The 72,089-nt window shown below is 35.7% G+C and overlaps 4 protein-coding genes, 1 long non-coding RNA gene and 1 pseudogene across 6 annotated transcripts in view; 4 read left to right on the top strand and 2 right to left on the bottom strand.

Moving 5' to 3' along the window:
- The window catches only part of LOC137725565 (cyclin-D3-1), a 2,242-nt gene extending 6 nt beyond the window's left edge, over nt 1–2,236 (top strand). The window contains exons 1-4 of the mRNA XM_068464292.1: nt 1–681; nt 776–977; nt 1,119–1,249; nt 1,536–2,236. The exon at nt 1–681 is cut by the window's left edge and continues 6 nt beyond it. Of these exons, the coding sequence (XP_068320393.1) occupies nt 139–681; nt 776–977; nt 1,119–1,249; nt 1,536–1,829 (1,170 nt within the window). The 5' untranslated portion in view covers nt 1–138 and the 3' untranslated portion in view covers nt 1,830–2,236. The remainder of the gene's footprint in view (nt 682–775; nt 978–1,118; nt 1,250–1,535) is intronic.
- A 26,815-nt stretch (nt 2,237–29,051) lies between these two features.
- On the bottom strand, nt 29,052–32,637 carry LOC137725421 (DNA-directed RNA polymerases II, IV and V subunit 3-like). Its single transcript, XM_068464091.1, has 3 exons — nt 32,124–32,637; nt 31,757–31,994; nt 29,052–29,613 (listed from the first exon to the last, which is right to left on the bottom strand). The coding sequence occupies exons 1-3, from the start codon at nt 32,567–32,569 to the stop codon at nt 29,341–29,343; spliced, it is 957 nt and encodes a 318-aa protein (XP_068320192.1). The 5' UTR covers nt 32,570–32,637; the 3' UTR covers nt 29,052–29,340.
- Nucleotides 32,638–37,549: 4,912 nt separating this feature from the next.
- On the top strand, nt 37,550–47,188 carry LOC137724936 (cyclase-like protein 2; annotated as a pseudogene).
- On the bottom strand, nt 41,341–43,858 carry LOC137723979 (uncharacterized). 2 transcript variants are annotated; one of them, XR_011067108.1, is made up of 5 exons: nt 43,563–43,642; nt 43,351–43,378; nt 42,353–42,443; nt 42,109–42,213; nt 41,341–41,846 (listed from the first exon to the last, which is right to left on the bottom strand). It is a non-coding gene; the product is annotated as an uncharacterized lncRNA (long non-coding RNA). The 2 variants fall into 2 exon arrangements; XR_011067114.1 differs by lacking the exons at nt 43,351–43,378; nt 43,563–43,642 and adding an exon at nt 43,756–43,858.
- A 1,913-nt stretch (nt 47,189–49,101) lies between the features above and the next one.
- On the top strand, nt 49,102–51,234 carry LOC137724460 (uncharacterized). Its single transcript, XM_068463201.1, is given in 4 exon segments — nt 49,102–49,371; nt 49,374–49,558; nt 49,682–50,121; nt 50,447–51,234. Coding segments are annotated over 4 exon segments (1,683 nt in total).
- A 1,524-nt stretch (nt 51,235–52,758) lies between these two features.
- On the top strand, nt 52,759–53,391 carry LOC137724935 (secreted RxLR effector protein 161-like). Its single transcript, XM_068463572.1, has one exon. The coding sequence runs from the start codon at nt 52,759–52,761 to the stop codon at nt 53,389–53,391; it is 633 nt and encodes a 210-aa protein (XP_068319673.1).
- The last annotated feature ends 18,698 nt before the right edge of the window (nt 53,392–72,089 follow it).

The raw sequence follows: 72,089 nt of genomic DNA, 5'->3' as shown, positions 1-72,089 counted from the left end.
GCTGCACCACCACACCACAACCCAAAGCAAAAAATAGAGAGAGAGAGAGAGAGAGAGAGAGAGAGATGGGTGTGAGAGTGATGAGCTTTTCTTTCGTATAATGAGCAGAGGACCAAAACCTCTTCTTCTCAGAAGAAGATGGCAATGAATCACGACCAACACCAAAACCCACAAAGCCATTCACTTTTGCTGGATGCTTTGCTCTGTGAGGAGGACAAGTGGGAGGAGGAGGACGATGGAGAGGTGGTGGAACAAGAAGTGAGTAGTGGTGAGAACTACAACAATGGCGTCAGTGGGAAAAACCCAAACTGCCCTTCTCTGTTTCCCATGCTCCTGTTGGAACAAGATCTGTTCTGGGAGGATGATGAGCTTGTTTCTCTCTTTTCCAAGGAGGAGCAGCAACAGACGCATTTCGTCAAACACATGGAGGGCATGGGAACAGAGGACTCTTTGATCTCCGCGGCTCGCCGTGATGCCGTGCTGTGGATGCTCAAAGTGAACGCCCATTACGGGTTCACAGCCCTCACTGCAATCCTAGCCGTTAACTACTTCGATCGGTTCATCTCAAGCCACCATTTCCAGAGAGACAAGCCGTGGATGGTCCAGCTTGTGGCTGTCACTTGCCTCTCTCTGGCTGCCAAAGTGGAAGAAACCGAAGTTCCTCTGCTTTTAGACCTTCAAGTAAATAATCATTTTTGTGCTTAAAGCATCGATTTTTCTTCTAAATTTTCGATTAATCTCCCAAATATAAAACATGGCTTTCGTTCTTCATCAGGTGGAGGACACGAAGTACTTTTTCGAGGCGAAAACGATTCAGAGAATGGAGATTTTGGTGCTCTCAGCTCTCCACTGGCGGATGCATCCAGTGACGCCACTTTCGTTCCTCGACCACATCATAAGAAGGCTCGGATTGAAAACCCACCTCCATTGGGAGTTCCTCAAGCGCTGCGAGCGTCTCCTTCTCTCCGTAGTCTTCGGTAAGCAGAAACCGTAACGCTTCCATTAGCACAAAAAAGCTTAAACTTTTCGATAAGAACAAAGAAACAGAGCAAGATTTAATACAATTTTTAAGTCTTTCTCGACAACTTGTTTACTTTTTCGTGTTGGGTTTTTCTCAGATTCGAGATTTGTCCGTTATTTGCCTTCTGTTTTGGCCACTGCAACAATGATGCGCGTTATAGACCAGGTCGAGCCTTGGAATGCCATTGAATACCAGAACCAGCTTCTTGGTGTTCTCAAAATAAGCAAGGTTGGTCTTTTTACGTTTTGTTTTTTTTTTTTTCCGTTTCGAAAGACGGTATTCTAAATTAATTTACGTAAATAAAAAAAAAAGTGAAAAATAGACTCGAACTTGGGATAGACATAATGCAATGCCAACGTTATGTTTCTGTTTCATTTAATTTCATGATTTTGATCAGTTTCAAGCTACTTCAAAGTTCAAACAGAAGATCAATTAATGCACATTCTTAAGGTGTATGATTTGTTTAATGCTGGTTAGTTATTGTTTAATTAAGTGATGCTGCATTGCGAAACAGGAAAAAGTGAACGACTGTTACAGTCTGATAATCGACTATGATTACGCCTGCAGCAACAACAAAAACAGCACCAACAAACGCAAGCATGATCAAATCCCGGGCAGCCCAAGTGCGGTGATTGATGCATATTTCAGCTATGAAAGCTCAAATGATTCGTGGCCAGTGGGATCATCAGTTTCTTCATCCCCACAAGCACTTTTCAAGAGGACCAGAAAAGCAGAAGCAGAAGAGAAAGAGACGAAATTGGCCTCACTCAGCAGGCTCTTTGTGGGCATTGTTGGTAGCCCACCTTAATTAATCTCATTATTTAATTTCTCTTCCAATCTAAAAACCCAAAAAAAAAAAAAAAGATTTTAAATCCATGCTTATCATGGTAATTTCCCTTTTGGTGAAAATCTGAAGTGCTGAGCTGCTGCCATAGAAATGCATTTCTCTGGTTTAATTTTGAAGGACAATGGCCACAGTTTTACAGTCATGTCCCGGGGACTTGGAGATGATGGAGCTGTGGGGATTATTTACTATTACTTGATGGCAATTTACAGCAAAGAGGAGGGGCAGGATTGGTAATTTAATATAGAATGCTCTTCGGTCTGCTTCTCTTCTAAAATTTTATGGAGCACTCATATCGTATATGTTCCTCTTTGTTTAAGTCTCTATTGGAACCATTTGGACATATTATATTTAATAAATAAATTTAAACACCAGTTTTGTTCATTTGTGTAAGAATATTTATTTGATCACTTCCCATTAGCTCGAATGATGCAGAAAATTGGTGTCAGATTTGTCAGCTGTCAAAGTCTCTGTTCATTGTTTTTATATGCTCTGTTTTCTATTTGGTCATTGAATATGGGTTTTACTTGATCTTTGATATAGATTTGTGATTTTCAACTTATTAATTCAATACATGATGAGAATTTTCTAGTATACTTGGGGATTTAGCTTATTAGATCTTTGGTTAAGAATGCTACGATCTAATTTTATGGCCAAAGTTTTGGGTGGATTAGATTCACCATGGGATGATAAAATTTTGGACAATGACAGGACAATATCTAGATGCCGATAAATATATCATGTTCTGCAACTTTGCACTAGGAAATTTGTTTATATGTATTTTTTTATTTTCTCAAATATTAATTGTTGAAATGATTAGTTTCTTAAGATGTTGTCGATATTGATGTCTTCAATCTTTCAACGATATGTTCATATTTAATTTTGATCAGCTCGACAATTGAAGTTTGATATGTGATCATTTTCGTCAATTGTCAAGTTTTTAAGAATTTTTGCATTACATGTTAGTCCAGTAGCATCTAATTTTCATTTAGTTGGATGAAGTTTTAAAATCGACACCACAAATGCGGTTTATTCCTAATGAGTTTAATATTAATTTGTTCATAGAATTCATATTTTACATAAAAAGAAAAAAACCGTATACGAATACAATTAAGATTAAGGTCACGAACTAAGTGGGGTTGCATGTGAAGAGATGAAAGAAAATGTCGGGGGGAGTGGATTTAGTTGAAGGTGAGACTTTTTGATTGGGGAGTTTGACCTCGTATGAAGAGCCAACTTTCTTATTTTTATGGCAATATTTCTAACGTGGGCCCCATTATAGTGCTGGTGATATCTGACCTTCTAAAATCCTTCTCCCTACCCAACCTAATCCCCTCACCTAAAGAGAAATTTGAAATGTGCGGATAACACAGTTGGAAATACAAAATGTCGTAATTTAAGTAGTTGAAAATATTTTTTTTTATTTTAATATCTAAGCATTTGTATTATGATATTTAATCAACTGAATCGTGTTTGACACATTAAAAATTTTATCATGTGACTTACTATAAATTAACAAGTAATAGTTTGTCTTAATAATGAAATATAAATTCAAAAACACCAAATCGACTGGTTGCTTAGATCTTCTACACCTTTTGGCTTTAAGTGCAGATTGGTCATGTAATGCAGTTGTCGTATCCTATTCCTTGCGTACCCGCTGGGAAGCGTCTGCTCAGTTGCAAGGCAGTGCGATTTGAGGGTTATTTACATCAAAAGGGAATTAGAGATCGTTTATTTTGAGATCAACTATACATAAAATTGTGTGAGTTAGAGATCGTTTAGTTGTTTGGGCATGTTTACTTACGTCAAAAGGAAATTAGAATCATTTTGATTATTGAGTTTCATTCATTTGCTAAAATATGAGTAAGATAATCTTTCATTCCTTAAATATTTCATGCGTTTACTTATACGTGAGGAATTGGAAAAATGGAAGTTTTTCTTTAAAAAATTTGTAATCAAATACCCAAAAAAATAAGGAATCAGATGGACAAGGGAGTATTAGTTGTTCTGATTTTCTTTCAATACATTTCCTATTTTTAGGCGTTCCGATTCATTCATTGTCCCATTTCTGTTTAGCAAACATGTCCTAAATGTAAGAAATAAATAGAGGGTTCATTATAAAAATGTTATTTAGTATCCACACTTTTGAGTTCTATACATATAGATTCATAAACGATATCCAATTTGATCAAATTTTTTTTCCAAAATGATCTTCAAATGAAAGATTAAGCAAATTGAATTATTGATTTTATATACAGGGTCAACTATTTTCATTCCCTGTAGAGGGACGCAAGTATTATCTGGGATTTTGAATGGCAGTTCCTAGTTTGTATGGTTTTTGTTTAATTTCACCGTTAAGAGAAAAAGGAGTAGGGCTTAAAGGAAATGATTATGATTAATGTTTGTGGGGTTATATAATGTGTGTTTGATGATGGAGTGAGTGAGAGTACCAACTTCCAACAAGGGTGGATTTTTTTTATTTTTTTATTTTTTTGCAGAACTCTCAGAAAAAAAAAAATCTGAAAAAGAAAAGAAAAGAAAAGAAAAGAATTTTCATGCGCTGAGTATTTTTATTGGAATTTCAAGTTTATGATCAAAATTGTTAGTATTATAATTTACTCTGTAAATATCATTTCGGAAAAAAAATTATATGAGAGATTCATTTAGTCTTTAAACTATATTAATAGATGAACATATTTGGTAAAAGTATTATGAATGGTCTAATTATTTGCTACAGTTGACAGACTAATCGACTTCAATTTTAGTTGATTTTTTTTGTACAGATTATTTTAGGCCTTCCATAGCAAGTCGAAAAAAGTGAGTATGATACTAATATATTGAACTTATGTAGAAATCACACTCCTACTGAGTGTAATACCAATATATTGAACTCACGCACTAGTGCAGCAATAGTATTATAGGTATCAAACTCAGGTTGCCTGATTCTTAAATATAGGTATCACACTTACTCAAACTATTGTGAAAGATCTTATAGAATAATTTATAAATATAAACAGTTTCGATCATAAACATGAAGTTCGTCGAATCAACCACGAAGTAAATTGAAGAAGAACTCCTCTTCAATCTTAAGGAAGCAAGCAATTAAGGAAGCAAGCATTCCTCCTTTTTAATTTAAACCATGGTCATTTGGTTGGTGACTGTTTGCAAAAACTGTCAGGTGCAAAGCTTAATTTGTTAATATAATTAAGAAATAAGAGTGAATTAAACGCGCGCCCATACAATACAATACGATCTAGACTCTGGTGGAGAAAATGTTAATCTATGATTTTAATTGTATACAAGTATGATTAAGGAAGAATACATTGGCAGTCAAAGCAGTGGTGAAACTGTGAAAGTGATGCATGCATGCCTTTTGTCTGTGTTCTTCTGGCTTAAGTATATTAGGTGTGTGCATGTGCCTTTATAAAAGATGTTATGTAGACAAATCGTATTTGGACTAATATAAACATCGATCAGTTGTAGGGATTCTGTCTCTTTCTATTTGTTTCTATTGCCTATCATCATGTCCGTTCTTGTTTGATGTGGTTGTCCTACCTCCTAAGTCCTAATCCATGTAGAAAATGGCCAAGTACAAGATTATTTTTTAGCCTTTCTATTGACAAACATATAAGTTCAAATAGTTCTGTACAAAACTTTAGCAAACATATAAGTGCTCCTTTAATATTTTGTGATTAATCTTATACCCCAACCCCTTCAATTATTTTAACCATATTAAACTATAAAAGTTCACAATTTTGACTATCTAAGCCATTCTTGGATCCACATAACCCTCATGCAAAATGATGAGCAAAAACGGGTCAATGGAGAAATGGAGATGATCGACTAAATCTAGGGTATTTTTAGGTCTAAAGTGACCCAAATAATCACCATAGATCAAAATAGATAAAATGGTGATCAAAATGGGCATTTCGTGCAAAACACCCTAACCTTACTGGTGGTTATCTCCTTGTTATTGCAGTATCAAATCCGTGTTCACATTTTCTTTTACGCAATTCATTACTATTAGTTTCTCGCCACTTAGTACTATGGTCTAGTGGTATTACTCTTCACTTGTAAGTAAGAGGTCTTAAGTTAGATTCTCGCTAAAAGCAAACTTGTACCACATTATCACAAACTTATTGTGAAGCTAAGTTCACCTCCCCTCTCCTTAGTGTAGATAATATCGTCTATTAAAAAAAATTAGTATTAGTTTCTCTAAAAACAGAAGACACATGACAAATGTAGATAAAGTTCGGAAAATGTTCCTTGACAACTCAGGCTTTAACCTAACATACCATAAAGAATGAATAAGTTGAATGATTTTCATTTATATGGTTAACTTTTATATATACGTCACAAGCTTTGGACTTGAAGTATTAGAATTCTTTAGAGAACAAAGGATATGCCTAATTAGGATGGTATTCTATGATTTAGTTCTCCCTTTTTTTTTCTCCCCTAGCATCAAGATCGAATAAACTAAACGATAACAAATGGACAACAACGAGGGAATGTACAAATTATTACCTTATAGTTTTGTTTCTGCTAATGTGTATAGTTAGAGTAGAGTAAAATATTTATTAGAATATTCAAACTCAAGTGGAGAGAAGAAACACCTTAATAAGAAAAAATTGAGTTAATTAAGTTTGAAATAATATCGATGCTGGATCGAATTTAGTAACGAGTCAACGTTGTTCGATGAGACAACATGCATAACCACTTAACATGCTAAGAATGTATTGTCACTCCTGAATTATGTTCGTCTTCACTCCATCCTCAGTTTTACTATCTCTTTTTTGTTTCTGTTGAGTAAGCCCTAGCTATAGTTGCCTTGATTACGATAGTTTGAATATTGCCCGCTGCCCTTTAATTATGATTTTACACCTAGCTTTAGGCCTCCGGTGACATGCATATATATTCCCATAGCTACCTCCACATTGTTAATAAATGTGTGTATAATATGTGTACATTACATACATATGTACGCTTTTTTTTATAAAAACTTTCGTTAATTTTCTGTACACATATTAATGATTCGTTAAATTGCATGTTTTCAAAAACTCCAACGTACTATACATGTAATGTACACATATGTACGTACTTTTCACCTTTAAAATACATTACTATCATTTCTCAACAATACATATAATATTCATGCATTTTACATATATTTTTTAACATATTATTGGAATAAATAAATATATATGTATTTTAATAAAATAAAGATTATAATTTAAAAAATAGCCGAATTATTAAGCTTTATTTTAACCAATTTGTTAAATAATACAGGTACATATTTTTCACGTACTACACCCGTTATATTTTACCAACTGTACTCTCATTTAATCCAATCTTTATCGATCGAGTGCACAGTGTTTAGCCCCATTTTCTTTTCATGATAACGTAATATGAACGAGGATCCTCTTTGAGTCCTCTTTATGAAGATCTTAGGGATTCTCAAATCGTATATATTCATCGTACATCGTGTGATCGTAAATTTTTTTAAATATAAATAGTACCTGACGAAACTTAGTCGCACAATATATGATGAATGAATACGTTTTGAGAATCCCTAGTATCCTCACAAAAAAGAAATATTTTTCAGTGTGATCGGTACACGGGACAGTACATCACGTGTCACTATAAAAATGGTGGGATATGTGTGCTAAAAAGTTAAATAATTTAAAAAATAAAATTTCTCACTATTTCTATTAAAACACGTGATGTACGATTTGTGTTTCTGTCGCAATGAAAATTTTATCTACAAAAAAGATCCCCAGAGAATCCTCATTAAAGTAATATGTCCGTGAAAGTTTCGGGATACCATTACCACTTAAAGTTTACATTCCCTTGACCATCCATCCGTCTTTGCGTGGAGATTCAGGATGCTTCATTTTTAGTGGATTCTTAATAGTGCATGCCTCAACCTTTTGCTTGTTCTCTATGCTTTTATTTTATTTTATCTTTTCCATGGTAATAACTGTAAAAAGAAAAGTTCATTTTGCTTTTTTCACGTGTTATATAGGGTGGTAATATTTTATTTATTTTGATGAAATCGATGAGTCTAGTAGTGCATGCAAGCAATGCATAAATAATTTTCCCACAATTTGAAATATAAAAAATAAAAAAATTCCCCACAACAGATACACATAAAAAAAACATAAATAATTTTCTACAATAAGTTGATAAGTTTCTATAGTCGAATGGACGGTAGTGTATTTTTAGTCTGTACAGATTTCACACTATAATTAATTAACAATATGAAAGCAACTTAATTACTTATAAGTACATGTAATATCACTTGTTTTTTTCATGTGAACTTTATACTCTCAAATTACTCCTCACATGTGGTGAATTTTCAAAAGCTGAACATGTAGACAGCATAAACAGGGTGACGTAGAGGATGTGTGACCATTGAGCTTTACACAAGGGACTAATAACATAATATCTAGGTGGCAATGATAGATTGGATAGGATGAGATCAAGTTGTTAGGTTGTAATAAGACTAGTTCTATAGTATTGCCACATAAGCAAGTTAGTTAGTACTGTATAACAATAAATATTGCTGCAATTCCTACTAACAAATTCACTCAATACATTCACAAAGCTTTCATATTCTGCTCATTCGATTCTCTCTGCTTCTTTTGTTCTTGATTTCATTTCTACTTACTTGTATGGTTCAATTCAATATTGTTATGATGGTATCAAGCCAACGACTTTTTTTTTAGGATACAATTGAAGATCGAAGAAGTTTTGGGTTTTCCTTTATTTGGGCGATTTTTCTTCTTGAAGTTCTGGGTTTCTTCATCATGTTTCTTGCGATCTGTGTTGCGTTTTCGTCAATTTCAACAACAGTGGTTGTCATCATACTTTATGAAACGAGGTGGATTCCAATGAAATCTCATGTTCTATGTTTGAGGTGTTTTTGGGTTAAAGTAGTTAATCCTAGAAGAAAATTTTGAATTGTTGAAGGTTGTATACAATTGTGAAGGCCAATGCCATTTTAGAGTGATTTAAATCTTGAATTTTTACTGAGTAGTTGAAGTAAAGACCAATGCCATATGCTCAGTAGTTGATTGAATCCAAAGGACAAAGCCAGTGATTCGTGAAGATGGTACATTCAGTAATTGAAGATTGTATTGTGTTGGTTGTTGATTTCTTGAATTCAATTTGTTGGTTCAGTTTCTTGTTCATTCGAAATCTGCATAAAATATTGTTTATGGGGTCTTCATCTGTGAAGATTGAAAGTTTGCTGGGGATGTTAATAATTAAACTTAGTGATCATAATTACACTAAATGGACATTTCAATTCAAGCCTGTGCTGAAAAGATATAAGTTCTTTGATCATTTTGATGGATCTGCTACTTCTCCACCAAAGTTTGTACTTAGTGCTGAGTCTAGGGTTACAAAAGAAGTCACAGTGGCTTTTCAAGAATGGGAAACAAGAGATATGGCTTTGCTAAGTCTACTAATTGCTACATTGACTGATGATGCTATTGAACATGTGATTGGTTGTAAGAATGCAGTAGAGGCTTGGTCTAATCTTGAAGAGAGGTATGCTTCAGTTTCTAAAACAGGGATCACTTACAAACTGAACTTCATACAATACAAAGGGAGGAGATTCAATGGATAAATATCTCCTAAGGATTAAGTCCATAAGGGATCAGTTAACTGCTGCTGGAGAGTACGTTTTAGACAATGATATGATGATTGCTGCTTTAGCAGGACTTCCCAAAGAGTATGCCACTATTAGGACTATAATTCTTGCAAGAGAATCAACAGTTTCAATGAAGGAGTTTCGAGCACTTTTATTAGGTGCTGAGAGGGAAAATTATTTGGTTTTAAAAACTTTGACTCAGAATTTATTAGCTTTGTACATGCAAGACTGATCTAGTGATGCGAGTACTTCTCAGTTTAATAATGGAGCCTTAGGTTCTAATTCATCTAAAATAGAATCATCTACAGGAGGTAGAATTCAGCAAGTACCATATGGTAGTTAGCAAATGCCTGGTTTTCCACAAGCACAAATGGGACAATCTTTATTTGGTCCTAACAATGTTCTTGGTGGTACTATGGAGCAGTTTACTGAGTCTTTGCCTAGACAACAAGCACCGCCAAACTATAATGGGGGACAACAAGGTTCAATAATGGAGGAAAGAGAGGAAATAAAGGTTATAGGTCAAATTACAAAAGGAGATGTTTAAATAATTTCAGGCAGAACAATGGTTGGACAGGGAATACTAAGTCAAGGACAACATCCTGAGTGTCAGAAGTGTCAAAGAAGAGGACATACATCCCTCAGTTGTTTCTATAGAAGTTCACAAGGTCTACCTCAGGGTTATAATATTGAATGTCAAATCTGTGGGAAAATAGGCCATATAACTCTTGAATGCTATCACAAGGGTAATTACTCCTATCAACCTCCAAGTCCTCCAGCTTCAATGGTTCAATCTCTTACACCAACCTATGTTGTTCAACCTCAAGCTCAATATTCCTATCAAATCCCACCTCTTGTAGCATATATAATTCAATCCAATATACCAGTACCTGAGATGCAGTATCAAGTTTAATCCTCAATGAATGACATGGCTACTTAAGCTTCACCTTCATATTCAAATCCTACTACATGGATCATAGATACATGAGCTTCACACCATATGACCTCTGATATTGCAAGTCTTAATCAAGTCACTCCATTTGAAGGTTCAGAGAAAATTAAATAGGCAATGGCTAAGGTTTTCCTATCAAAAAAATTGGTTCATTAATTGTTAAAACTCATTCTCACTCTATTATATTGAAGAATGTATTACATGTACCATCAATTGTTGTGAATCTCATGTCTGTGAAGCAATTATGTAAAGATAACATGTGTTGGTCTATCTGTGATGACACCTATTTCTTTGTGCAAGACGAAATGACAAGGGAGATTTTGTACAACGGAAAGACTAGACCATAAGAGTTGTTTCAGATTCCTGTTACACCATTTCAGATTCCAAATGCTTTTGTTGAACAGTTAGTAAAGTTATCATTGTGGCATCAAAGGTTGGGGTACCTTACAAATGAAGTATTGGCAGTTATGTTAGCTAAGTCTCAGATTCCTTTCTCTTCTAATAGTAAACATGCAATGTGTACTGATTATATCCATGGAAAGATTACTAAGAAACCTTTCTTTAGTGAATCATCTAGGTGTATTTTACCCTTTGATAAGATTCACACAGATGTATGGGGACCTACCTCTGTAAAGTCAATAGAAGGGTATAGGTATTATGTTGCTTTTGTTGATGACTGTACTAGATATGTGTGGATTTTCCCACTCTTTAATAAATCAGAAGTCTTTTTAGTTTTTGTCCAATTCTACAAGTATATTAAAGTGCAATTTGGTATCTATATTAAGTCATTACAATTAGATGGTGGAGGTGAATTTACCAGTAATTATTTCAAAATATTTTTATAGTTAAAAGGAATGACACATAAGATCTCTTGTCCTAACACTCCTCAATAGAATAGTCTGGTAGAAATGAGACATCGCCATATAGTTGAGACAACAATTACTTTGATGAATGCAGTTGGTTTATCTCAAGAATTTTGGTATCACTCATGTGCTCATGCTATGTATTTGATATATAGGATGGGATGCAAGGCTTTACAAATGAATTCTCCATTCTTTGTTATATTTGACAAATATCCATCTTTACAAGATTTAAAAATCTTTGGGAGTGCAGTATATCCACACTTAAGGCATTACAATTCTAGTAAATTCCAACCAAGGACCTTAATGTGTATATTTTTGGGATATGCTTCTAGATATAAAGGAGCTTTGTGTTATAACTTGCAGTCTAAGAAACTTATTTTGTCAAGACATTTTGTTCATAATGAATCATTGTTTCCTGCAAAATCTATCAATGAAGTTGGTATCACTTAAGCACAACAATCTGTTACATTAGCCCAATAGTTGTTCAACTGTAAATACCTACTATAGGTTCCAGTGTTGATAACACCAATGAGATTTTTGTCACTCATGGTTTATCATTGCAAAGGAGTCATAGTACTGAGACTGTTTCTGCATCTCCTATACAGGCAACAGTGCAAGAAAAAGAATCTGAATCAATTGGGTCACTAAACTCTACTCTGGTACAAAATCAACATCAACCTTTGCTGCCTATCCTGGATCCTACACATCTTGAGGTACTACTTCCAATTTCACTCTCTGATAATGATGAGTTTATGCAGTCTTCGATCCTTGATATACCTCGAACACATAACATGCAAACAAGGTTGCAATATGGAACAATTGATAGAAAAGACTATTCTACCTATTATTATTCAGTTCCTGAGTTATAGTCTCTCAAGATTGAAGATGGAACTATGTGTTATGCTAGTTTTTCGTGATTGTGAAGAACCTAAGACCTTCAGAGTTGCTGCAAAGGATTCAAATTAGTAAAATGCCATGCATGAGGAGTTTGATGCCTTAAAGGCTCAAGGTACTTGGACTTTGGAACCTCTACCAAGTAATAGATATGTGATTGGGAGTAAATGGGTTTATAATTGAAGAAAATCCTGATGGGAGTATATCAAGGTTCAAAGCTAGGTTGGTTGCTTAGGGATATACTAAAAAACATGGCTTGGATTATTTAGAGCCTTTAGTTCTATAATAAGACATACTACAATAAGATTGATCCTTGCACTAGCTACAAGTCACAAATGGAACTTAGTCAATTGGATATCAAAAATGCATTCTTGCATAAGGGTGGGCACTTGAACCCAAAAACCGAAATCGAAACGCGAACCAAATCGAACCGCACTGAACGGTTTGGTTTTGTGGTTTCAAAACAATTTTGGTTTGAAACCGAACCGAATGAAGTTAAAACGGTTTGGTTTTGGTTCCAGAACCCTGAAACCGAACCGAAACCGAAACCGCATAACTTTATTAAATGTTAAATTCTAATTGGTTATTTCCTTTTCTGCATATGTGTGTGTGTGTTAAGTATTTGTGATGTCCACATTTTAGTATCTGTGCATATGTGTCAAGTGTATTATTGTGTTTTCTCTGGTGTGTGATGTGTGCTCTGTGTGTGTGTCCTTTCCTTTTGTGCTATTTTATTTTTTGCTCTACTGCCTGCGGATTCAACACTTCAACAACGACATATCTCACTGCCAAAGGTATTATCTGACTGCTTATTTCCATTGATATGCATCTGTTACTATATTAACTCCAGTCACACAGAAGACCTGTAATTATTATGCACCATTAGTTTGCCTCATGCTCAATTTACTTCAAATTAATGTGGGTTTAATCGTATTTGTAGTCCAATTATCTAATTAGGGCTTAATATTATAGATTGGTATAATCCAATATAACTGGGTACATGAGTTTTGGTAGACATGCATTATAATGTTTTATGTCAGTTCGTTGAATTATGTTATTCAAATTGCTTCACTTGATTCCAAGGTAAAGGGAGTTTATGTAACCTTAATTGTATATAGGAAAATGCTAGGAAGACCGACTATTTTGACTAAAGTTCGTAAACCATATGATGTGGTTGTAATTGAAGCCATGCTTGATTGAATTATATTATTATATGCACACTTGAACAATGCAGTAATAGAAGACATGAAAATGAAAAACAAACAGTAAATGTTGCTCTTAGAAAAGAATTGAAGTGTATATCAAAGGAAAATGAAATGAAATACAACTAGGTAACCATAATAGCTTTTTCAAACAATGAAACCACACCAAAACCATTTAAAACCAAACCAAACCGAACCAAATGATTTGGTTTCATTTCGGTTTTAGCCTCAAAACTGCACTGAACCAAACCGCAAAAACTTGCGATTTTGGTTTTGGTTTCACTCAAAACCGCACCAAACCGAACCACCCCCACCCCTATTCTTGCATGGTGAATTACAAGAAGAAATTTACATGAAGCAACCACAGGGCTTTATTGATTCAAAGTGTCCAAATCATGTGTGTAAGCTAGTTAAGTCTCTATATGGACTTAAACAAGCCCCAAAGCCTTGAAATTCAAAGTTCACAAATGTACTTCCTTCTTTGGGATTTGTTGCTTCTCAGTCAAATACAAGTCTCCTTGTTAAGATTGATGGTCAGGATATTATCATTCTACTTTTATATGTAGATGATATCATATTGATAGGTTCTAACACTAATAAAGTGCAAGTTATTGTTACTCAACTTGGAGAAATCTTCGATTTGAAGGATATGGGCAAGTTGACTTATTTTTTGGGGGTTACAGATTCAATACAAAAGTAGTGGAGATCTGTTTTTTAGTCAAGCTAAGTATGCTAAAGAACTTATCAAGAAAGCAGGGATGGAAGCTTGTAAGCTTTCACCAACTCCATCTAAACCAAACACTTAACTACTAGTATATGAAGGTGAGCCATTGTTTGATCCTAGTGTTTATCATAGTATTGTAGAAGCTTTACAATATTTAACCTTTACAAGACCGGATATAGCTTACTTAGTCAATGTTGTGTGTCAATACATGACCAATCCAACAGAAGCTCATATGTTCTTAGTCAAAAGGATATTAAGATACTTTCAAGGAACAACTGAGTGCGGTATTACATTTTATGCAGATTCTAGAAATCATATATCAGTTTATTTAGATGTAGATTGGGCTATTGGCATAAACACTAGAAGATCAATCATAGCTTATGTTGTGTTTCTAGGTTCAAATTCTATTTCGTGGCAATCTAAAAAGCAATCATCAGTTTCTAGAAGTTCCACAGAAGCTGAGTATAAAGCCTTAGCTAATTGTACAACTGATGTGTGCTGGATAAGGTCAGTATTGAAGGATCTGCATGCATACTTAAACTCTCATCCATCTCTACACGATGACAATCTATCAACTCATGCCTTCAATACTAATCCAGTTTTCTATTCACGAATCAAGCATCTGGACACCGATTATCATTTCATTCGGGAAAGAGTGCAGAAGAAAGATATAGGTGTGCATTATGTCTTAACAGAAGATTAAGTAGTTGCTGTTCTTACAAAAAGGTTGCATAATCTTGTTTTTGTAAAGCATTGTAGCAATCTCAGTCTAGGACATCCCAACTGAGATTGAGGAAGAGTGATAACAGAATATCCAGGTGGCAATATTAGATTGGATAGAATGAGATCAGGTTGTTATGTTGTAATAAGATTGGTTGTATAGGATTGCCACATAAGCAAGTTAGTTAGTACTACGTAACAATAAATACTGTTTCAATTCCTGCTAACAGATTCATTCAACACATTCACAAAGCTTTTCACATTCTTCTGCTTATTCGATTATCTATGATTCTTTTGTTATTGATTTCATTTCTGCATACTTGTATGGTTCAATTCACTTTTATGAGAGACAACCTGCTCTGATACCATGAAGAAGGATGAGGTTACCATAAAATTAATAGGCAATATAGGGAGTAGCCTAATTACTTATAAACAGATGCAATGCCCCTTGTTTGCCCGATGTGGGATTCATACTCTCAACACTCCTAGGTGACGTAGAACACGGGTTGCCATTGAGTTTCACATGAGAGACAACATGCTTTGATGTCATGAAGAAAGTTGAGGTTCCACCATAAAATCATTTGGCAATATGAAGCAATATGAGGAGTAGCCCAATCACTTATAAGCACAAGCAATGTCCATTGTTTCCCCGACATAAAATTCATACTCTTAATAGTAGTTGCATAAGTAATTTTTATGGACATACATATTAATGAATACATACACCTAAGACATAATATAAATAGATAAGTAACATCATCTCTGAAAAAAATTATTCAATTTATAGCATCTAAGATATATGATGATAAAGCAGGGACTAACTACAATACTTATATACAGTTAATATGATCACCAGACGGTCATATATAATTCATGGGAATAAATATATATATATATATATATATATATGATCACCAGATAGTTATATATAATTCATAGGAATATATATTTTATACAATCACCATCTGACCATCAAGATAATGATTATATTAAATATATGTACATAATTGTAGCCAAATCTGATAAAGCAATGTTATTTTCTTAAAACATTAAACAATGAATGTTCTAATCTTTTTTTGCTCCTTCTAATGAAGGATTTACACACAACATTTAGCCTTTGCAAATGTGGTTAACAGCTGGATGAAAAAACAAATAATTTTGTTAAAACTTGTACTTTGAATATAATGCCTATCACCATCCTTCATAATTTACATTATGAAGCGTCATATTCTCCATAAACCCTCCTATAAGCAATGACAATGTGGCCTTAATCTACCCAAAAAAGGATAAGTCCTCCCACTATATATAGAAAGTAATTAACTTCATTCCTCATTTGTTGAGGTAGAGTTCCTCTTCAATTTACTTCGTGGCCGATACACGAAACTTTCGGCTTATGATTGGATTCGTTAATATTATAAATGTAAAGATCATCTTGCAAAAAAAATAATAAAATATGAGACCTTTAGGCCATCTCCTACCGAAGGCTGGCCAGAGGGCTCGTTTTAACCATTTGGCCCTCCAAGATATTAATATTTTAATGAATAGTACATGCTATATTTACCTCCATCTCCAACCGAGGGCCAAAGGGCCATAGGGCTCGTTTTAGCTTTGTCACAAAAAACCGTCTCCAACCGAGGCCTAAGGGCCAAACATAATTTATTATTTAAATTTAAAAACTACAATAATTTAAACTTAAAAACAACAACTTAAATTTAAAAACTACAACTTAAATTTAATAACTACAAATTAAATTTAAAAACGACAAATTAAATTTAAAAACAACATTAACTTAAATTTAAAAAATACAACAACTTAAATTTAATATCCATAATCAACATCATCTTCATCATCTGCCATTGTAGGAGTATAGTCAAAGGTAAACAACTGCCGCCGGGTCATAATATCTTCTTTTTTTTCTATCAAAATAGGCCTTACTCATTAGAGTGTAATTCGAAGTGTTCATTTCCATATTCTTATCATCCATCTCTTCTTGTATTTGTTTGGCCCGTTCTTCATGCCTACGATTCCTTTCTTCCCCGTCAATGGCATTTTGCTCCGCCATTAATTGCAATGAGGCCGCCACTTCTTGTTGAGAGGCGTAATCATCATTTGCCTTGCCCTTTTCCTTCAACCTTGAAGCCTTGTTTCGTCTCATAACCCTAGGTATGAAACATTCACCCGAAGACGAATTTTCTACCCTTGTTTGTTGAATGGTAGGAGATCCATCTTCATCCATATCTACAGCTGAGGATGAAGTTCTGAACACCAGCATAGGACCTACTCTATGTTGAGGTGGATCTTCAAAAAACACCCACCCTTTACAAATTTTCCAACAATTGTGAAACTGAAAGGGTTTCGAGTTGCCCTCCATATACAATTCCTTCGCTTGGCGTACCTAGAAAATATAATTACAAAAATTAAAGGAAATTAATTTATGAAATTAAATGTAATATGACTAAATATTTAAAATAAATTGTGAAAATAATTACTTCGTCGTAGTAGTTAGCGTCGCTTCATGTCTACTTGCGACTGCTAACAGTGCTTGATGCCATTGGTTCAAACTTGGCTGAAGATGTATCTTGAAGAACAACTCTCGTGGTTTCAGATATTCGATGAAGTGGTGCCTTCATAGAACTCTAAGTATTTTTTGGACACACAAGTCCAAACACCTTCACTTGTTTGAGAACTCCCCTCACACTATCTTCCGACACCCATCTATAAGCCTTGCAAAGAGCTTCATCTTCTTTTCGGGTCCAAGCCTTACCTTTCATTGCAGATGAGGCCATTTGAAAATTATTGAAAAAATTGAAGGAAAGATTATTGGAAGATGTAAGAAAGTATAATGTGAAGAATTGAAATAGAATGAAGTGAGATAGTATGAAATGGTGAAAATTATGTGAGAAATGGTATAGGAATGGCTTAGGTATTTATAGGAAAAAAAAGGGAATTTTTAAATTCATACAAAAAAAGAAAAAATTGACCTCACAAAAAAGTAAAAATAAATAAATAAATTAAACAAAAATTGAATCCAACAGTAACTGACGTCAGCTAGTCGTTGTATTTCAAAATTTGGCCTACAATTCCTGTCGGATATAACTGACAAGAATAAGTACAATGCTGTCAGCTATAACCGACAGGAATAATGAAATTTTGGCCCAACCCCGGGCTAGTTGGCTGGTTTGCGCTAGTCGGTTGGCCCTTTGGCCCTTTTTTGTCTAGTGGGGCCCACGAGCCCTTTGGCCTAGCCCTTGGTTGGAGACGATTTTCGGGCTATTTTCGGCCCTCTGGACCCTTCGGTTGGAGATGGCCTTAGTCATCAAATTATACAAAAACAAATGGATGGATTGGATAAAAATATTATGAACCGTGTTTTTATCTACTACCATTGATTGACTAAACGACCTTATTAGTTTAAATTAATTTTTTTTGTAAAGATGATCTTTTACCAAGTGATATGTAATATAAATGGTTTCAATTATAAATTTGATGTTATGTGAATCGAACACGAAATAAATTGAGAAGGAACTCTTCCTCAATCTAAGGCCATCTCTAATCGAAGGCTGGCCAGAGGGCTCGTTTTAGCCCTCTGGCCCTCCAAGAAATTAATATTTTAATGAACAGTGCAGGGTCATATTTATTACCATCTCCAATCAAGGGCCAAAGGGCTTGTTTTAGCTCTGTCACAAAAAATCATCTCCAACCAAGGGCCAAACATATTATTTAAATTTAAAAACTACAACTTAAATTAACACATTTACCATGTATAAATGCACATTTACCATCTCTAATACGAAGCTTATATTTGGGGCACCCATTATATTTGTGCCACATCGGGAGAGAATTGAGCAAGCAAAAACTTACATGTGTGGCATCCATTATATTTGTCTTACATTGGCTGTGGGAGAGGTTTGAGCAATCAAACATGCTTATAAAAGCAACATCCCCACATAGAACCAATCACCTTTCTGGGCCATAATTAAATATTCTTTTTAAAGTTTTCGCCAAAAAATAAAAACTGCTAGCTGACATCAGCTAGCTGTTGAGATTTAAATTTTTTAGCCCAACCGGGGACCGGTTGGCTAGCTCATTTGGGCCGCTTGGTTGGCCCCTTTTTGTCCAGTGGAGCCCATGAGTCATTTGGCCTGACCCTCGGTTGGAGACAATTTTAGGGCTATTTTTGGCCTTCTTGACCCTTCGGTTGAAGATGATCTAAGCAGGCAAGCTCCTCTTAGAAAGGGGCTGAGAGATATTTTTGGTGTTGAGAGAGAGAGAGAGAGAGAGAGAGAGAGAGAGAGATTAATTGCGTCTCATGGTTTGGGTAGTAATTTGTCAAATTTGATGGAGCTAGCACTCACTCAATTTATAAAAGGAAAAAAGACAAAAGGTGGGGTATTTTTTGAATTTAGGAGACAAAATCTTTGATTTTGTGGGAAGATTGTCTTTGTTTGGTCCTTTCTTTTAATTTGGTTTCTACTTTAAGGTTGGTAGAATGTATATGTATTAGATGCATGCTGGTGATCATGATTCATGAGAGAGAGAGAGAGAGAGAGAGAGAGAGAGAGAATTGTGTTTTGTTTTTTGGAAGGGAAACAGCTTGCTCCCAAGGAATAGTGAAGATCATGAGGTCAGTTTGTCCCCACATCAATAATTGTAGAATAATATGATAGCTTGGATTAGGGTCTTTTTAGCTTGGTGATCTTTAAAACTTTCTTTTTTGACCTGGCCATTAAGAATATTATGATTGCTCCGATTGTAAGTTTTTTTTTTTTTTTTTCCTTGATTATGTTACAGGGCTTCGAAGTTGTGACCTATTCTCATTTCAACCATTTCTTTTTTGTGTTTGTCATAAAATCGCATCAGACCCATGCAGATTGGGAATTACATTTCTTGTTAGTTAAGCTAATTTTATGACACAGCGTAACAATAAGAAGAAAATCAAATGATAACCTTTGAGATTATAGAAAATTGGAGTCTATCAGAAGCAGGAGAAAACTCTTTAAAAGATAACATCTATAACATCATCTCAACCCTAAACTTCATATGAATCATAATTAGAAGGACAATACGACAATATCCTCAAAACTTAAATTCCCGTTCAATAACACTGGATTTTGACTTAAAAAACTCATAGATCTCTGCAAACTGGTTTGATTAGTAGTGTCATTCTATTCAAAATGACATTATTATATATGAGCCCCAAATCGACATTTGATGCCTAATCTACAATGTTTGGACTTTGTTGTTAATTTTGCACTTTTCAAACTATTCTTCGAGCCAGTTTCACCATATGTTCTACATCACCCTAAGAACATTATTGATTATTGTTTCCATCAAACAAAGTCACATGAATTCGATTGGAACCAAAACTGAAAATCTCCTTTGGCTGGCTTTGAGTAAATTTTCATTCTTTCTTTCGTTCTCTTTTCTTGCCCACAGCTGTAAAGTTTAAAAGACAAAGAAAGGAGAGGACCATTGAGGACTGTGGGGCTCAGTCTTTGCGACACACACATGCATGACACACATAGCTAGCTCGATGTCACAGCCAGAGGCTGCCTTTATTCTTTGTAGAAGATGGAAACAATTTCTATTTCCATTGGCTCACTGTACCATTAAAACATGCAAGTGCTGCTTTATATGGCCACTGCCATCTTCACCTCTTGCATAATTAAATAATCCTTTTTGACTGAAATACTCTCCCCAAAAAGAAAAAAAAAAAAAAAAAAGTACGTATGATCCTCAACCCTCAATTATATCTCCATCGAGTATGAACTTTGACATTGGAGAACCACATTTCAATGAGGCTTTCATGTAATCAAGGAACTAATGAGTCCAGAAGAATTGGTGATCCCTACAGTACTATATTCTAAAATATTCACATAATCTGTATCTTTATTAGTGCTCGACACATCACAAGTGTGATGCGTGCACAATTGTTAATGAATGTTGTATATAATAGAGAGAGAAAAAGCAGAATATATAAGAAAGAAAATGGATACGCAAATTGAAAGTGGTGGTAATATGGGAGTACTATCTTAATTTTGAAGTCATTATTCAAGATGATTATATGCAATAGTCACATTGACATTTGTAACTTAGATATTAGATATTGACAAATTAATATTCTTTTAGAGATTTAGTCTCCATGCTCGCTATTAGAAGGAAGTTGTGAGTTTAAATCTCATGAATAATGACTTGTTGTGTCGTTAATAAAAGAAGAATAGTATACATAAAAGAACATGTTTCTAAATGAGATCCAATTGTTTTTTATTAAAAAATTCATCGTTATTAGCATCAAAAATAAGTTTACGCAATTATCTTCTTCAGAAAGAGAAATATAAAATGTATATATTTCAAGAGTTCTTATAAGTATTTCAATTTCAAACATCATTATATGAAAATGCTATTAGACTAAGGGTCATACTTGAATTTACATGCACCAATGATTCAATTTCCAAATTTTTTCGTCAAAACCCTAACTCTTCAATCATTTAAGTGAAGCCAAATGATGCAGGACATTTTTGCTGGTTGTAAAGAAATAATTTTCTAAAATTGGCACAACAGTTGGTAACCCTAGCAAGAATTAATGTTACTATACAAAAACTTTATAGTCAAATATTTTTACGATAGTTAAGCTAATCCTTATATTATAGACTACAAGATCTTAAAATAAAACTCAACCTGTGCAATTTCATGCAAACCTAATTATTCATAGTTAACTATATATACATGTTCTTTCTTAAACCTTTCGACAAACAATAATTCATGAAAAACCCTAGCTAGTATTACACATACGTAATCACAACCACAAAAGATTACTAGGTCTCGAAAACATTGAGCAAACTTATTATAAAATTTGTTTCACACATTCATTCACGAGATAAGATCAAGAATCAGCGACCTACATCCATACATATACAAGGTTCGTTTTTCACTGCCCAAAATGCCAAAGGGGATGAGGAAGCTGATCGATTCAGCGTAACCAATGGCCTCTTGAGATCAGAAATGGAGGCCCCAAAAACCACTGTCAACCCGCAGCAGCATGCATATATGCATATATAGCACATCCAATGCGTGACCCAAATTATTGTGCCAATGTCCTACCCTCCCTCCTTCACATCTCTCTCTCTCTTCTGTTAAACAGTTAATATTAACGCTGCAAATATCGGCATCCGATGTCCTTGTCTTCACCTGCATTATTCAAAGTGGCCACACCACCAAAATCTCATCAAATGTTGCCAAAAACACAAACCAATTCAACGGTCATAAAATATTTTTCAGTCTTTTTGTTTTTTTTGTTTTTCTTGTTTATGACCACATAATTGAATAAATCAACGGTAAATCAAAAAATAGAAACAAGCAAGAGAGAGCAGTAGAAGCAAAACGCTGTGAAGATCATTTTCCGTGATTTAAAATTGGAAAAAAAAATGGAAAATATAAAGTCATGATGACTTTTGTACAATAGTATTCTTGAAAATGTGAAGACATGATCCAAATGTACATCTTTGCTTTCATGCTATACCTAACACGTTGTTGGTTCTACCAAGTTAATTCAGTGAGAAGGGCTTTAATTTACGAGCAGAGCTAGCTAGCTCAGATATACGTACTAATTGAAGTGAAGGAGCTTCCAAGCTGTTCATGGCCACTTGCTTTGTTACTATATTTAATGAGTTTCATGTTCTTCGATTCAATAAGTAGTGGAAGTTTGGTGAAACATTACACACCAAAATCTTCTAAGTGGGACCTTTATGTAATTCTGCAAATCTTCTTCAAATGGACCCCAAATGGCTATGCCAAGTGTCGTTCACATACTTCACATTTATATATATACACAGAGAGAGAGAGAGAGGAACTTGACATTCTGCATTCTTGACATATAAGAAACATTTAGATATGCATGGTTCATGGACCATGCATGGTTGAATTTTTATTTTCAATGAAAATGGTTACTGTACTAGGATTTATTTACCAACCCTATGTACATATTGAAATTGGTTTTTGACCACAAGTACATATATAACCATAAAAACTAGTGCATTCTTACATATTGTTGAGAAAGGCTATTCAGGTCAAGTACTTATTACTAAATCATAATTTAAATAACTTGTAAAAAACAAGAATAACTTTTTTAAAAAAAAAAATTTGTTATTATTAAGAAGAGTGGAGAGTTCGAAACTGTTACAATAATTTAGGAGAGGGGGAGTTTTAAACCCCGGACGCATGAGTGGAAACTCAACACCTTATCTACTAAGATATTTGATCACAAGTTGGAAGAGAAAACAAGAATAACTTAATTTGTGATCCTTTTTTTTTTTAATCCTATACGTGCACTTAAGTATGAAAATTGAGCTGTACATTTAAATATACGTAAACACAAGTTACACAAAATACTAAAACGGATATATATATTTCTACACAAAGACATTAGACATGAGTTGGTAACTTGGTATCAATATGAAACAACTACTTTAAAATAGGCAAAGATAGTTTCACTGATTCTACACAAGCTTGTTTTCATCCATGAAACGGCAAACAAAGGTTTCCCCAGCAACTAGAATTTTTTTATGTTACTATGCGCTATTCCTTTCATCACATGATTTTTATATTCAGTACTCTCTTTCCATATAAAATTTTATTATCTTCTAGTGTATGACATACATCATATGATTATAGATGTGCTACTAAGGATCTAATAACTAAAAATCAAAGTGTATACTGTATAGTAGAAAAATCTCATTTTCAATTGAGTTAAATGAGGGCAAATACTATGCTTAGCTCTGCGAATGTATAACATGTATCAGAGCAATTGAAAGATAAAATTTACATTTTCAGATTCAACGGCCAAAGATCTCAAGATATCCTCTACACCGCTGCATAGCAGAAACTCGTCTTTCATTTAAGTTAAGTGCGGGTAAAGACCAATGGTCCCAACTTGTTCTTGTGCACAGGAGGTGAGATTTATTATAAAGTCAAAATCGGGTACCTTTTGGGGCCCCAGAGTCCCTTTAGAGAGTCAGAAGAAAAGGACAAGAGAAATTTAGAGGTTTGGAGGGCATGTCCCATATCTGTGAAACTTGGCTGCCAACCTGCAAGCATGTCTGGTTTTTCAGACAAGGATTTGGGTATCTTTTGACAGGCTAAAGAGTTTACCACACCCTATCAACAAATGTTTCAAAGGGTATTGGACTTTGGAAATTCTAGGTTATTGGGTCTTTGTGGTAAAAGGTGTTAGGTGAGTACTTCTAATGCCCTATCCCATACAAGGCCCACTAGTTTTTGATATTACATTTTCTTGGGTCCACATGGATTAAATTGACAACTATTTTCTTGTATACCTTCATTAATTTTACTCCCAACTTATTTATAAGACATTACAAAAAGTTCAAACCAGCATTAACGTTTAAAAAAAGATAGCAACTATGTTTTCTAACTGAAACATCAACTCCGATTTGGCATGATCTAGATTGATAGCTATCACATTTACTGTAAAAAATGACCAATAATTCTTTGACAATACAAAATTTTAGCATTCAGTGGTTATTTAACATTTATCATGGCTCTGATACTTGTTATAATTTACCTTAAACCTTATGATAAAAACTTACATGGTACATTTATAAGAGCGCAAACTCTAGCGATGTAATACTAGTTCATGGGCATTACCAATTCCGTTATTTCTACAACAAAATGGATTTTACATTATTAAGGTGAGGGAAGGACTCCAAGGACCACATAGAGACCATGCGTTTACTTCAAATAGCAGTGCCCAATTGGGATCTTGTTATCAAGATCATATGGGGTGACAATGTGATATAGACAACAAGATTGTAATGTTTGTATTTTGTAATGTTGATAGACAGTTGGATCTCAGATGCATGTAAACTTTTAACAACGTAAAAACCATCTATATGTAATACATTATGTGTATCATACATATCTATGTTATCGTATGTATGTATGTATGTGTTGGAATGACTCTTCTTTTCAGACTTTAGTTCATCACTATCTCAGGGAAGCAAAGAGCTCATACTCACACCCTGCAGCTCCAAAACGATATAAATTATCTGGCCCACCCTTTTTTTTTTTTTTTTTTTTTTCCCAACAAAAACAGAAGCCCGTGACTATTGTCATAGATTTTATAGTACGCCAATCAAAGTTGATACGCAATTATTTCCTTTGAATCCTTCTCCTTTGAAAGGACAAATAGAAAAAGAAAACTAAATAACATTATAGGAGTACATTAGAGAACGAGTTTCAATCATTAATGAGATGTTATACTTGAAGGGGAGGAAGTCGTGAATCGAGAAAGTCATGAATACGAAAGAGACTAAATGTGAATGAGATCACTTGCTCTCCCTTAATCAATCTAATTCCTCATTTTTCAAGAACCTGAGTTAACCTTTCTGTGTGAGGGCCACATATTTTGACCTGCAGGGAAAAAAAATCAGACACTAAAATAATTACAATAACTATGTATTCGTTAACACATGAGAATACATGAATCGGAAATTCTTCCACACTCATTTCAAGTATCACGAGACAGCAGAGGAAAATGACTTACAACCTACAACTCTGATGATAAAACATTTCATATCTACATGCATGACAAGAGCTCTAATTTAGGCCACTAGTAAAGCCATTGATGACTCACAAATATGAAGCTTTCTTTTCTCATTTCTAAATAATTGTGGTAAAACTACTACCAGAATGTGAGCTTTCAACCAAAGCCACTCAATCTAGTTATTTTCTGACTAATATGATACTTTCATTCCCTATGCTAAATATTAGTATTATTGTAGCATGTAACTACGAGAATGTGAGGATCCAACTCAAAACCTATTGACAACGAGTAGAGAGGCGTAAGATCGCTTAAGCATTTATGTAAGGCTTGTCCAGAAGTGTTTTTAACTAACTAAAAACACTTTTAAATTACTAAAAATGCTTTTGACAAGTTTGTTAGGGAAAAAAAAAATTAAAATTGTTCATATGTTAAAAAAAGCACTTGAAGTGCTTTCAAGTAGAAGCAAGTGCTATGTGCTTCTTTAGGAAGCACTATCAAATGAGCCCACATGATGCCACGGGTTTTAAATTATGCTATATGTGTGGACTATATTAAAATTAATTTACATCCTTATGTTCAATAAGGACCAAAATATGGGCGGGCTTCTTGGAGGACATTAGTTGGATGCATGTCTTCAGAGGGGCCCATTTTCTGGCAGATGCTCTCATGAGTGTTGGTTTCTGCGTAAATGATTTCCATGTTTGGGATAGAACTATTTCGATGGCTGCTTGTCCAGTCTTTCTATTTGATTGTACTCAAACAGGTTGTCCTAGAGGCTTTTCTCTTTAATATATTGTTTCATTTCCTATCAATATATATATATATATATATATATATATAGGCGTCTCATAATACATTACATAGCAAACTTTGAGGATTACGTTGTTCATATAGATATAACCTCCATATCAAAATCTATGTACATCTATGTTCAATAAGGAATATAGAGCTCCTGATCCACAATACGAATCTGTTCGTCCCTTAATACCAAAACACCATCAATCAAATAATCAATTTCGTGAAAAAAAATTCTGGAGCCATAGCAAAAAATTAAAAATATAAACACGAAGGTAAAGGAGCAAAGAACAAACCTGAGCAAACTGTAAATCACGACTCAAAATTTCCAAAATCAGTGTAAATGAAGTGGGCGAGTTTAATCTGCACCAGAAAATTCCACCATCTTTAACAAACAATTATTTCAAGAAAACAAAGCAATTACCATTAAAAAAGTACGTATAGCGGGCGAGTTCATCATTCGAATTGCATAAGCATTTTTATTTTTTAATTACAAACCCAACAATTTCAAACTTTAATATAAATATGCAATGAGTAAAAACAATTAAAAAGTAAAGATTGTCCATTATACCTGTCAACTTCCATTTGATTGTTCTAATATTCCCCAAGAATATTGATATTCCACTGCTGAAAACCCAACTCAAATAAGTAGTGTAGGCTGTAGCTAGTCCTCTAATTACAAAAATACACGCAACTGAATACTACAGTCTAATAGTATTCATCTTCACTTGTAAGTTAGAGGTCTTAGGTTCGATTCTCACCAAATGCGAATTTGAACCACATTATTGATAGCTCATTGTGCGACTAAACCCATTCTCTCTCCCTTAGTGTAGATAATATCATTTGTTCAAATAAAATAAAATTACAAAAATACACACTTTTGTTTATATAGAATTTTTCTTCATCAACCTTATACAAATATTTAGCTAAAAAATGAACAACTAATGTATTTGTTATTTTTACAGTTTTTGACATACTGAAGTAAAGAGATTGATGAAGTGCAACAAAAAACACATGCATGATGATGAATCTATCCAAAAATTAATTAGTAAAACAAAATCCAACACTTACTCTTCCATCTCGAAATGATTGCTATTATGCTACCTGAGAAAAAAAAAAAAAAAAAAAACCACAAAAACAAAAAGAACTCAAGCAAGAAAATGAGAGAAAAATTGATCGAACTTAGAAGAAGAAACTCCATTTTGTTACTTCAATTTTCTCGGCAACCAAACATTAATCAAAACATTGAGTTTGTTAAAGTGATTTGATATTTTGGATTTTATATCAGAAAGATAATGAAATGAAAGTCTAATTGGCATAATATATTCAGAAAGTTGCTTTCTAAGAACCAGTATGTAGAATATGTTTCAGTGCCATGGTCACTGAGTTCTTTTCTTCTTTAAGCAATAAGTAATTACTGTCTACGTGAATATTCTCATACAAACTCAAACCTGAACGTGGTTATAAGCTTAGGCGAACGACGATTCATCGCATCTATCCTGAACATAAATTTCTGATGGCGGATCCAAACAGGTCCTTCAGGATTTCTCTTTTGAACAACCGTGTATGGAGCTCCCCTGATCCTTCTGTGGATGATTTTATAACACTTTCAGGGGGAGCTCCATACACAGTCGTGATTGTAAAAAACTTATCTCCTTTTTTCATTGTAAATTTCATCAAGCGAATCCTTTTATTTCCTTTTTTTCACACCGGCTGCCACCTTCCACCAAATTACAGACTTTCTCACGAATTACAGCAATATTCAAACTTGTCTCCTCCTTCTTCTCAATAAAATTTACATACTGTTCACATGCAAACCAATTTTCTGCCTCTTTTATTTCAATGGAGCCTACTGAAACATCTTTAACGAAAGAGAAACAATGACTCCAAAAATATTGACGACTTGAAAAAGATCTTATATTATTCCAAGTGACATATTTGATTATCTTCCGAAACTACTATATATCCTATTACAAATATGAAAACTTCCTCTACAATCTAGGCTAAGTATTTAGACTCACTGCATTTTTCTATGAAACTCAAATTTCATAGGCTAAATCCAAGTCCAAAATAATCAAACTTAGACAAAACTGAAGGCTAAATTACAAAAAAAAAAAAAAAAAAAAAAAGAAAAAAAAGAAAAAAAAAAGAAAAAGAACTCTGAGAGCTTGAGTAAGGGGAACGACGACTTAGGTCAATAGCTCTGGTTTTTCCGCTTCAGATGTTTGCTGTCACAAAGAGAGGATGACAAAAAACACAATACCAGATGACCACACGTGCCCTACAGGGCCAAATTCGTCATTTTAATGTGTGGAGCTGGAAAAAATAAAGGACAGGAGCAGTTAAAATGGGGGCAAAATTATCATTTCACTGTTGGTGGACGGTGTTTTCAGAATTGCTTTTCGTATAGAAGAATTTTAAGTGCTTTCTGAACAAGTATTGTACTTTTATCACATTTTTGGATGTACTCTCGTGGATGCACTCGTAACTTCTAAGCTGTACTTTTTGCTAAAACATTTCCAAAGGAACACAATCAAGTCATTTTTTCCCCGATTGAAAGGCCTTTTCTACGCCCAAACCCACAAGTAGTTGGGGTTTTCTTTACACCACTACCCTTCCATGCAGCTTCCAATTCTCTCGAGTCTAAACTATACAATTCACTTCGAAGAAGAAAATGAAAAACGATCAGCTGTTCTGGCAATCTTCACCAAGGTTCGACGTTCTACGAAATTCAAAACATCAAAACACTCGGCACAACGAGCTTTCATCCCACCACCCAAAGATGATATATACGCAGCAATTTTGCAAAAACAAAACTTGGTTCAACCTTGACGACTGCAACAAAAGCTAATATAGATAGCAAGCTCCACTAGAGTTCAAGTATCCGCTACACGTTTTGCTTCAAAATGCGCGGATAACTCCCACAACAAAAACGGATGCTATATCTCCTAAGGACAGCATAGCAGAAAATAAATTAGCATCCACGGTATCGGGAGGGATTAGTATTGGCAGTAAGCCCAGAAAATAAACATGTCCCACAAAGTAAACTTAAGTCAATTATCCCGCTGAAATCTTTGGAAGATCGATTTCAGAGCTCAGTTTACCCAATTGGATCATCCTCCTCGCATATGTGCACCTAATTCCCCAAACTGGTCATCGGCTTCTACAGTATCCTCAGAAAGGCGCACTGCGTCCAGCTTCTGTTTCAGGACTTCTATGGCATTGAGGAGTAGCTGTGCAGCTTTAATCGCACCGGTAGATTCCACTGTGAATATAAAGCTATCTTCCCTTGCACTGATATCCACAAGCCCAGACTTCCCCATAGCTTCTGCTTTCTTGATCACTTCATCGTCATAGGTGTATGCTTCAGGATCAACAACCACGACCTTTCAAAAGGAAAAGTTCAAAAAGAAAAATGAATTTTAGAAAGGCCACAAGTTAGCTGATGATACATAATTGACGCACTGATAATAAAATGGCATCAGGCAAACTTTTATTGACTACTATGTGTTTTTGTTTATTTTATTGGAAATGCATAATTAAGCCTGAGAGAGTTTGTACGGCCACGGCCATAATACAACTCAAATGAATTAATCAATGCAGCTGGAATCCGAATCTACTAACATCATCCTTCCATTATATTTGCACCCAGCTATCTGGATATACATAAAAATGTTTCAAACGCACACCAAATAATTGGGCAGGAGCATCAACCAGTTAAATTCAACCTCAACCATAAAATGCACCGAAAATTAAACTGAATCATTCTATGCTAAGTAGTCAAGAGCTGTCAGTTTGAGATCAAGTGCCCCATTATGTGATGTTGGTTTCATGCTAAAATTCTGTTTCATGACATAATTTCAATATGGCTCCATTCAAGATGATATATCCCAAATAAAACAGCCTTATCCTCTCCGCTCTCTGATTCCAGCTACACTTTGTATAAACCCACAAAACCTATGATGCAGGATAGAGTTGGGCAGCGGAAATTCGAAAGTTTAGTGGATGCAAAAACAAAGAAAACTTAAATTAAACAACAATCAAGGATAGCTGGAGTCGCTCCAGGGGCATCGCATCCATTCTTGGCCTCTCACCAAAATAATCCCATCATAGGATGAGAATTCCAATCTCTGGAAAACGAAACTTTTGCATTCATAAACTCTTCATTCCTTGATGTGAATTACCACGGGGTTTTTTATAAAGGTTTAAACCTAAAGGAAATAAAAATTATACCTATTGTAGGAAATAAATCTTAATGAAACTGAAAAGAATCATAATCCTCATAAAAGTAGGAAATCAAACGACTAAAACCCTAGATATTAAAATACTAAAACCCTAGAGAATAAAAGACTAAACACCCAATTTAGGGAAAGCCTTCACTTTCATTCCACATTAACCTAGCAACATGAACTAGAACTTCAAAACTAGGAGGGTTCCTCAAATCCAATAACCACCAGAATATTCATCCAAGAAATCACATGTTTCTGGAAACAGAATATTCGAGTTCCTGGAAGCTAACATTTTAAGGGCAACCTACTACTCATCCCATGATGTAACAACTGACCTGGAATATCTGCAACCTACTTTAAGCAAAAAAGACTGGAGATGGGCTCATCCTTTGAGCAATCTCCTCGTCTCATGAATTAAACAGCAACAATATGAGATGCAATAACAAATTTCAGCAAATAAACAGTTGATAGCCAGTAATTACTTAGTTAAATATCAAATCCAAATGGTGCAAAAGTGAACTAGATTACTCCTGAGAAAGGAAGAAAATGCTAAAAACAGCGTACTATTAGAAGACGTACCAATTAAAAACAGACATGCAGGGTCCAGACCACTGAGAAAAAGAACATAGTGGCTCTATTGAAGAATTGTTAGCACAAATACAACAATTCAATCTTATGGAAACTCTTTACCCTCAAGTTAATTGCTTAAATATGGTTAAGCCCCCCTAAATACAATTGAATAATTGTCCATCATGTGCTTCTATCTATCCTGATGTATATTTCATCAGGGGAAAACAAAACATAACTTCTTAAGCTCCCTTGATTACACCTCATAGAGGTTCCCCATCATTTCAATGCAGTACAGCCTATTGAATGATTTTGTTAAACTTTAAAAGGATATCACGTTTAATTTCATAAGGTAAAACAGGCAGTCATACATATTATAGGCGACCTATGACTCATCAAGAGCAAACAATTTGCATTTAGCGCCAGATAATGCACTTACAAAAATGAAAAACCATATATTAAAATTCTGCTCCCATCTTCCATTTCGCTTAAAAAGCACCAAACGTTCTCTGACTACTTAAGTAATACTTCATTATATGTGTACTTATAAATAGCACAGCTGGGACAACAAAGAAGCAACTAAATGATGCTTATAAAACAAAAATTACCAATTCGACGAATCAGATAACCAGCAGCATCCCAAATGCTTTAAACCAACAGTCACAAACTCTAACATGCACTGAAACTATCATGTCCATAAAAAAAAATCACGGGTGTTAGAATAGCAACCAACCTTGTCGGTTTTAGGATCAATGTCAAAGACTTTGGTAGGACTACTATCAACCCAAGCCTTCTTCTCCTCAAGAGTCAAAGTATCCATCAGCTCCTCATTGATTCGAATGTCGGGTTCATACATGAAAGTGACAGTGGCCGCCGGTGACCACTTAGCATGATCTTTGCCAATCCCCTTTCTGGCAATGGCCCTCAGCCTCAGTTCCTGCCCCCTTCGCAACTTCACAATGATAATTCCCCTAAAATCGCAAAAGCAAAGCAACCCAATTTCAGGTGCACTCAAAAATCAACACACAAATTTCAATTCATTCCAAACAAGAACAAGTTTGCGAAACCCAAAAATTGAAAGAGAGAGGGAATGTGCATACTTTTGTTCGGACGATTCCAAGCCGGAGGAATCAGAGAAATCAACGGGGACGACGGTGTGGTCGGAGCTGAGGAGGTCCTTGCTGGTGACATCTAGGGTTTGGTCGGAGTGGCACTTGGCGCGGAGATGGAACTCGACGGAGCAGAACTCGCACTGGCCGTCGCCGTCGCAGGCGTCGCAGTCACGTGAGAAACGCATGCTCATGGCGCGGTCGGAGGTGAGGGGGATGAGGCCAAGTCGGTGGGCGATGAACTCGTCGTTGAGGACGGAGGAGTTAATCTCGATCTCGACGAGGTCGATGGCGACGGTGGGGACCTCGGCGATCATGACGCGCCGGAGCGCGTTGGCGACGCTGGCGTCAGTATCGCGGAGCTCAAACTTCAAGTAGTCGTCACGCATTTCGCGGATTTTGACGCGCGGGAGCCTCTGGTACGATTTGCCTTCCATTCTCACTCGTCTGACAGTCCGAGGGAGAGAGAGGAGAGAGGGGTTTTGGTGGAGAAGACGGAATGAGCCTAGAGGGTTTCGGCAATTTATATGTGGATATTTCGGGAAATTTGAAAAAAAGAGTCAAAATTTTGGTTATCAGTTTAAAATACGTTAGGCGCTAGTCGACAGATCTAGCGTTTAAGCGGATTAGGCGAATTTAATTAAATTTATTATATTTTGTGTAAATAAGTATTTGTTTATACTTAAAATATATATGATTACATCATAAACTACAAAATAAAAGATATATATATATATATAGGTAATGTAAGAATTTTAAGTACATAATTTGAAAAAAAAAAAAAAAAAGATAATAATATATAATATATTTGTTTAATAGTGAAGTAGGTAATTTTTTTTTGGAATTGTTATTTCCACTTCAAAAATCTCATTCTACTCTCCAAACTTTCTATATTAAGAAAAACAAAATACACTTGTGAGGAGTGCAGAATGAAATTTTTGGAGTGCCAATAACACTTCCCTTTTTTTAATATAGTTAATAAGCTTAGGAAATCGCAAGGCCTTGGAAATAGATAATAATATATAATATATTTGTTTAATAATGATGGAAATCCATCTGAAAAAGCGGAGTCATTATTATCGTTCTCAGGAGTGGCTTTTGAAGCTTTGGAAATCGGCAAGGCCTTGGAAATAGATAATAATATATAATATATTTGTTTAATAATGGTGGAAATCCATCTGATAGAGGGGAGTCATTATTTTCTAGACAAGGATTGTCTGCCCTTCCACTTCCGGTGCCCTCTTATTTGTGTGGTCACAGTTAAGTCACGTCAATATTTTATATTGTTTTTTTATAGAGATAATCAAACAAAAATAAATAGTAATATAAAATGTTGACGTGACTTAACCGTGACCACACAAACAGGAGGGCATAAGAGGGCACCAGAAGTGGGAGGGCAGACAATCCTTGTCCTTATTTTCTTCCCTAGGAGTGGTTGAAGCCTTGGAAATCAACAAGGCCTTTATTTCGGGGTTTCTCGTTTCCTCTCCCTTCCATTCTTCTTTGATTGCTCTGCTTGATTTCCCATCTTCTCCGTCTAATTTCTATCTTCTTGCTCTATATAATTTTCCAAAAAACTAATCATGAGTCTAGTCAAATTCCTCAAGCACAGCGAAGAAATCTTCTCCGGCAAAGAAATCTGAAGCTTCCAAGTCAAAGTTCTCGTTTTTTTTTCTTTCTGCAATTGCATTGTTATTCTGATTCCTTCTACAGATCTCTCTCATGCTTACTCTTCCCTCATGCTATCTAGGTTGTTGTTTTCAAATTTTATGTCGTCACCCTCGCGGTGTAGTGAAACGGTGAAAGTGTAATATTAACAGAACCACCGCGGAGGCCACTTAGCCCGACGCCTAGCACTGCCTAATACCCTTGCTAATTTACTGAACATTTTTGAATAATCGCGGCGGTGGCCCGACGCCCAGCGCCTAGGTGGCCGCCCATACCGTGTTTTAGAACACTAGTCATCACACCCCCATATCAATTGTCTTCTTTAGTCTATTGCATAATTACCTTAAATACAAGATGAAATTAACAATAAAATTAAAATTTATTAATAAATCTGTGATTAAACTCTACCATCACTATTGCTTATTCTAAGTTCATTCCGGCTAAAATCCTAATAACTCTTATATAAAAAAACAAGTATTTTTATCGATGGACGGTGATTTTAAAATTTTAAATCCTCAAACTAAAGTATGAGTCGATTTATACAAAAAAAATTTCGTTTAATTTAAAATTTTTTTTAGAGTTTAGAAGATGAGTATTTGGATTTTAATTTAATTTAATTTTTTTTTGTCAATTCCAAGCTGAGCTTGTCCATGAGGAAATCTTTTAGCAGCATGGGCCTCTGCAAGGTTGGGTTTTCGAAAATACATTCGGAAATTTGACACTTTACGAAAAAGATCAAATAAAGATGCATTGAAGCAATTGATTGAAAAATTCAAAGGAAAAATAAAACAAAAAGCTCTGTTTCTAAAGAGCTAAAAATTCAAAGAAATTTAAAACCATTTTCATTACTTAGTGATCTGATATGGTACCAATGAAATGAAAGAGATGGCCATGATTGACCACTTTTTTTTTATATTTTATATATATATATGGACATGATTGACCATGTTGAATAATTAAAGCTTGCAATTAGCTACAACTCCAAGTTAGTAAGTCTAATGCACTTTTTTAGTAGTATACCGTAAACTTTTCAAACGAACACGACATGTTTTTTAACTAGCCAAAACTTAGGGATTTGTACTAAAGGGAAGTAAAGAACTTGTGAAAAGGAGGTCAAAAGTCCGAAATAACCCATAGCACAAGTCATGTGTGAGGCACGCGGTTTATGTTCAAGGTTATTTTGGGCATTTCAACGTTGCATTACTCCGTTAAGTTCATAGTTAATTTGTCATATCACCCTAACTTCGTTAAGTTCTCCCTAAAAACCATAGAATTTGAAGGAAATCTGTTGAAAATGTTTTAACTTTAAGTAATATTTTCTCATTATTAGTGCTTTAATTTTGAACATGATCAGGCTATGGACTCAGCAACATCTTCATACTTCTCGGGTTCCATAATGCATAAATTGTATTGAGCAAGTACATCATCCAGCTTCCTCCATTTTAAAGGAGTATGGTCAAAAGCTTGAGTGTCTCTCACATTTTCACATGATCTGTTAGAGGATTCACATGACAATGACTGTGGAATGATCTGTGTATCTTCAAGACCACATGGAGTTTTACTTAATGAGACAGGTGACAAGCTACTTGAAGCTTGGGTTTCATCTCATGTGACTTCACTTCTTCATGTATTAATAGACTTCCATTCACAAGTGGGCAATGACATATAATTTTTTCTACTTCCTTGCCAATCCTAAGTTGAGTTTTCATCAAACACATCATCTCTTGATAGGATCAACCTTTTAGAAATTGGATCAAAGACTCTATACCCTTTCTTACACTTTGCATATCCAACAAAGACTCCTTTGATACTCTTAGCTTATAGTTTGTGTCTTAGCTCAGATGATGTGTAAGCATAACAAACTGAGCCAAAAACCTTCAAATGGGCAATACTTGGTTTCCTTCTACTGTAGGCTTCAAAATGAGTCATGTTGTCAAGAGATTTGGTGGGGTATTGATTCAGTATATAGACTGCAGTAGGCACAGCTTCTGCTCACATATAGTAAGGTGTCCCTTTATCATGCAGCATAGACTTAGCCATTTCAACCACTATTCTATTTTTCCTCTCTACCACTCTATTTTGTTGTGGAGTGTATGCAAGAGAAAGTTGCCTTTGAATGCCTTCTGTGTCACATAATTGGTTAAATTCAGTAGATAAGAACTCACCTCCTCTATCACTCCTCAGATATTTCACCTTTAATCTATTATGTAACTCAGTCATTGCTTTGAATTTCTTGAAGTAACTGAAAGCATCATACTTATATCTAAGGAAGTATACCCATATCATTCTAGTTGCATCATCTACAAACAGCATAAAATACTTGTTTCCTCCTATAGATTCATTTCTCATTGGCCCACACAAGTCAACATGAACCAATTCGAGTGGAGCACTAGCCCTTTGTGCTTCACCACTTGGAAAACTTTCTCTGTGTTGTTTGCCATATCAACAGCCTTCACAGACTCCATTGTACTCTTCTAGATATGGTAGACCATGAACCATGTCTTTATCCTTCAACTGTTCAATTCCACCAAAGTTTAGGTGGCCTAATCTTTTGTGCCAAGTCTAAGTACAGTGAGCAAAACTAGTCTTCAACATAAGCTATTTCTCAGGCATTAAAGATAGGGGATAGCATCGGTTTCCTTTCATTCACACTGAAAATTTGACAATCAAGAGAAGGACCATAAAAAACATTGCACATTCTTCCACCAAACACAAGATAATACCTATGCTCATCCATTTGTCCAACACTGAGCAAATTCTCCTTTAAACCAGGTAAGTACATAACTTCTTTGATGTATTTTCTCCCTCTGTTAGTTTCAATTGCTAGTGATCTCATTTCTACCACATTCACTAACACACCTGTTGGCATTTAAACTTTCCCTGCAACATTGGTCTTCACATCAACAAGGAGATTAGCATTCTCTGTCATATGATTACTGGAGCCACTGTCTATATACCATTCCCCATTAACTTTTGTTTCAACAACAACACAATTTGCATAAAATATGTTTCCAGTCACCTCCATTTGATTTGCACAGTTTGTTTTCTAAACAACTTTTCCAACAATACATTACTTAGGTTTCCCTTTGTGCCTACATTCACCATAATGGAATTTGGAACACACTTTGCACTGAGGTTTTGCACCCTCTTGATTCATGATTTGAGAAGAAGTGCCATTATGTGTAGCATTAGTAAATGGCTTTTGCTGAAACTTGGGTTTTGAGTCCCACTTCTTACCCTTTTGATTCCAATTTCTCTGTGGCTTAAATGTACTAGACTAAGCATAACCTCGACTCTGTCCTTTTGGATTAATAATAAGAGAAGAAAATGCTCTTTCAGTTGCATCAGAGGAATGCAAATCAAACCTCTGCTCTTGACTCTTCAATATAGCTAGTACATCTTGCAATTCAACAGATTCCAGACTCTTGGTATTTTCTATCACTAAGCATATAGGATCATACATCTTAGTAAGACTAATTAACACCTTATGAACTAAAATCTCATTTAAAAGAGATTCTCCAAACGTTTTCATTTGATTAATCAGATCATTTAAACGAGTAAGGTACGCAGACAAGGATTCATCATCACGCATTCTAGTGTATTCAAATTATCGTCTAAGATTTTGAAGGTTCACAAACCTTACTTGATCCTCACCTTGGTATTCTCCATATAACTGATCCCATGCCTTTTTTGCTGAGTCTACATTTGCGATTCGAGGGAAGATCTGATCGGAAACTATGCTTTAAATGATGCCTAAGGCTTTTGCATCTTTTATGAAGATTGTAGCCATTTTCTTATCGTCTTCACCATCAGCATCTGTGTTTTCATCTGTTTTCGTCTTCTTTTTCTTCTTTGAATCAAGAATCGGAATCATAATCCATGTGACTTGAAAACGATGACCAAGTTGATTCTCCAGAACTCGTAATTCTCACTGGAAAAGATCGGAGTCCTAACTTCAGCACTCCCAGATCTAGCCATCGCGAGCTTGTGTGTACCCAGAAACACGTAGTTCTTAGATCACAAACAAACTCTGGTAAACTTCACCTGACCCAGAAAACCAACGTCGGTGATGTTTGAATTCACAGTGCATGCCCAGTTCTAATCGCAACATGGCTCTAATACCATGTTAGATTGAATTGAGATCTGATTATTTTACTTGAATGAATTCAAAGAAGGATGATAAAATGCATAGAGAAAAAAAAATAGAAATAGTTACTTTTCTCTCTCTCTGTGCAAGTCACAAAGGAGTTACTGTAATTCTCATTGGATTTTAATATGCTTACTCACTGTCACACAAGTAGTGAGAGGATGAATATTACCTTTAGAGACTGTTGGATCCCTTCTCTCTCTCTTAGCTTAGATCACAGCCACTCATCTAACTAGTAGTAAGAAAACAGAAAATCCACATAGCATCATGGCCTTTACAAATCAGGACTTTACACTTGGCATTCTTTGCACAAGTGAATACACCATTTAAATCACAAAACTTATTCTAATTCTATCAGCTCACAACTTATAATTCAACAATCCTGGACCTTCCTGCCTAGGGCTCCAAGGATGGGATCAGGCACTTCCTGTGGCGCCAACTCAGCATGAAGAACAGTTCTCTTACCAACAACTCAGAGTTCAAGCTGCCTGTGCACATCGAGACTTTGATGCCCCTTGCCATGTTTTTTATGACTACTTTTATGTAGGATTTGATTGTGATCAACTTGACTTGGATATCCTCAACGGTGATTATGCATGCATGCATGCTAATCGTAGAACCTGATAAGGGCAATAATGTATTTTTGTACAAAAATATAGTAGGGTTTTCTACTCCTTGATGATTTTATGTTAGTTCATTCTTTTCAATAGGTCATGCAATTGTGGTCGATGTTCCCAGGGATACCAACATTACTGGTATGCATTTCTAACTTGGATTTCAGCACTATTTTGTAACTTTCTGTAGGATCTTTTAAGGTAATATTTTGTAAATTTCTATAGGATCCTTTGAAGTAATATTTCTGTTTGGGTTAATATTTGAACTTTGGACTTAAAGGAATGAAAGCCCAAAATAACTAAAAGTGAAGAGACTTGCCCGAGGCCTAGCATCAAGCCTAGCCACCTATCTTAAGACGATATGGCGACTCCTCATTTAATGAAAAGGTTATGTGCTTACAAGAGAAGTGACAACCGATGGAAATCAACCTACTCACAGCCCAAAAGCACTTTCTAATGGCAGAACATGTAAAAAAGATGATGACTCATTGAAGTACTTTAGGGCAAAGCTTGCAACAGCCAAGATAGAGTGTCTATAGAAAGGGGAAGAGGCCCCAGAGACAAGGACACTCAACCAATCAAACAAACAAACATACAAACTCTGCTCTTAAGCCAGATTTGCATCTAAAAGCTGTAATCAGCCCAGATCTCAATCATTTTCAGGATCATTCCCTACAAAAGCCATCTTTTGTCTAGTTTAAAGCTATGTTATCACCCTTAGTGGCATAGTATCAATTCTCTCATGCAAACTAGTTTACCATCCATCTCTTTTAAACACAAACCTCTATAATCATAAAGAGAAGAGACTACAAGATGTTCGACCTTGCCCGACAATAAAATCTTACCTGACTCTCTTTGTTTCGTCTTTCAATTAGTAGATCTAGCATTATGATGTACTCCCGAGTATATATTCAAGTTATTTCCAGTCATTTGATAATTAAAAGTTCCATTGATACTCAGATCTAGTTTACTTAGTAGTTTTACTATCATAAAAGCCAAAATGAGGATCGAACTAATGACTTAATCAGATCTGGATTTCTGCCCTTTAAAGCATACAAGATAATGAACTAAAAGTCTTTAATCTCAAGGCACAGAAAAGAACTTAATGTAAACTTAACATATCTACTACAATCCTTTGATAACAAGAAGTTAGAATAACTTGGGGTGCAAGTAATCGATTTAAACACACTTGTTTTACATCTACCATACTGAGATGGCAGTAGCATGCCTAAGCACTTAGTTAGTTTTGATTGCGAGCCTCAATGCCTACATCTAAGGCCCCACAAAGACACCTTTCAGAACTAACTATATCCTCCTCTTGCAGCCTCTCAACAAGCAGGAGCCCGACAATCAACCAAAGTGCCAACTCTTTGGGGAGCTGTGTGCTCGAGCCAGGGATCCTCCCCAGCAGAATTCCTGCCCGAACAACTTCTTTAGGATCATTTGAAGTAATATTTCTGTACGATCTTTGTGCCCTAACTTCTACACTTGCCTCGAATTGTACTTCTGGCAATTTTATATAATCCTGGTTTTTAGTACCAATTTTTTTAAATACTCGGTACCAATTTGATTGCATTTCAATACTTGGCTATACCATATTGTGTCTCAATGTACTATATGCGTAAGTAGAGTGTCGGATCAGCTATGTGAAAGTGAAACTACTAGAAATTTTTATTTCATTTGACATTTTTATTTATTGGGACCGATGTTCTTGATTTTTAAGATGTGATTTATCCTCAATTCTTCTGTCCACCTTTTGCAGCTGAGGTTATGAAGTCCCTAAATATTCCCAAGGGTACACGTCGTGTCCTGTTCAAAACATTAAACAGTGACAGGTAGTTTCTTTCGTGCTGCATTGCGCTTATGTTCAAAGAGACGTTTTAGATTTAAGGAGTAAGCGTGCCGGATTTTAAATCTGGTACTTGAGATTTAACCAGTAAGGCTGAATCTGATCAAAGTTAACAATGCAAAGAATGCAGGCCATAGAGCTTACATTTTTTACTCCATTAATGATTAATTAAGGGGCTTATGCACAAAAAGGAATTTGACTCGAGCTTTGTGGGATTCACAGAGGATGGAGCAAAATGAGTAGTAGAGAACACAGACATCAAACTTGTCGGTAAGACACTAATTGATTGAATTCCGAAATCAGTCCCATTTTCTTTTGTTTAGTTGAGCGTACATTTAATCCCCTTCTGTATAAAACAAATAAGGACTCTATATCCTTTCCGAAAACAAATGGTTATTGTGCTTGCATAGAATTGCTACCTGTATGAAATGTAGGAACTGACTACTTTTCTATTGCTACTTATGACGAAGCTATTCCAGCTCAGCACGTTGTTTTTCTCAAAGGCAAGGTATGTGATAATTTTGATTTAATATATCTTAATATAAAAATCTGAATGCGTTGGATAGTACTTAGTACCAACCTTCAAAATTAAAATTAAAAGAGTAAATTGTAGCAATGATCTTTTAATTTTAGCTCATTTGAAGCAATAATTAAAAATCTATAGCCATTGGTCCCTCAACTCATCAAAAAGTACAACTATGGTCCCTCAACTTTAATACAACTAGAGAAATGGTCCCTCAACTTTAACTCAATTGTAGCAATGGTTCTTCCAACATAACTTATTTTGACAAATTTGACGAAGTTGACGAAAATGACCATAGTTATACGTTTTAATGAGTTGAAAAACCCCAATTGTAGCACTGGTCCTTTCACTACAAAAAATATGGGCACTGCACACTATAAATTATTTGTGCCCTTTGAGGTCAAAGGGCACCAACATATGCGTCCATAGACCAATGGCAACCGTGCAGCAACTAAGTTTGTATCTGTGCCCTCTATGGGCGTCACCATTACTAAAAGGGCACAATACACTGTTTGGTGCTCAAAGACACAGGCACAAATAAAGGCCTTTTTGTGTCTATGTTCTGACAAACTTGTCAGATGACCTTCTCCATCCATGTTTGCACTATTTTTGTTATTGTGCCCAGTAGGTTCCATTTAAAAAAAAAATAGAAATGCAAAATTTTGAAATAAAACCAAAAATTTAAAATTTTCATAAAATCAAAGATGGCAAGCAATCCAATAGTAGAAATGGAATGTCTATAATGAAACTATAGAAATATTCCTCATAAAGAACATGTTTACAAGTGTTAAAGATAAAAGACCAACAAAATAATGAGATTTTCCTATCAATGTATCCATGCATTCCTACATAATTGCCACCCGTAACTGATTTTACCCTTTTTCCCAGCTCAGTGGATTATGCAATCACCTTCCTGAAATCCAAACCAAAGGAAAAATGAAAAAGGGAAAGGATCACATATTTTCAGTGATGTTTAACTACCCAAACATCCAATCAACATTGAGAATTCATAGTATCCTGAAAATCGATTTAAAATAACCAAATGTGATCAGAGCTCGTAACACCAGCATGCTTATGTTTTCAAGCGCATTCTAAGTGCTGCTTGAAATATTATATGATTAACATATTGGAATCTGGTAGCCTGTTGTTACCAATGCGTAGAAAGGGTAGCTCACCTTAAGTTCGACTCCAGACTCTAGACGTGAGCGCACACCCACAATGGAGTGTTGAACGCTACATTCTCGCAAGAAGCAACCATGAGAAATAATTGCATCCATAATCTACAAAATTCATTTGGCTATGAGATCAAATATGTTCTCAATAATTACAAATCAAGTGATATAATATTTTTAGAGCCAGAATTTGATCCCAAGTGCAAACCAATCCACAACTATAATGCCAGTGAAGAAAAAGACCAACCTCTGCCTTCTCGATGACTGGAGACTTCTTGAATGGCAGTAAAATATGTGGGAACAAATACATATAGACCACAATTGATCAAATCACTCATCTGCATTTAGAAAATAGATAACCCTTACATAATGTGGCATGTAACAAAGTACATAAAACAAAGAATTGAGATCATGAAGCACCAACTAAATGAACAATTTTGGGACAGTAATTGCATCGTGTACATACAAAAGTCACTGGATTCTCAGTATAATGCAATAGTTCTTTGGTGGCAGGATCAACAACCAACTGCCAAAACTGGTTCAAAGATTCAGCAAGAACTTACAGATGAACCCAAAAACAAAGTATGGCATAACGAAAAAACAAGAGGAAAGAACATCAGGAATATGGGGGAGAGTTGCAACATTATTCAATAGTTCAAGCAGTCTGTCAACAAACTAACCCTTTATAACTAACATTGTACCCATCACCTTATATCCTTTATGAGCAACCGCAATGACGAACAAGAAGAAGCAATAAAAGGATTTAACTTTTCAAAATCTTATCTATAATTCCAAGCAATAATCACAAACAATTTTCATTAAATTCCAGAAATGAATTGTATAGTGGTACGACTAACAACTACTAATTGATCTTTTGACATGTCGCAACAGGCCACACCGCAATCAAAATTTAGGTCCAGTGACATCAATGGCACTCTAGAATAGAATTTCATTAACCTTCAATGTTTATCGTGTTTGAACTCCAATCCAAATCAATCGTGACTATGTGTTCGATATATGCAAATGGATTTGAGTGTTTAAAAAGGATTAAGGGCAACTGCAGAAGAAGATGGGATGGTGCTTAGATAACTACACATGCTTAGAAACAGAGAGCTATTCTTCCTACTATCCAATCAACAAAATTTGAAACATCAATTTGTTGCTTTCCTAATTTTATTATGCCAATGCAAAATGCAATGCTAATTAATATGCAGTATGCTGTGTTTAAGGTTCAACAGTTCTTACCAAAGAAACATGCAAAACTCGCCAGGGCCTAGCTCGTCCCATAATCATAGCAAAGATTAAGAAATAATTAGATGAAAGTAAAACCCATAACCTCATGTATTCCACACACAAAAGTAATAGAAGAAAAAAGCACAGCAGACATGCAGCAGAGCTATAAACAATCAACGTAAACAAAATTAAGAACCAAACAGATGAGTGAATCGTTTCTGCACCTCAGAATCGCTTCAACTTCGTAAAATTTGGAGTCTGGGACATAACCCACGAGCAACCAACAATATGGAGTCAGAAGCCATGCCAAGATTTAAAATTTAAAATCCGAGACACCCAAATCATAATTTGAATGGAACATGCAATAACAATGAAAACCCATAAACCATTTTTCCAGAAAATGGGAAGAAGACAAACCATTTTTCCGAATTCGAAGGTTTCCACAACGGCGATGAAATATTGATGACGACCACGACTCCTCACTCCCTCTTTGACTCGCACCTGCCCTTCCCTCACCAACACCTCCTAACTTGACGCACCTCCCTTCCATGATCCCTCCTTATCGGACTCCGATCCCAACGCGATTTCCGATTTAGGCTCTACATCCACCGATCATCCCAAACCCGACCCACCCCCTCCCTTGATCTCTCCCTACCAGACCCCGATCTTCCCAAACCTTCCTCCATCACGTGCATGGGGTTTCTGCTAGGGGATTCTGGCGATTATGGGGCTCAAGAGCCTCCACGATTTGTCTGGAGAAGGTAGAGAGAGAAAGAGGGGTTGGAGAGAGAAAGAGACAAAGGTGAGAGAAAGAGACAAAGGTGAGAGAAAGAATTTGAGGGGAAGCAGGCCGAAAGGGGAAACTAAAGGGAAAGAGATCGAAGGGACCCGAGATAGAATTGGGGTAGAATTTTAATTATTATTATAAGAGTTAGTGGGCACAATTGTGTAATGCGGTGGTGGAAACCTAAGTTTTTGAATTTAGTAGTGGGAAACCCAAACTTGCACCATAAAAGAGAGGGAGAAGTCCAATTTGGAGAAAAGAGAAACTTATTATAAATCCAATTTTATAAGCTTCTCACTTCTGATCTCGACATACGTCTCGGATTGACGCGTGACGTTATCAAGTATCCGTACGTCTATCATACCCCGTCTTCGGGATATGGCAAAACATAACTCGAGCATTGATTCGCATAGTTTTTTTTTTTTCTTCCTAATTTCTGATTGGTTGCTCAACCTCCAACACCCCCCCCCACCCCCCCAAATTCTGATTGGTCCTTCACCATTTAACTTATTGGTTCCTTCCCTTTGGCCTGAATGGCCTTTTTCCCACAAGGTGGGAGTTTATATTCATTTAAATTTATAGTTTAGTGAAATGACTTCAAATGTTTGTAACTATGCCGTTATAATCCGGATTCACAAACGGTTTTCATCTGTGCGTTCGTTGTCTCGAGATCTATTTGAAAACATCAATTGTGAACTTGAAAGGTCAACGAATTTTAAAGATTGATTACGAAAATTAAAATCCGATAGTTATTTGATTTAATTCCAAAAATCAATGGAATTAAAATTAACTAATGAAAATAATGTAAACGTGAAATACGAATTTAAATAACAAGATATGTAATTAGTAGTGAAATTCCGAGGATGGGATTTCACAAGGCCATTATTAGTTATAGTCCAATTTTGTTTTAATTTTGAAGCTCTATCGAAGGTTAATTGTGTTTAGCATGATAAAAGGCTTGCGTTGTTCTTTTTTTCTTTTTTTCTTTTTTTTCTTTTCGTTTTTCTTTTGTTTTTTCTTTTCTTTTGTTTTATCTTTTTTGTATGAACCGGGAAACATAATTATAAACCAAAAAATATATAATGTTGGGAGTATCTATATCATGGGCCAATTAGAAAGAAAATATTATTATATTGTAATACTACATAAGTTGATAAAAGGACCCAAGAGGAGTCCAGCATAGCATAAGATAGTTATATTTTCACAGTACACCAGTGAAATATAACATAATACAAAATATATTAATTGTCCTCATCATGGCTGCTTAAAATCTCAACGGTAACATTCTGCATATTTCGTGAGCTCAACTGTGGGAGAGACAGACCTCTAGGACGAATTTGTGCTTGATAAGTGCGTGGTTCTTCAATAATAACGACAGAACTGGTAGACTGTTCAGTTGTTGTTTCAGCAGAAACCAAATTGACAGAATATTGTTCTGTCCTACCTGGGTTTGCCCATGCTGGCAATACACGTCCTTGAGGTGCGCGTACGCATCCGTTATTGAAGGGTAATGTGTAGCCAAGGCGACCATCAGCAAAAGTAGTAAGAATGTACTGATTATCAAAAGAACGAGGTATGCGCCCGGCATTAACAGGTTGTCATGGACGTTGAACTGGAGGATTTGTTGTGGAATTTGCTGTTGTAATGTTGGAAGCAATATACGAATGTGATGCTGGAGATTCAGTTCCAATTCTAACTCCACGACGTCGCCTGTCCGCCATTCTCAATGATGTAGAACTTGATCAAATTCAAAAGAAACACAAGTGTATGAAGCAACCTTCTTAATTTCCATATACAAATTAGTAAGGGAGTGTGTGGACATTTTATAGTAGAATAAAGGCACAAATCCATAATTGTGCCAACATATTCTTTTGCTGTAGAGTATTTATTATTTATTAATATTTACTAGACACAATTTCTAACATTTGTGTCAGAAAAGAGGAATTTATAATTATTAAAATATATTCTCTATTTGAAGACCCAATGAGAAGTAGAGTGATTTATTATTTATTAATATTTAGTGGACACAATTTCTATCATTAGTGTTATAAAAAGGAATCTACAATTATTAACTCATTTGTCTATTTGAAGACCAACTAACTTTTGCACAGAGACCAACCCTAAGGGCACAATTGTTGGTTATGTGTCACTGCAGGTAGGACTTTAAAACCAAAAACCATATCACCAAGTATAAAAAACAAACCTGCAAGAAGATAACAATCTAAAAAGCAGTTCAAAAAGATACGAATCTAACAAACATTCATTGCACCTGGAAATGATCCTTTGTAAATCTAAAACATGCCACTTAATACTACGGTGTAGTGGTATTCTTCTTTACTTGTAAGTGAGAGATATGAGGTTTAGCTTTCGGGTAAAACAAATTTGAACAACATTATTGCTAACTTATTTTGAGGCTAAAATATTGCACGGTAATAAACAGCTTCATACAATTATTTACCACAATTTTATAAATTTTAATTATTGGTGTGCTAGTGGAGGTAAAGACAAACGAGAGAGAACATATAGTGCCTCTGACAAATAATTTTTATAGACACAAAATATTTTTTGTGCCCATTTTCAGTAAAAAAGTTGTCATGTGATCCCACTCGACACGATTTCCGTGCCCATTAGTGTTTTGTGTCTACTTTTTTTAACATTGGGCACAATAGATGGTGCCCTCTATGGAATGGGAATTGTTTAAGCTTTTTGGTGGTCAAACTAACACAAAATTCTCAATTGTGCCCTTTATTTTGTACCCAAAGCTCATTTTTCTTGTAGTGTTTCAACATAACTTATTTTGACAAAATTCTAACGAAGTTGACAAAAATGACCATAGCTACACATTTTGATGAGTTGAGGGATCATTGCTCCAATTTGATTAAAGTTGAGGGATCATTGCTACAATTTACTCAAATTAAAATGCTGGAATATATGATTCAGGAAATCATTCCTGTCCAAGGCCTAAAGCTCGATGGCATCCAACCGGGAAACTACTCTGTGCACTGCTTACATCTAAGGTTGCTTGGTGCTGACGGAGCACCAACAATACGCATCCTCAACATCTAAGGGTTCAAATAATAACCATATATTTCGTTTTTAGTTTCAAGAGTTTTTATTAGAAATAGACGAGAAATACAATGGAGAAAAAAGGGATGAACAAAGGTGCAAGAACGGTGGTGGGAAGGAAGTCGAACACATAAACATGGAAGATCACACAAAATGAAAACCAAAATGGAAGTCTTCGTTTCTCGATTCTTTTTCCTACGTTCTCCTCCATTAAATTTCTCCATGTACATTCCTCATATCTATATCAAGACACAATAAAAAGTAAGAACTAAAAACGAAGTGGTTATCAACCAAGCTCCCAGATTAATCACAAAATATGTTTCCGCTAATGCACTAGGGCTACATTTTTCCTTTTAAAATATTAAATCATGATGTATATATCTACTTATAGAAACTTGCTTGCAGGAGCAGAGAGAAGAGAGTCCAGAGGTGTTAAAGGGAATAAAGAAATGGAACATGTTATGCAATATCAATTCCCCTTAGTCTTGTTGTTAGTATATAGAGATGCCTTGCCCCTAGTATAAGGCATCAAGAGGAATAAGGAGCGGATGTTAACTATTTTGTACTGCTGAAAACTAGTTCTTTTTAAAAGGATGATGGATCTGTAAGGATCAAATTGTTAGCGCATTAAAAAAGTTCCATAAGAATAAGCAGATCGATGATATTTGATACACGCGCACACGTACATACATACACATGTTTACGTATTATTTGTATGCAAATTAAAGAACCTTCAGGCAATACATAATATATGCATGGCTCTGTCATGTATAACAGAAATGATTTTCAATCTCTCTTTTTACCCTCTTGCACTCTCTATCTTGTTTCTAGCCACAAAATTAAATAAATATTTAATGGTGAATAAAGAGACAAAAACAGGCAGGGAGTGTAAAATCCTTGTAATATATTATCATTACTGTAAAATATATACTTTCTTATATTAGTTAGGTCAAATTCCACTTTTTAGGGGGATCACGTTTTCTATGCCGTAGAAGAAGGCATGATTGGATTGATGTATTTGTATATATTTTGGTTTCTTTGTTGTTGATGAATACATAAAATTATTCAACCACTGCCTGCAATTCTTCTAGCCTTCTATCAGTTCACTATTACAGTTTTCTAAGAAGTACCTGTAAAACTAAAAGCGTGTATGCATGCATGTATTTGAAGTTTGAACACATTTGTCAAAGTAATTAACATTTCACAAAGTAATTAATATCCATTAGTTTCATTTCTTTTCCTAATATATAACTTTGAAATCTCCTTAACTTAAAAACCATCATATTATTACTCAACGCTGAATTATTGTGTATGGGTCGGTCATCTAATTGCTTAAAATAGAAGTGAATACCGAACATGGCAATGCAGATGCTCATAAACCACAAATGCATGGTTATAAAGGTTAATGGATAGCTTTACAGATGAACATCCAAGTGTCTCTCTCTCCCTAAATTTCTGCATTCCTTATATGGATTGCATATGCTTTAAAGTGTTGCCTCTTTCCTTCATATCCGAGTGATGCCATTTTACTTATTTAGTATTACGGTCTATATGTATTCTTTTTGTTTAATTTTCTAGTTTAAATCTCGTGAATATCGAGTTCAATACTATTTTAAATATAGATCATTGTTTTAAATAAAAAGATTTGATGCCATTTACAGTTGCAAAGCAACAGAAAAGGATTATAAACATGTTGTTGAATTGAAGTCAATAGGATTTGACCTTTTAAGATGCCATGTGAAAGTGCCTTGTCAATGAACATTGACTACACCAAAAGTCTATGATCCGAAAGATTAGGCAACAGCATAAGGTCCTCTTGTTCCTATAAATAGGGCCTTCAGGCACGGGGTTTCTCACTCAAACGCACCAAAGCCTTCGAATACTCGAAACAAATTCCAGGGTTTTGCTTCAATATGGCTCACTACAAAATGCAAGTTCTTGTTCCGATTCTCCTGCTGATGATTATGGCAGTGGCAGAGGCGAAAACCCCTCCAGGAATTGCCAAGAATCCAAGCAATGCAAGGTGTTTGATAAAAAAGTATAAGCATTGTTACAATTTGGTGCATGTATGCCCCAAGTTTTGCCCAGATCAATGCACAGTGGAGTGTGTCTCTTGTAAGCCCATCTGTTCTGGGAGCTCAAGCCCTCCACCAGCCTCTCCCACCCCTCCCACACCTTCACCTACACCTCCAACTAAAACTCCCACACCACCAACATATTATTCGCCTCCTCCTCTGACAACTAGCCCAACTCCACCGTTATCTCCTCCTACTCCAACTACCCCAACTACAACTCCCACACACCACCAACATATTATTCGCCTCCTACACCAAAAACTAACACAACTCCACCACTATCTCCTCCTACTCCATCAACCCCAACACCCCCAACTACAACTCCTACACCACCAACTAAAACTCCCACACCACCAACATCTTCGCCTCCTCCACCGAAAACTAACCCAACTCCACCACTATCTCCTCCTACTCCAACAACCCCAACACCCCCAACTACAACTCCTACACCACCAACTACAACTCCCACACCTCCATCCACCACTCCAACACCTCAAGCAACACCTCCTTCACCACCAACTACAATTCCCACACCTTCATCCACCACTCCAACACCTCAAGCAACACCTCCTTCACCTTCACCACCACAAGCGACACCAAATTACCCTCCTCCTACCCTTACCCCATCTTCGCCGTCACCTCCTTCACCACCATCATCTAATCCTCCTTCCTCTCCTTCACCCCCAACGCCATCTCCACCTACATCCTCTTCTCCTCCTCCATCAACTCCTACTTCACCAAAGAAGGCCAAGTGCAAGAAAATGAACTACCCTCAATGTTACAACATTCAACACGTATGCCCTACGGCTTGCTCTGGTGGATGTGAGGTTGACTGTGTCACTTGCAAGCCAGTCTGCAGTAAGTTTCCTCTCACACTTATCTTCATATTGCTAGTAGAGAACATTTTTCGACTAAATTAAAGCTCATCAAATTATGTGACAAGTGCAGTCCACTTTACATCGATCATTTGTTATCGTCGGCTGTTAATATATGGATACACTAACTACATAACATGATTATTTATTGTAGTAATGTGACCACTGTCGCGTATTATGATCATCTAATGTGGTCACTAAGCTTTCAAAATAACACTTCTTATTTTGCATGATCAACTACGTAGCCAGAAACAAATTTTAATATAGTTCTGAAAATACTTTCCTTTCTCGTTTTACAAATGGTGCAGAATGTGATCAGCCAGGAGCAGTATGCCAAGACCCCCGTTTTATAGGTGGAGATGGCATCACCTTTTACTTCCACGGCAAGAAAGACCATGACTTCTGCCTCTTGTCCGACTCCAACCTCCACATCAACGCTCACTTCATTGGCAGGCGCAACCACAACATGAAGAGGGACTTCACTTGGGTCCAGTCCATTGCCATCCTTTTTGGCAAACACCAACTCTTCATCGGTGCCCAAAAGACGGCTATATGGGACGATGCCACTGACCGCCTTGCCCTCTCCTTTGATGGCGTGCCCATCACCCTTCCCGAATCTGAAGGTGCCAGGTGGCAATCCATAAGTGTTCCAACTGTATCCCTTGGAAGGGTGAGTGGGACCAACAATGTAATGGTTGAAGTTGAAGGAAACTTCAGGATCACAGCCAAGGTTGTGCCTATAACTGAACAAGACTCAAGGGTTCACAACTATGGAATTACCAAAGATGATACATTTGCACATCTTGATCTTGGGTTTAAGTTCTTCTCTTTGAGCAACCAAGTGAGTGGAGTGTTGGGACAAACATATAGGCCTGACTACATCAGCCGGGTCAATATCGGCGCAAGCATGCCTGTGATGGGAGGGGACAAGGAGTTTGAAACTTCAAGCCTTCTCGCCGCAGATTGTGCCGCTGCAAGGTTTAATGGTGGCAATGTTGGCTCTGAAAGCGAAGCTAATTCTTTGGAGGATTTGGAGTTGCCAAGCATGAGCTGTGCAAGCGGGATGGATGGTCGAGGAGTTGTGTGCAAGAGATAGACAATCATTTAATCTGTGTCATGGAAATAAAGTTCATGGGACAAATAACAATTGCTTATGCTTGAAGATTCAGAAAAAGGCACTCCAATGGAACGTGTCAATTTGAATTTAATTCGGAGTAATAAATGGCAAACTCTTCCAACTGTTTGTCAATTGTATTAATAATCATTTGATCTAGTCTAGGAACACTTCAATTACTAATACTAAAAAAATTGAAATGTCATATGAACTATACATGTTTTTCAATTTGTCAAATGAACTAAAGTGCAATTTGTCATATCAAATTTCCGAAAACATTAATTTGCCATCTCAATCCAACATCGTTAAGTTTTTCATCCAAAATAAGTCATGTGCCTCACACATGACTTGCGCTCTAAGTTATTTTGAACTTTTGAACTCCTTTTCACTAGTTCTTTACTTCTCTTTAGGACAAATCCCTAAAGTTTGGCTAGTTAAAAAACATGTCGTGTTCGTTTGAAATGCTTACAGTGAATTACTAAAAAAAGTACATTAAACTCACTAACATGGAGTGGTGGCTGATTGCAAGCTTTGGTTATTCAACATGGTCAATCATGTCCATATAAAAAATTTGGTCAATCATGGTCATCTCTTTCATTTCATTGGTATCATATCAAATAAGTCTTGGATGAAAGCCATGAATGATGAGCTCTCCATGATTAAGAAGAATACAACCCGGGAATTGGTAGACAGACCAACTAACAAGCCTATAATTGGAGTTAAATGGGTGTTTAAGACCAAACTCAACCTTGATGGAATTGTGCAAAAGAATAAGGCAAGGCTTGTTGCAAAGAGATATGCCCAGAAACCAAGAATAAACTATAATGAGAACTTTGCCCCAGTTGCTAGATTGGATACAATCAGAACTCTTATTGCTTCTGCTGCACAAAAGAGTTGGAAACTCTATCAACTTGATGTCAAATCTGCCCTTCTAAATGGTGTTTTGGAAAAAGAGGTTTATGTAGAGCAACCTGATGGATTTTTTATTAAAGGAAAGGAGGACAAAGTGTATAAGGTTCACAAAGCTCTCTATGGTCTCAAATAGGCACCTAGAGTCTGGTATGGAGAAATTGACACCTATGTTGCACAATGTGGGTTTATGAAAAGCCAAAGTGAAGCTACTTTCTACATCAAAGCAAGGGGAGAAGAAATTCTAATTGTTTCAATCTATGTGGATGACATAGTGTATATTAGGAATAGTAATGAATTGTTGAAGGAATTCAAGGAGGTATGATGGTCAAGTATGAAATGACTGATTTGGGTTTTCTTCACCATTTCCTTGGCATGGGAATTATTCAAACTCACTCAAGTACTTTTATTCATCAAAGAAAGTATGTTGCCTCCTTGTTGAATAAATTTGGCTTAAGTGAGTGCAAATTTGTGTTCACACCTCTTGTTCCATCAGATAAGCTATGCAAGGATGATGGTAGTGGACCAGTAAGTGAGGAATAATATAGAAGAATTGTGGGAAGTTTGCAATATCTTACTACCACTCGACCAGATATAATGTATGCTGCCAATCCTCTTGCTAGGTTCATGCACAATCCCACAAATAAGCATTTTGGAACGGCTAAAAGAGCGCTAAGATACATTAAAGGCACTTTGGATTATGGCTTCGAGTATGTGAAAGGGAAGAATGCAATGCTAGTCAGGTTCTGTGACAGTGATTGGGGAAGATCAATTGATGACAGTAAAAGCACTTTTGGTTATTCCTTTTCTTTTGGTAGTGGGGTATTTTCATGGGCTTCAGTGAAACAAAATTGTGTAGTTCTTTCCACTACAGAAGTAGAGTATATCAGTGATTTTGAGGCAACTGCACAAGCCATTTGGCTTAGATTCGTACTTGAAGACTTTGGTGAGTTACAAACTGAAGCAACTCCAGTGCACTGTGACAATATAGCTGTAATTGCAATCACTAAAAATCCAGTGTTTGACCAGAAAACTAAGCACATTGACAGAAGATACCTTTTCATCAATGATGCACTGCAAGAAGGGATAATTGACTTAGTATACTGTCCAACTAATGAGCAAGTGGCAGATATTTTCACTAAGGCTTTAACCAAGGGTTGGTTCAACTATCTCAGAGACATGCTTGGTGTGAAATTAGCTCAAAACTTAAAAGGGAGTGTTGAATTATAAGTTGTGAGTTGATAAAATTAGAATAAGTTTTGTGATTTAAATGGTGTATTCATTTGTGCAAAGAATGCCAAGTGTAAAGTCCTGATTTGTAAAGGCTATGAGTGCCATGTGGATTTTCTATTTTCTTACTACTAGTTATATGAGTGGTTGTGATCTAAGCTAAGAGAGAGAAGGGATCCAACAGCCTCTAATGGTAATATTCCTCCTCTCACTACTTGTGTGAGAGTGAGTGAGCATATCAGAATCCAATGAGAATTACAGTAGCTCATTTGTGACTTGCAGAGAAAGGAGTAACCATTTCTATTTTATTTCTCTATGCATTTTATCATCCTTCTTTGAATTCATTCAAGTAAAATAATCAGATCTCAATTCAATCTAACAGGGATGTACCTGTGGCTGATGTCAAAGATTCTACCATTGCCGTACACTTATCTCTGTACATGTGTGTCGTTTCCGAAACGGTAGACAGAGGAGGAAGCGATGAAAAAACAACAGATTGTGAGAAGATGGGGAAGAAGATGGGGTTGGTAGTACTTCATGGTTTTGGGCATGGGGGAATGAGAAGGTTATGTAAGAGGGGTTAATTATAGAAAAAGATGTGGTGGTTCAGCATATTATGCAAATTTTGCATTCTAATTAAGATGAATAGGTACCCAAATTTTTTTTTTTTATCTTTATGCAAGAAAAGAGTCCATTAATGAGTTTAGGTGAACCTATGCGGTTTGGTTAGATGTCATTTATTTCAGGATGAGAAAGAGGTGCAAGAAATGTTTACTCATCATCTATGAGAATAAGAATAACTTAAATGTTAAAACGGTCTCTTTGTTTTATTTTATTGGTCAATTTAGTCCTCGTATGTAAATTAGGCCGATTTTATCCTTGTGTTTTGCTCCATTAGCCGATGTGGTTAATTCCTTTAATTTACCATCAAATAGTCATTTGACATAAATAAAAAAATTATATTTATTCAAGAAATATAAAAAACTCAATTTAAAAATATTTAAAAAATTATAATAAAAGTTCATAATTTAAAAAATAATAAAGATCCCTCGACCACAAGGGCGGGCAAGAAAATAGTGATCAATGCAGGAAAAAGCCTGCAGTGCTGATCGGTGTGATAAAGTGGTGCATGGGTCTATAGATGACATAGATGGGGCTGGATGATTGATGAAAATGTTGTTAGAATATATAGTTTTAGGTGTTTGGTTTGATTTCAATCACAGAACTCAATCAGAGATTGAAGAATTTGTTGCTCCAATTCCTTGTAGCCGTTGCAACCCCATTCACTCAGCTTACATATCACGTGATGAAGAAAGTTGAAGTTTCACCATAAACCAATTGATAATATGGGAAGTGGTCTAACTTACTTATAAGCCTATGCAATGTTCCTCCTTTCATTAATGGGAATTGGCCTAACTTACTTATAAGCCTATGTAATGCCTCTCCTCCCATCATTGTGAGATTCATTCTTAACGCGCCCCTCAAATATGGCAAATTTTGAAGCCTAACATGTAGAAAACAGAACGGGGTGACGTGAAGTACGTGTGGCTATTTAGCTTTACACGTAGCCACACGTAGGACAACTTGCTATGATGCCATGAAAAAAGTTGAGGTTCCATCATATTGGCAATATGGGGAATGACCCAACTTACATATAAGCCCATGCAAGATCCATCCTCCCATCAATATGAGATTCAATCTCAACACATGACTTATTTAAAATCCTATATGATATGATAGATGTCATTCATTTAGCAAGTTAGCTAGTTCTAATCACAGTCGTTCATTTGCAACTTAAGAATAGAAATGGAAAACTTGCAGAATGATCAAACTCCTCTTCTCCAATCCTCAGTAGTAATGCTTACAGTCCAACAAGTGTGAATGAAGGGGTGGGTTATCTGGGATAGATACTGGTGTGAAGAAGCAGTGGAGATCTATGATATGTCACCGTATAGCTGGAAAAATGAGCGAATTGAAGCTAGGCAAGGACCCAAGGGTGAATGTGACAGCCCGTCCTGGATTTTTCGTACTGTAGAGGTAAAATGATGGTTTTGCCCCTAGTGGTTTTGTTTCGTTGTGTGGTTATTTTGGGGTTTTGGTTGGTTGCTTTTGGACCACACACACACACATCCACACTCATTCTCATCCTTTCCCTGTCTCGTATCCCTGTCTCTCTCTCCCTTTCCTTTCTTCTTTGTACGGACAAGATCAAATCCTTCAAAAACGTGGTAGATCGTGGTGGAGACTTATGCCTTTGTGTTCGTGAGCTTCATACAAGTTCAACCATACCTATTTCAGGTAAGGACACATTCGTTTTCACGTCGAACCCGAGATGTTCAATTCGGGGTACTGTTCATGCACACGTAAAATCATGTGTTTTTGGGAATTTCAAGGTTGTAGGAAGCTTCGTGAGGTCCTTAGGAAGCTCGGGGTGGTTCGTTTAAAGGTTTTGGACGTCGGGATCGTGACTTGTAGGTTTGGCCGGATTTGGTGAAGTTTTTCTGGCGAGATTCCGTTGGTTTTAGTGCTTGAAAGTGGTAAGGTTTTGTTCTTCTAGTTGTAAGCTTCATTTTGGTACCAATTTCGTGAAATTTGGGTGAAAAACGAGTGAGAAATTAAGTTTAGAAAATTTCCCGGTTTTCCGACGACGGTGACGGCGCCAGAGGTTGGCTAGAGAAGATGACGGAATATTCCGTCAGTTTGGACGGAATATTCCTAACGGCTTTAGGTTAACTTTAACAGAATCTGTCAGATATAACGGAATATTCCTGACGGTGTTAACTGACGCCATCAGTGTGCCAGGCATGTGCCTGCGCGTGGGCGGCGCGTGTGGCAGTGCCTTGGCCAGCGCGTGGGGGCGCGTGCGGCGTCGGAAAATTATTTTAAAATATGGGGATGTTCGTGAGGTTGAGTAGATCGCATTGGTGTATTCATACACCCCATTTGAGCATTGTATGAAAAGTTATTACCTAGTTTGGGTTATGTGCTTTAAATTAACGTTTTTATAGTTGGTTCGCATATAGGTGAGACCTATCCCGAGGATGAGTGCAGTCACTCGAGGCAAGGGGGTTGCGACCCTTCTACATACCAGTGAGTGGGCTTTTGGTTTTCCGTATATACCTATATACTTATGATTTTCCCAGAAAATGAAATGAAACGTTTATATGTTTTAAATGCCATGCATCGTGTTTGCCTATTTAATTATGCATTAGTAGTGGTATATATATATGTTTGGTGCTGCGGACGCACAGGTAAATGCCAGGTAAGTTATGGTTTATGTTTGTCATTAGTAGCGATATGAGATGCATAGAGAGCTCATAACCTGCACCCCCGGGGTTAATGCTCCCGCCCAGAGTAGAGCACAGTCCTTCACGTGATGTTCACTTCCCGCACCACACGCTCATCTTGGATCCAAGTTAGGTGCACAGTCCTGTCGTACAGACCATTTTAGGTGGTTCCGACTCGTAGGTGACCCGCGATTATTCGCCCAGTCTTCACTTGGTTGTAGCACTTGAGCGTATTTATTTTACACCCAGTTTTGTCTTACAGACCACTATAGGTGGTTCCGACTCGTTTACAGGTATAGTTAGTGAGTTTGGGATTTGAGCTCTAGATTCAGCCGTACAGGTCACGTTAAGTGACTCTAATTGACAAATTACATGGCATTGATTGATATTACCTTAGTACTTACATTTTATATAGAGGCATTCGACATGGCATACTTCTGAGCATGTTTTATATATATGTGCATATTCTATTTTCTGGGAAACTGTACAGGTTTTACAGCGAGGGGTTAGAACTTTTGATATTGAAATGATCCCACTCACGCTTTCTATTTTGCGCCCCTCTAGGTTCTAATTGGATTACTCTTTTGGTGGCTCTCGAGGGATTTTCGGCATATCTGACAGATTATCACCAGTGTAGGATCACCTCTGGGTGTGTTTCGTTAGTGTTTGTTCTTCTGGACTGCACTAGATCTTTTATGCTCTGAATATCATTTATCACACTTACGCTTGCACATGTATGCTATTTACTCAGTGTATAGCTTGATTTTTATTTATTTGTACTTTATTATTATTCTTAGCTTCCGCACTGTGCACATGGTTACGTCATTCTCACGTGATGGCCAGCATGCCCTAACTTCGGTCGGGGTGTGTCAGTGAAGATTTGAGAGAGAGAGAGAGAGAGAGAGAGAGAGAGAGAGAGAGAGATTTGTTATTTTTTTATTTTATAAATTTGCAAACATATTTACGTTTTTTGAATGGTACTTGGATGGAAAGGATCACAGATTAGGAGAGTAAAACACAAAGATTAAACCAGCCAAATTAAAAATATAGAGACTAAATTTCCTATGAAATAAAACACAGAGACCGTTTTAACATTTAAGCCAATGAGAATAAACGGGTAGGAAAATGCTAAGGAGACAATATTTTTAAATCATATTTTTGTAGACCAATGATATATGACAGTTGATGGTTGGATAAGAAGGAATCAAAGTATTAACCGTCACATCATATAGTCTACAACATATATTATAAGTACATAATCTCTCTAGCATAACTCATCTCAATAATGCGATGCCTATAAAATAAAGGCATCCCATACCTAATCCTTCACATCCTCGTTACTTTTTAATCCCTCATCCTTCTTATCCTCATGCCATATAAGTAATTAAACATGCCCCCGAAAAAGTGAATGTGTGGCTGTGTGCATATTCTACTTTGGGGTAATTTGTTTGGGATCACAAAAAGATTTCAAAACTAAGATTGGGTGAGTTAATTAATATTTTGTATTTGTAATGAGAGGTAATGAAAGATAAATTACAGTAAGTAGTATTGATCTTAATTGGAGATGAAATTTGATTTTATTAAACTTATAGATGGAGAGAGACTATTGTGTTGGACGTTGGACCATAATCCAACAACTAATAGGTCTACACAGTTAATTTAAGGATTGCTTGGAATATAAATAAGATTAGAATTTAGTTAATAACTATAGCTTGTACCCCAAGTAAAGTTAATATATTCTGGATTTCCTTGGGGAATAAAGGCTCCTAATTCTATCTTATTTGGAAAAAGATTTGATGTATCAATTATTGTAACGACCCGTTCCCAAAAAATTTAGTCTTTATAATTTTTAAATGTGAATTTTGATGCCCTTCGAGGCAAAGACGTTTTGACTTTTGTTGACCATCTTGCCATGTCAAGTAAGGTTCGTTTTCTTGGCGTATCCTTGTAGTACTTCTCTATGAACGCTTGGGATCAAATGAAACGTAATTTGGAGTTATAACAAAGGAGTTATTAACAAATGAAGTCGAGGGCAAAATTGTAAATTTATTATTTTTTGGAATGCTCCAGATTTTTGGAGTAAAATCTGGAAAGCCACATGTGTGGCTCAAAATAAAGGGAAGAAATGTTGGGCGGTGGAGATGAAACATAAAGCAAAGGAAGGAGGATGGGCACTGCCTAATCAGGAGAAGAGGGAGAAGTGAGTGACAATGAGAAAGAGAAGAAAGGAAGAAAAAGGAGAAAGTGAGGAAGTACCGAATCACCTTTGACCCGGTTCTTCCCCGCCGACCCGACCCGTTCCGCAACCATTCTGATGGTTTTTCGTCGATTTTTCTGCCAAATTGCAGCCATTCACCACCTGGAACTTCTCACCGGCCCTTCTTCTTCAATTTCCACTCATGATTGATGGGTTTTTTACCCTAGTTTCACAAGAACACCCGCATTGGCTCCAAGGGGTACACGACGGCGAATCCACCATTCCTGCAATGATTTCTTTCAATTGTCACCACCAATAGCCCTCCCTTAAGCTCAGGATCAATGCCCAATCATTGGTTGGAGCGTCGGAGTTGATTTGAGGACAAATCAAGAACACCCAAATTCTAGGGTTTCGGTGGGTTCGTGGCGATTTGAAGCTTTTCCCGGCCAAATTGGACTTGGCCACAGGTATAACACTTGCTCTACTCGTTAAAATCTTCATTTATGTGACGTTCAAAATTTTTAGAAATAGTTAATTTTTAAATATTGCATTGTGATGAGATTTGTGGTTATGCCAAATGATCCTACAGAGGTGCAAGTAAGTTCAGGTGAGTTATTATGTGATTGAAATGGTTGAATTATATGAGCATGCATATATTCATTTAGAGCTCATCATTGCTGCACTCTGGTGTTAGCACTCCCGCCCCGGGCCAAGGCATAACCTTCAAGTGATTGTTCACCTCCCACACCGCACACTCGCCTTGGATCTAAATTAGGTGCTAGCCTATCGTACAGGTTGCATTAGGGACTCCGACTCGTAGGTGACCTGCCCATAGCGCTAGCTTTCATGTGATCGTAGCACTAGAGCGTACATATTTACATCCAGCATGTCGGACAAGTCACACTAGGTGACTTCGACTCGTGTGCTAGTATAGACTGATGAGCAATAGGTCCAGTCGTACAGGTCACATCAAGTGACTCTGACTAGCATGTTAGTTTAGACTGATCTCACACCTAGCTTACATTTATTATTGCTGAGATATTGTGGCATGGCATGCTTCTGTTTTTACTGCACCTATGCATTCATTTTTCGTACCTACGTAGTATTATTTTCTGGAAACTATATGGGTTTTACGGCAAAGGGTTATAACGCTTTCAAAAAGTTTTTGTTAAAACTTTATTTTCAGGCCCACACATCCTTGTTTTTCGCCCCTCCAGGTTCTAGTAGCAGAGTTTTCGTATTGACAAGGATTATCGGCAAATCTTAGGGTAGACGATGACCATCGATGGTATAATTCTCACCCTATTTTACTGTATTGTACTTATACTCTGTCATCATGTGTGAAATGGGTTCATACCCGCTCACCGCGCACTCTTGTACTTAGACACTTTTAAGTTTAAATTTATTCACATCTTCCACATCAATATACTTTATGGCTTTGTCACATTCCAGGTGTCGGCCAACACAACTCAATTCGGAGTCCAAGTGGACATCCTGGGTCGGGGTGTGTCAATTATCCTTGGACTGCAAGGAATCCTAATGACATTATTATGGGAAGATTCATTAAGGTTAAGTCTATGTAAATACAAGGCTAAGGTCCTTGCTCACAACACATAGAAACTAATATGAACGCCCTATTAGTTTGAGTATAAAGGAGTGTTGAGTGTGCAGAAGAAGTGTTGAGTGTGTAGAAGACTTTGGTCAACTAACATATTATTCCATAGGATTCCAATACGATTCCCACCAAAGGAGAAGTCTATGGTTGAGCCTATTCCGCAATGTTCTATCAAAGATGGTTCATCTTTCGTACATGCCATGTTGACTTCGAGTACTTTATCAATTAAGCATAATTTATGGATTCTTTCAGGTTAATGTTTTTAATTGTTTATGAAATATATAAAGTTTAACAGTTGGTATCAGAGCAGGTCATAATACAATTAAAGACCTACTCGGTAAACCCTAAAAATTGATGTCTTGAATCGATGACATGTTTTAAGTTTTGCTCAATTTCCATACTCACGTTTCATGGCAAAAAAAAATTGGTTTTCTATGTGAAATGTGTTTTAACCTAAATTTCATATTGAAATTTGAGATAGCTATATATTAAAACTTGTCCTTTGACTTGAAGGAATATTACAGACTATTAATTGATATTGCATCCTATTTCGATTTCATTGTCCTATTGGGTTTATGCATGTTTATTAGCTTTATCATGACTACGGTAATTAAGTCTCCTATGTGGTTGTGCACGTATAATTTGGGATGTTAAAATTAAAAATTTCTGAAAAAGGCATTAAGTATATATAATTCTCATGAACTAGAACTTCTTGAGGCTGTCATATGTGTGTGTGTGTGTGTGTGTGTGTGTGTATAGCATGATGACAAACCCTTTTTTGCCACATACATATTTCGGAAAAAGGGGTAAACATGGTTCTTAACCTATTAATTTTCCTTTTTTAATTTTGTTGACATAGAGAATTTCGGGAATGTAAATAGGCATATATATATATATATATGTATGTGTGTGTGTGTGTGTGTGTTTCAGTTTTGACTTTCAGTTCTTAGTTTGAATGTTGATAAATTTCTTGGGAATGGCATATGGCATAGTCGCATAAATATTACATAATATGATGGACTAACATTTATTTTATCATGCTTGTATTCCTGAAAAAAAGGAAAAGTACACGGCCTTATTAGTTTTATCATTATTCAAGGTTATTGCATAAGTTTTTAGCAACATGGAGAATTTAAGGATGTTAATAAGCATTAAGAATATATGTGGCAACCCACAATTTGCTTTAACATATGGTTTTGACTTGGTTTCCTTGTTCAAGTTTTTGATAAATTACTTTCTAGAGATTCTCGGTGCTACTAATGTATATTGTGTTTCAGGTTCTTGGTTAGTGCATATACATTGTGAGTCTTGATATGTGTATAAATGTACAAAAAATATGATAGCATGAAAGTGGTAATTTTAAAATAAGTTTGATTACCTTTATGAAAATTCGTTAAGCTTACATATGCTATCCATGGTGCATGCGGCTTAACAATTCATATTCACATATTAAATTTTCATGTTTGCTTTCAGTGATATACATTATTTTAATCCATGTCTATTTCAATGAATTTTAATTTAAAATTCTTATCCACGTATATGCAATCACTTAATTTTTAGCTTCGACTATTGATATTTTTTTACCTTGAATATATATTGCTTATGTTAAAGCCCATGTTTTGGTACTATGAGTTAAATAACTATTGTGACAATAGTATGCAGACTATATTATTGATCTAATATCATGGATACGTATTGCCGTTGAAATTGGCTAAAAGAGGGAAAAACCTCGTTATGAAAATTAGAGGACACCTCTGATCATGAAGCCTGTAGGATTCTGTATATCACATATGTGATAGTGTTGAAGCAGTGTCTGAGACAACTATTATTGCAAAGCATGTGAAATCATAAGTTTTAGATGTAGGTACATCCCTACAATGTGTCTAAATCACTTTTGTTTCATATATATCTATAATTGTTGTATTAACATGCTAGTTGAAACGTATGACTAAATGCATGTTAAAAGTTAACTTACACAATCAAGGGATATATTGTTTCAACTCGTAAGTTATATCTGAAATAAGACATACATCAGTATTGAATTTGTCTTCAAACCCACTACAACCCAGCTTTTATTTGCAATTTTGTTTTATAAAAATTAGTATCTTTCTTCAATATGTTAATATGCTACTGCATACTCAATCTCTATTAGGACTGGTTAACGTTTTCAATTTAATATATATGATCAAACCGAAAATAATTGATATGAATAACAAAAACTGGAAAAACCATTCTTACATATCAATATTTTTGTTGCCTAATATTTTGCATAAAGCATGCTAGAATTGCTTTCAAATTTTCAATTCTATAGCAGCTATTTTTCTTATCATGCATATGAAACTAATGCATGGTTAAGATTATGGAGAAAATTCAAAGTTTAGTTGATCGAATTGCATTAGTAGTCATAACAATATGACTATATTCCCAAACATAGGTGTGACTAGTCTTATTGGTTCGATTACTAGTGGCTTAGTGTAAAGTATAGATTATGTGAAGCTTGTGATAACTGATTGCCAAACAAAGGTGGATAGTTTTCATGTTTATATTTTAATGATAAAAATTGATTAAGCTTCAACCAAACAAAGGTGCGAGTTGTTTCAGTTGTAAAAGTCTATGGGGTATTTGTTCATTTGTGAATATAAAGTCATGGTAGTTCTATGTTTTAAAGTTATGAATGCTTTTCATATGAACCCCCTTAAATCCCATATTGGGATCGATAAAGCATAACATAGAATTTGTTTGGTCTTAAGGCTTCTCGACCAAATGTAACCTTCATTGGTTTAAATTAATTTTTGGATCGAGATACACTTTTGATTAAATTTGCCTTATTTCAGCTCAAAAGTGACATATTACAGTGTATTCAGAAATGATGGTATGTTTATCTTGTTAAAAGTTTTGAATTTCTTCAAGATTGGCTATGTGATTTAATGTTCGTTATGTGTGGTCTTCTCTTCTCAAAATTAAATGGAGCATATGTTGTTGAACACATGAACGATAATCACAATTGCCTAAGGTACACATTAAAATCTGCTGCTATGTTGTTTATTTGCACATCTTTATGGTTCAAGATTTATTCATGATAAAGCTATATGTTGAAGTACACTTCTTAAAGCTTCTTTAGAAACTAAAATTACTAAAATACATGAAGAATTGAATTTTTGGTGGTTTTATCAATTTGACATAGATGCGCAGAATTTTTCTGCTGGAATACGTATTTGGAAATTAACAAACGACTCAGCTATTGACCACTAAATGACTTGAAATTTGAATATATTCTTTATATATATGTCTATTTTTAGACTGCAACAGTTCGTGATTTTGGGATGTGTATTTTATTTATAGGAATTTTATTAGTAACCTGTGCTCAGTTGAAAGTCTAGTCTCGCAGTTTTCATCATTTCAATTAAGTTTAACAAACGAAGGATTGAATGACCTCAGAATGACTTGAAATTTGGATATTTTGTTTATATATATGTCTATTTATAGACTGGAAAATTTCATGCTTATTGGTCGTGTACTCTATTTATGGTGAGTTTATTAGTAACCTGTGCTCAATTGAAAGTTCAGACTGGAGTTTTCATTGTTTTCTTATATGTCGAAAATTTGAGCTATCTTTTAGCTCTAGAACAATTTCATATTCTATTTTATAAAGTTTAGTGTTTCTCGTATAGTCTAAGTGATTTTGGGACAAATCAATTATATGTTAATTATATAATTCCTCAAGCTGGAATCTCGGTTTTTGGTATAGTATACTACTTTACTAATATATTTTGAGAAATTCTATACTAGTATAAATAAAAAAATATATTTTTACCTCTGTACTTTTCATAGTAACAAATGCAATGGGTGTTTGCCCTAGTGGGAGAATTGATAAACATATAATCGGGCTTCACACTCATTGAATCTAAGTCACACATGCTAAGTTCTAAAGATCCGTGGGAATTATTCTTATGCTAATATACGTTTGTAAAAGTTTTGAGTATGAAACTTATTTTTGCATGTTTCTCCATAGAATTTTAAAGTCCAGTTTGTGGAAAAAAGATGCATGCTATAATTGAAATTTTCTAGATTTTATTACGATTGTGTAGTTTTCAATCCTATAATTGTTCCACTGTTTATTTTCGAATTTGTATGCATGTATGACAGTATTTTCATGTTTTAACACTCATGCCATACATGATTAACTACTATTTGGTTAAGTTCTTGTAAAGATAGTTGCCTTTTAAGTTGTTTGGTACATACTATTTGGAAGTAATGACTGAAAGAATTGACATGAAGTTATACTTGCTAAACGAATTTGGCTAAACATATTCATTTTTGTATAATATGATTAAGTGTAAGGTGCAATAACATGCTTTTTGATGAATATGTGCATTTGGTTATGGTACTAGTTTCTCGCTTTCAATATTAGTTATAAGTGATTAGTGGGAGGAACAATTTAAATGTGTAGCTTATGCCACGAAGGATGTTTAGCTAATTATATGTGCCTCACTTGATTGGTTTTTATGTCTATTTGTAAAAGTCTTTTAAGATATTATGAATGTGGGTTTAAATTTAAAAAATTGAAATTGTGGCCAGTTGTAAATAGTCGAATAAGGATCCATATTGGTATTACACATTCATTTAAGGCTATCTTCATTTACTAAGCTGTGAAACTTTTATGCAATTGCTAGTTAGTTTAATTTGTGATTCACTACAGTAAGGAAGCAACAAAATTTACAAGCTGCATTAAGGTATGGATTTGAGTTTTTAGTTATGTTGTGAATTCCATAAAGAAGTGAAGGTGTATTTTTTCAGTTGTGTTCTAAGTTCTAGCAAGATTGAGTTTTGTACTTCGATATTGTGGTTCACAACACATGAAGTAGCAACGAACATCTTAAACTGCGAAAGAGTTGTGTCATCCATTTTTGTTAGACACAAAAGTAAGCTGGTTTTGTAGTTTATGAGCTTCATAGGAAGCATAAGGCAATCTTATAAAGATTGATAAGGAGGACCAACAAGTGAATGAATTGATGCTTTCAATTCAGGTTTTGATTCACTTAACTACCAAATCTATGACGTATGTTTCATGTGAATGGAGAGCTTATTTCAGTGATTATAAGAGCTCATGGATGCTACCAAGTTCATAGTCTTCGATAGTTCTAGATAAGTAAACTCCATTTGACGAAACATGTAGGAAGCTTATTAGATGACTAAATTCATTGGCCAATAAAGTAATCTTGCTTGTAAATCCATTAAAGATCTTTTCTGAATTAACTGTTTGACCTAGTGGGAGAATGTTGGACGTTTGACCATTATCCAACGACTAATAGGTCTACACGGTTAATTTAAGGATTGCTTGGAATATAAATAAGATTAGGATTTAGTTAACAACTATAGCTTATACCCCAAGTAAAGTTAATATATTTCGGATTTCCTTAGGGAATAAGGGCTCATAAATCTATCCTATTTGGAATGAGATTTGGTATATCAATTATCCTTGGACTGCAAGGAATCCTAATGACATTATTATGGGAAGATTCATTAGGGTTAAGTCCATATAAATACAAGGCTAATGTCCCTGCTTACAACACACAGAAATTCATATGAACGGCCCATTAGTTCAAGTATAAAGGAGTGTTGAGTGTGCAAAAGACTTTGGTCAACTAACATATTATTCTGTACGATTCCAATACGATTTCCACTGAAGGAGAAGTCCATGGTTAAGCCTATTCCGCACGGTTCTATCAAAGCTGGTTCATCTTTCATACATGCCATGTTGACTTCGAGTACTTTATCAATTGAGCATAATTTATGGATTCTTTCAGGTTAGTATTTTTTGTTGTTTATAAAATATATAAAGTTTAACATATTGATCTATGTCGAAATATAAAATTATTTATTAACGTTAACCAAATTTCCTATTTTATTTTTGTTTATCTTCTTTAATCAATTAGGAAAAGTAGCGAGCTACCTAACCCAAATGTGGAATTCTTACTAGTTATCAACAGACATTCCATATTCTTCCATACAACAATATCGTGCATTTGTTTTAATTTAAATGTACGTGCACCTATGTATTGATATTTTTTTTCTTCCATTAAAAATGGGACAACTGATGGCAAGTCACAATTATCTACTCTTTTAGGGTCTAGAGAAGCTATGGGGAATTTCACCTTACCCATGGCTGTAGTCAAGATGACTCACCAGCTCGAGCATCAAACCCAGAGCCTCCCACTGTTTTTTTGTCTATTGAGGAGCCGCAGTCTGCACCCTTACTACTAGGCCGCTTGTTGTGGTTACCTATGTATTGATATTGAACTAATATGACATTCTTACTACCTAGTTATTTGTTTAGTGGTTCTTACTAAAAGAAATATTAGGTTTGAATTGTAGAATAGAAACTCGAAAAGTAAGTTTGTGTGCTACAAGCATGCCAAAAGCATAAAAGAAATAAAAATGTTAGGGAGATTAAATTTTTAGACCTTTTTTGTAGACCACATGATGAAACGGTTAATAATTAGTTCTCCTCTTTACTGATTTAAAGAAGTCTAACCATCAATCGCCATGGTCTACAAAAAATGTTTTAAAAATTTGTTTTCTTTAACATCACATGAATATTGTAAACTCAAAAATTCTGTAACGAATGAAACGAGAACACGTGTACAAAGTAGATTTGTATTGATTTGAATTTGTAGGTTACAATCTCTGTTTATAACTCTCCTCTGATTCAGTCTTCAAATTTGATTTAGATGCGTAGGTTGTTGATCCAAGGGTCGTGATAACTTGATCTCGGAATAACGATTGAACGATTGCTTCAAATTTTGAGCTTGAAACAATGTGTGGATGGTCTTAACCTCAAGTTTAGGGCTACGGCAAAGATGATGTTGGTGCGAGATTTCGTTGATTCAAGGGTCTTGGCGACTTGATCTTGAAACGAACGTCATTACAAGTTTGAGCTTGCAACAAGGTTTTGAAGGAATCGGCACAAGTGCTTGTTGATTCTTCAAGGGAGTGCTTCGATTTTGGTCGAAAGAAAGCTTCAGCTTTAGTTGTATGTTCTTTGAAGAGAGCTTTGGCAGTGTATTAGTCTTCAAAGATTTGTGCAGAGGTTCTTCTCAATGTGCAATTTTTGACCCCTATGCTTGTGGGAGGACCTTGTATTTATAGGCTTCTCAAAGCTTGCTTTTGGGTGGATTTGGCTTTTATTTGTGTCCTAATTTGTCCATGGGAGAATTTGGGCATGTTTTGTGTCTTAATTTCAGCCACTTTACTCCTTTAGCCGAAATTATGAGGCCTTGTTGCCTATATTGTGAGCAATCTTCAATTCTTGCTTGTTTTATGAAGATGCCTTAACTTTCTTTCCAGTTTTGAGAGCATTTTGAGCCCTTGCCGAATTTAAGAGGAATTCTCCCTTGTTAGCTGAGTTTTTGGGGAAGTTTTCTACTTCCTTTGCTTGATTTGTGTCACATGTCATTGATGACTTGTTCATTTGTGATGAGTCATATACCACGTGGAGCTTTGTGATCATCATTTGTATGCAATGAAATTTACATGTCTACAATTATATAATAATATGATAATAATAATAATAATAATTATTATTATTATTATATAATTATATGATTATATAATTACATAATGTTGGAGCAATATTAGAAAATATGAGAAACAACAATATAACTCCAATGACAATAATCATAAAGAAATTCATAACATCAATTATATATGAGATTAATCTAAACAACTAAAGAGAAAGTTAGAAAAACTGACAAACTTGAAGATTGAGGCTTATATAAATGCAATGTCCTAAAGACATAATTTTGCCCCTACTCTTGTGCTTGTAGTTCAGTAGGCATCTATCTCTCAGGACTCAACAATCTATAATCCAAAAGTCAAAGCACTTCAATCTGCAGATTCTGGCGACCTTTATATATTCCGTACTCTCAAGATGCAACTCAGAATTTGACAAATAAAGAATGAGAGAAATAAAGTGGGGAAACCCTATTTCTCAAGAGTAAAAATCAACTCTAATTTTCTATCATATAATACCAAATGGTTTCATGGGTTCATATAGAACCCAATTACTACTTATTAAAGAGATGTAACTTATCATCTATAAGTATACATCATTTAGTAATGGAATGCACCTAAATAACATAACCTTTCTAAGAAATACGGTTAACACTATTTTTCATTCAATTATTAAAATTATATGTTACAATATTTCACATTATAATATATAATTTCCAACACATAATGTACCGACTGATGGTTGGTCTCCTTGGCATTTTCCAATATGAGCTAATTACGTTCTTCTTATGAATGCGGGGGTGCCAACTCGCAATCGAGCTCAGTCGGGTGAGTAGAATAGAGGCGGTGATGGTGGTGTTGAATACGTTGTTGACTTCTACACCAAAGCGATTACAGCTAAGGAAGGAACATGTCTCAGCCTTGGGTTCTAGAACCTAAAGGCAAGGTTACTAGATCACTGCAAAGTTCAATAACTAGTTTAGCTTCTGTTGTGCCGAACAATTTGTCCCTGGAAACACTTCATTTCGTCGATATTGATGAGATAAACCTCTTGAGACGAAAGAATGGAGAATTCTTCGTCCATCTAGACGTGGATAGATAATCAACCAATCAATTCATTGCTGTTAGTCCAAACTAAAAGTGCAAATATTTGCATACTAATCCATTCCTCACCAATCCGTGCCATGCAATTGCATGATCCACATAACCACCTTTTTGGATAAATAATCCACAAAGATCAGCATAGTCGCACAGAACCATCTTTCTGGACTTGGTTCTCTAAAGTCTTATCCCATATGCAGTGTAATTCCAATCTTTATCCTTTTGCCAAGAGTCCCCATCTGTACTAATTATCCCAATATTCAAGCCATCCTTATCAGATTAGCAATTCTTGCACGTCAGATTCTCATATAATTTGTCCATCTTATCTAGACCTAACAATTTTGATCCGTTAACACGATACGAAAATAACGAGTTTTGGATCAACACGATAACTAATTGGATCGTTATCGGGTTACCCGTTAAGAACCATTAATAACGGATCCTTTTGATCCGTTAAGAAAAATATTATTTTGATGATTTTAAAGTTAAACTACTAAAAAACTTATTATACAATACAATAGTTATAGTGTATATGTTGTATATTAAATATTTATTTGTTGTAACCTATTTTATCTGACAAGGGAAGGGGGCTAGACGCAGAGAGAGATGTGTTTGTAGGGTTGTGTAGAAGAATATGTACAGGATGTGTTACTCCCCCTACGTAGTGCCTTTATTTATAGTAATAAGGGAGAGAAGAAATCCTTCATCCCAAAGGAATACAAGTCCACATAGGAAAGAATAACTAGAATCAAATCTAATCTAGGATTTACACAATCACACTTAAACTAGAAAGTTTATTACACTTCCCCTTGAGTGTGTAAATACTCGAGTAGATTCGGCATCATGTAGAGTTTGAAGAAGGCGACTCGTCGACACTGATTATGGGAACACGTTATTCTCAATAAGGTAGGAACTTGCATAAGGAAGTAAGTCTCACTAAAACACCCTATGGCTATGGTAAAAACCCGAGTAGGGACAAAACTCATAGTCTAAGGAAAAATGCATGAGAAATGCAAAGTCAAATGAAACGCATACAGGATGTCATCAGGGATATAATAAACCCAAGGTGGGTGCCTCGTTAAAATCTAGTTAGGTAGCAAAAACCTAGTGGGAAAAATGCTCCTAATCATAGGGAAATAGAGTACATTAAGAACAAGCAGGTATGCTTCAGGATACTCCCCCTGAGTTTGACACAATTCCAAAGAGAACTAGTGATGTAACAGCTCAGAAAGTTTACGCATACCAAGTCCTTGAACAAGCTTCTAAAACATCGCATTCGGTAGTGATTTGGTGAAGAGGTCGACCAAATTGTCTTGTGAACGGATTTGCATGACTTCAATCTTCTAATGCTCTTGTTGTTGATCTGAGAAGAAGAATTTCAGTGCAATGTGCTTGGTGTTGTCTCCTTTGATGTAACTTTTCTTGAGTTGTTCGATGCATGATGCGTTGTCTTTATAGATTGTCATCGGGACATCAACGACGGAGTAAAGATCCCAGAAGCTTCGAATATGGCCCACAACTGCTCTCAACCAAAAGCATTCCCGAGTTACTTCATGTAAGGTGAGAATTTCATCATGGTTAGATGAAGTGGCAACTAAGGTTTGTTTAGTTGACCTCCAAGAAATTGCAATGCCTCCAATAGTAAAGACATAATGCGTTTGATAACGCGCCTTGTGCAAATCAGATACGTATCCTACGTCAGCATAACCAACAAGGAAAGAATCGACTCGAGATAAGGAGGTGCTGCGTCACTCAAGGATCTGTAGGAATATAACAAGCCCAAATCCATATTACCTCTAAGGTAGCGGAAAATTTCTTTAACATCAATCCAGTGTCTGCGTGTTAGTGCATTACTGTATCTTGCCAAAATATTAACAGCGAAGGAGATGTCGGGTCTACTACATTGAGCTAAGTATAATAAAGCACCTATCCACTTAGATAAGGAACTTCAGGCTCCAAAATCTCTTCATCATCCTCATTCGAATGGAAGGGAGATCGTTTTGTATCTACTGATCGAACGACCATTGGAGTACTCGAAGGCTTTGCTTTATCTTCATCAAAGCGGCGCAACACCTTCTGGGTGTAATTCGTTTGATGTACTAAGATTCCATCCGAACGATGCTCTATCTTGAGACCAAGACATTATCAAGTTTTTCCTAGATCTTTCATCTCAAATTTCGACTTCAGGTGCACGGTAGTTCTCGTGAGCTCTTTAGGAGTTCCGATGAGGTTCATGTCATCGGCATATACTGCAACTATCGCAAAATCAGAATGTGACTTCTTAATGAACCCACAGGGCATAGTTCGTTGTTCACATATCCCTGACTAGTCAAATACTCACTTAGACGGTTATACCACATTCTTCCGGATTGCTTCAAACCGTATAGTGAATGCCTCAGCCAAATTGAGAGTGTGTTCCTGGATTTGGAAATATTTGATCTAGTCAATGTAAGTCCTTTGGGAACTTTCATATAAATTTATGTATCAAGATCCCCGTAGAGATGCGCAATTACTACATCCATCAACTGCATACTCAGTTTTTCGGAAACTACTAAACTGATAAGGTATCGAAAAGTAATCACATCCATAATGGGTGAATAAGTTTCGTCATAGTCAATCCCGGGGCGTTGTGAGAAGCCTTGAGTAATAAGACGAGCGTTGTAATGCACAATTTCGTTATTCTCATTACTCTTCCGAACGAAACCCATTTGTAGCCAACAGGCTTCGCATATGAAGGAGTAGGATTACTCTTCCGAATGAAACCCATTTGTAGCCAACAGGCTTCGCATATGAAGGAGTAGGAACTACATGTCCAAACACCTTACGTTTCGTAAGCGGATCAGGTTCAACTTGGATTGCTTGTTTCTAGTTTGACCAATCGGTTCTACGTCGACATTCATCAACGGAACGGGGTTCAATGTCATCGCTCAACATGATTTCAGTAGCTACTACATATGCTTATGCATTGTCGACGATCATCTCATTT

This window comes from Pyrus communis, chromosome 2 (assembly GCF_963583255.1).
Source record: "Pyrus communis chromosome 2, drPyrComm1.1, whole genome shotgun sequence".
Classification (NCBI taxonomy): domain Eukaryota; kingdom Viridiplantae; phylum Streptophyta; class Magnoliopsida; order Rosales; family Rosaceae; genus Pyrus; species Pyrus communis.
This window is presented reverse-complemented; position numbering and strand designations above follow the sequence as displayed.

Bases quoted from the DNA above. Each gene is read 5' to 3' on its own strand.
- LOC137725421 (XM_068464091.1), bottom strand. From the start codon at position 32,569: ATGGAAGGCAAATCGTACCAGAGGCTCCCGCGCGTCAAAATCCGCGAA. The intron at 31,995-32,123 runs GTATGCACATTC...TTGCGATTTTAG, and splicing joins TTGGAATCGTCCGAACAAAA to GGGAATTATCATTGTGAAGT. The intron at 29,614-31,756 runs GTTGGTTGCTAT...TCCTTTTGAAAG, and splicing joins TTGATCCTAAAACCGACAAG to GTCGTGGTTGTTGATCCTGA.
- LOC137724935 (XM_068463572.1), top strand. From the start codon at position 52,759: ATGTATGCTGCCAATCCTCTTGCTAGGTTCATGCACAATCCCACAAAT.